This window comes from Cyprinodon tularosa, unplaced genomic scaffold, assembly GCF_016077235.1.
Source record: "Cyprinodon tularosa strain WSP-4 unplaced genomic scaffold, ASM1607723v1 ctg1305, whole genome shotgun sequence".
Taxonomy (NCBI): domain Eukaryota; kingdom Metazoa; phylum Chordata; class Actinopteri; order Cyprinodontiformes; family Cyprinodontidae; genus Cyprinodon; species Cyprinodon tularosa.
The window spans coordinates 11593-82247 of record NW_024038121.1 but is presented as its reverse complement, the minus strand read 5'-3'; the positions used below and the strand labels follow the sequence as shown (position 1 = coordinate 82247).

At 39.7% G+C, this 70655-nt stretch overlaps 4 protein-coding genes and 1 long non-coding RNA gene across 5 annotated transcripts; all 5 read right to left on the bottom strand.

Moving 5' to 3' along the window:
- Positions 1–18546: 18546 nt before the first annotated feature.
- Positions 18547–30696, bottom strand: LOC119778236 (mucin-2-like). The gene is made up of 16 exons (XM_038277387.1): positions 30692–30696; positions 28730–30521; positions 28645–28673; positions 28351–28542; positions 28009–28152; positions 27235–27900; positions 26713–26889; positions 25678–26604; positions 25149–25297; positions 24489–25042; positions 24335–24399; positions 23981–24171; positions 21679–22019; positions 19784–19845; positions 19557–19705; positions 18547–19428 (listed from the first exon to the last, which is right to left on the bottom strand). The coding sequence occupies exons 1-16, from the start codon at positions 30694–30696 to the stop codon at positions 19343–19345; spliced, it is 5529 nt and encodes a 1842-aa protein (XP_038133315.1). The 3' UTR covers positions 18547–19342.
- Positions 30697–30839: 143 nt separating this feature from the next.
- On the bottom strand, positions 30840–34243 carry LOC119778235 (mucin-5AC-like). Its single transcript, XM_038277386.1, has 6 exons — positions 32804–34243; positions 32711–32721; positions 32419–32595; positions 31416–32253; positions 31268–31356; positions 30840–31185 (listed from the first exon to the last, which is right to left on the bottom strand). Exons 1-6 carry the CDS (start codon positions 34241–34243, stop codon positions 30840–30842), a joined length of 2901 nt encoding a protein of 966 aa, XP_038133314.1.
- A 13319-nt stretch (positions 34244–47562) lies between these two features.
- Positions 47563–51933, bottom strand: LOC119778233 (serine-rich adhesin for platelets-like). Its single transcript, XM_038277384.1, has 2 exons — positions 48834–51933; positions 47563–48723 (listed from the first exon to the last, which is right to left on the bottom strand). The coding sequence occupies exons 1-2, from the start codon at positions 51853–51855 to the stop codon at positions 48281–48283; spliced, it is 3465 nt and encodes a 1154-aa protein (XP_038133312.1). The 5' UTR covers positions 51856–51933; the 3' UTR covers positions 47563–48280.
- Positions 51934–52189: 256 nt separating this feature from the next.
- On the bottom strand, positions 52190–56884 carry LOC119778234 (mucin-3A-like). The gene is made up of 4 exons (XM_038277385.1): positions 56593–56884; positions 56441–56518; positions 53564–55370; positions 52190–52370 (listed from the first exon to the last, which is right to left on the bottom strand). Exons 2-4 carry the CDS (start codon positions 56472–56474, stop codon positions 52190–52192), a joined length of 2022 nt encoding a protein of 673 aa, XP_038133313.1. The 5' UTR covers positions 56475–56518; positions 56593–56884.
- A 3608-nt stretch (positions 56885–60492) lies between these two features.
- LOC119778232 lies at positions 60493–63324 on the bottom strand. The gene is made up of 3 exons (XR_005280033.1): positions 63181–63324; positions 61930–61998; positions 60493–61822 (listed from the first exon to the last, which is right to left on the bottom strand). It is a non-coding gene; the product is annotated as an uncharacterized LOC119778232 (long non-coding RNA).
- Positions 63325–70655: the final 7331 nt, after the last annotated feature.

Genomic DNA, 70655 nt, shown 5'->3' with positions numbered 1-70655 from the left:
GTAATGGCGTTACTAACGCTGTTACATTTCTTTAGTAACGAGTAATCTAACTAATTACTTTGACTGTAACTATAACGCAGTTACGATTACCGACACCCCGTTACTGCACGTTATTCAGGTCGCACAATTTACCTTTTTTTCATGATGATTTCAACTCGTACACGCCTTGTCATGAGAGAGGGGAGGATGAGATTGGCTGATGTATAGTGAGATTCTGTCTGTCAGTTGGGTAGGTGGGTGTTTCCGCTGGTGGGTGTTAACGTACAGCACACACAGAGAGATGGAGAGTGAGGAGGAATCCAGCAGCAAAACAGCGTTTTCTGGATGGAAATACCAGTGTTACGTTGTTGCTCCCATGTTAAGCAGGGCGAACGCTATCTGACAGGTTTTATAGGCCCGTCAGATACCGTTCCCCACTGATATCATTTACGTTGAGTTGCAATAAATGCAAAACTCTCTGCAGGTACGTGTCTTTGTCGTCCACTCTATTCATCTGGCTTTTGAAACACATGGTGAGATGGTGGGGGCCGGGTGGTGAGGGTTACGGGGGAGAGAAACGCAAAAGTAACGTGATAGTTACTTTTACTAGTAACTAGTTACTTTTAATGTGGAGTAACTCAGTTAGTAACTAAGTTACTTTTTGAGAGAAGTAACTAGTAACTATAACTAATTACTTTTTCAAAGTAACGTGCCTAACACTGGTCATTACCTAAGTTTTTTTAACACCCACGTCATTTGAAGTAATCCTCGCCTATTTTGGATACCGAAATAATAATAAATAATAATAAATAAATTGTAAGTCCAAATTACATATGTGATTCATCATTTGAGAGCAACACCTTCTAGTTTGTGAAAATATAAAGTAAAACACAGCCTAAGCTGCATCAGTTAAAACAGGACTCAATGTTGTTTTTTTATTCTCGATTCTAGCCATAATAAAGACATGCTTGAGAGGGGTGGGGTTGAAACGGGAGCAGGAAGAGGCTCTATGCTCATTCATTTTTAAGAAGGAGGTATTCGCCATTTTACCGACAGGCTATTTGTTTACACTCCCCCACAAGCTTTCTGTCGTGCTTACTACGTCACAGTTAGTTGCGCCATTGGTCGGGTTGTTCTCATCAACAATCTTCCAATCTCTGAATTCATCGGGGCCAGACTAAATTACACATTTAATCTCACATTTAGTCTGGTTTATCAGGCTACCAGATTGTGCCAAATTATGCAAAATGCTTTTACTCAACAATTTGACCCATAGAATAACACTGAAGCATTTTGATGGCCACAAAACATTTATGAAGCAAGTATTTTTCCACTTTTATTCAGAATCAGTTTTTCAATAAGAAACTGCTAATTCTATGGGCTAATTTGACAGCATTATGTTAAGTCATTTTGAGAATTAAAAATTCTGATCTTGTATGTTAGGGGATGTCAGAAATGGAAGAATAAAAATAGCCAGAAAATGTATAATAGGCCGATACAGCATGACGAGTATTCTGTAGCTTACACTTCCTTGAAGCTTAAGGAAATTTCTGGTATACTACATGCTATCAGACATAAAAAAAATCACCCTCCATAACATGGGAAAAAATTAATTTATGTACAAGTCTTTAAGTGTGTTTATTTCTCCAAATTTGATTATAATAAGTTTAATAAATGTAAAAACTTACTTCCAGTGGACTTCATATAAACCTACGAATTAACTCGTGTAACAGTCTTCTCATATGCCATCTTCCTCTCCTTTGCAGCTATAGCGCTGTTGCTCTGTCTTTGAAATACATTCTCTTTTTTTCATTTCTTCATTAAAATTGCTGGTTCCAGCGGTGTTAAATAGGCTGTCATGGTGACTAGTCCAATCAGGGCTCCACTGAAAATGGCTTTTCATACTTGTTACGAACCAAGCCTGGGCTGCCAATCGCCGGCAGGTCCCTGCCCCGCAGTACCGTGTGCGAGACAGGGTCTAGCTCTCAACGAAGGACCTTCCTCTAATGGTAGAGAATAAGAAGCTTGCACCCCGGTTTATTGGGCCTTTCCCCATCTCCATGGTGGTTAACCCTGTGGTGGTCCGTCTCCGTCTGCCCCCAGCCATGAAGATTCATCCCACTTTCCATGTGTTCCGTATCAAGCCTGTCAGTACCTTTAGTCTCGCTTCCGCCCCCTCTTCCCCACCACCCACCCGGCTTGTTGATGGCTTACTGCCTATACAGTCAAGAGGATCCTAAAGTCCCAGAAGTGGGGCAAGGGTACCCAGTACCTCATAGATTGGGAGGGTTATGGCCCGGAGGAATGCCATTGGGTTACCTCCCGCTACATCTTGGACAAGTCCCTTATTAGGGATTTCCACAAAGCCCACCTGGACTAGCCAAGGGGGTCTCGAATCCGCCCTTGAGTGGGGGGCTCTGTGATGATCCTGGCACTGGAGCTGATTCTGCCTCCAATTTACTCTCTGGTTCAGTCTCCACCCTCTCCACAATTATCTCTACTGTTTTCACCTGTCGCCACCTGTATATAAGCTCCTTCCTGATCAGTCTCCAGTGCCAGATCGTTTCGAGCCAGCCTGGTAAGAACCTTCAAGCCTTTAACATTATGAACCTGTCTGCCTGCCTACCGACCTGTCTTTGTCCCCTGATTCTGAGCCTGCCTGATCCCTCTCTGGATTTGTCTGCCTGTCTGAGTCCTGATACTGGATCCCGGGTTGACCTGTGCTTCTGAACCCTTTTTTGCCTATGAGTACCTGAGCCTGCCTGCCCCCTTTACTCTTTGTGTTTATCAGGAGATTGGACCTGGAACTGGAATCAGAAATATCTACTGGATTACACCTTCTTGTACCTCTGCTGCTTTATTGGACACCATTACAGTTTCTGGACTGTCTCTGGACTAAAGCCCCTGGAAAGCCCACACAGTTTTTTGACCGCAAACAAGTGGACGTCTCTATCCGTAAAGCCTCCTGCCTGTCTCTAGCTTACACTCAGTGCTCTGGCTCCTTTCATTATCAAGTTAGTCCTTCGTCAACTCCTCAGTTGTAACTTGCCACTGCAGCCTCTGACCTGTCCCTCTGCCTCTAGGACGTTCTGGCCGGTTATCGAGAGCTGCACACCTGGGAGCCAGCGCTTTTTAAACCCTGCTATTTTTTCAATAATAACTTTAAATGTCACTGACGTGTCGTGGTTGAATCTTGGGTCCAGATCAGTACATTACAGATGGCTGGGAATTGAATATAACAGTTATTCACAACAGCGATTTAATGCAGCACAAATGACCTGAAGGCAGGTGGGCCAATTGATGGAAGGCAGACAGGATCGGACTGATGAGGCTCTGATGGATCCTGGACCAACTACCAGCTGGGGATCGACGGGGAACAATTGATGAGGTAAGACGTCGGAAGCCTGCGCTCAGGAAGTGCTGCGGGATTGGAGGCTAGAGGCAACCAGAAAAGTAATAAATGAATAGAGTTGAGGATTATAACAGACAATAAATAAATAAGGTAATTATTACAAATGCAAATAAATAAAGAAGCTAATCTACCATTTAATCTGCATTTATTTGTTTATTATATTTTTGGGGGCAATTAATTGCAGTGTTGGGAAAGTTCTCTTTCTACGTGAACTAGTTCAAAGTTCAGTTCACACATTTTAAAATGAACTAGTTCACTTCATAGTTCATAATTCAAAATTTTTAACTAAGTTCACAGTTCCAAAAAATGAACTAGTTCATAGTTCTTTTTTTTTTTTCATATATTGCTCAATTACACCATAGCCTACTGTAGAACCACAGACGGCAATTATTTTATCAGTTGTAACACTGCTTGTGTGTCAGATTTCATCTTCATATCCAGTTTTGAATCCTTATCCAACCAGGGTTTACATTAGCATTGAGGGGACAGCATTTCCCCATTGTTGCTTTAACGCTTTGTTGCTGTAAATTCACTTCACACTAGTAGCAGCTGCAGCTTTCACCCCTACAGTATATTCTCAAAAACATCAGGAAAAATGTGCTGCTTGAATGGTCTTTTTTATGAGGAATTATTAAAAGAAAAACAGGAAAGTAGTCTTTAAGGTGCAAATGTTTTTTTTTTTTTTTTTTTTTACATATCTTTAAAAAGGAATACTGGAATCCTGGAAAATTATACCAGGCAGGTTTAACAAACAAGTTACATGAATAGTAAAACCCTCAAGAACATTTAACTAACACAAACTGAGGCACCAGGCTGAGGTAGGAATTTAAGGTTGAACTTGAAAGTGCAATATTCAAAGTGCAAAACATTTAAACATTATCAAGTCACTTTTCAATTTTTTGGCCACTGAATAAGTAAAATAATAAAAAAAAAATAACTTAAAAGACTCAGAGTCTGGTTCCAAGGCCATGGACTGTGCTTCTACTTTCTGCTCAGTGAGTGAAAATACCTTAACTGAATGAATATCTGTCACTGGTTACAGTCCACATAAATAACTAAAATAATACTAATAAATGAAAAGTATGCAGGGCCAAGAACAGTGTTATTTTCTGTCCAGCCCAAAAATCCCTTATCTGAATGAAGATCCTCAGTCACAGTGTTCTCTCCCTGGTAGATCTGCTGTTTTTTGCTTCCTGTAAACAAGATATGCCCTGTTATTTTCATGCAGTTCACCTCTGCACATCAATATAGTCATCTCCATTGGCAATTGTACTTCTACAGCCCAATAAACAGATCACAACAATATTTAATATACCTTCAAATCTTTTTGTTGGCATTCAAGATCAGCTGCTTCTCAAAGTTGGCATCTCCCAGCCAGTTTTTCCTCGGTCTGAATGAGATAACAAGAAATTTGAACATCATGATTATTATGGCAAAAATGGTAACACTTAATCTGTATTAAAGCAATTGTGAACTGACACAACCACTGACATTATTTGACCTAATTTGTATAGCCTATTAAAAACCTGAATTAGAATAATATCACCAAGAACTATGATTGAGGCTGGGTATTTACTGTGCTTGTTACCAAAGAATACTAATTATGTAATATAATCACACTTTATTCTTACCTGAATATTAGACCACCGATGCTAAAGAGCCTCTCTACTGGAGCACTTGAGGGCAGGGCAGTGTTGTGTTTTATGAACAGCCTTCTGAGCTTTGGAAACTGCATGAATTCAGCAGTAGTTGTGGTTGGAGCAGCTGTAGTTGTGGTTGGGACAGCTGTTGTTGATGTAGCAGCAGCCACAGTAGTGGTGGCTGCAGCTGTACTTGTGGTAGGGGCAGATGTAGGTGTGGCTGGGGCAGCTGTAGTTGTTGTCTGAGCACCTAAAGTGGTGATAGGTGCAGCTGTAGTTGTGGTAGGGGTAGATGTAGTTGTGGTAGGTGCAACTGTAGTTGTGGTAGGGGCAGATTTGGTTGTGGTAGGGGTAGGTGTAGTTGTGGTAGGTGCAGCTGTAGTTGTAGTAGGGGTAGATGTAGTTGTGGTAGTTGCAGCCTCAGTTGTGGTAGGGGCAGATGTAGTTGTGGTAGGTGCAGCTGTAGTTGTGGTTGGGACAGCTGTAATTGCGGCTGTCGCTGCTGTAGTTGTGGTTGGGGCATCTGTAGTTGCCGTATGAGCAGCCAAAGTAGTGGTGGCTGCAGTTGTAGTTGTGGTAGCGGCAGATTTAGTTGTGGTAGGGGCAGATGTACTTGTGCTAGGTAGAGCTGTAGTTGTTGTAAGGGCAGTTGTGGTTGGGGCAGCTCTAGTTGTTGTCTGAGCAGCTGAAGTGGTGATAGGTGCAGCTGTAGTTGTAGTAGGGGCAGATGTAGTTGCAGTAGGTGCAGCTGTAGTTGTGGTAAGGGCAGATTTAGTTTTGGTAGGGATAGGTGTAGTTGTGGTAGGTACAGCTGTAGTAGTGGTTGGGACAGCTGTAATTGTGGTTGTCACTGCTGTAGTTGTGGTTGGCGCATCTGTAGTTGTCGTATGAGCAGCCGAAGTAGTGGTGGCTGCAGCTGTAGTTGTGGTAGGGGCAGCTGTACTTGTGCTAGGTAGAGCTGTAGTTGTTGTAAGGGCAGTTGTGGTTGCGGTTGGGGCAGCTGTAGTTGTTGTCTGAGCAGCTGAAGTGGTGATAGGTGCAGCTGTAGTTGTAGTAGGGGCAGATGTAGTTGTGGTAGGTGCAGCTATAGTTGTGGTAGGGGCAGCTGAACTTTTGGTAGCTAAAGCTGTAGTTGTGATTAAGGCAGTTGTGGTTGTCGCAGCTGTAGTTGTTGTCTGAGCAGCTGAAGTGGTGATAGGTTCAGCTGTAGTTGTGGTAGGGGCGGCAGCAGTTGTGGTTGGAGCAGCTGAAGTGGTGGTAGGTGCAGCTGTAGTTGTGGTAGGGGCAGATGTAGTCGTGGTTGGAGCAACTGTAGTTGTCGTAGGAGCAGCTGTGGCTGCAGCTGTGTCTGTCGTCACAGCAGCTGTTTCTGTGGTAGTGGCAGCTGTAGTTGTAGGTGTAGCTGTATTTGTATTAGCTGTGGCTGTAGTTGGGGTAGGTTCAGCTGTAGTCGTGCTTATATCAGCTTTCGCAACTTGCATTATTGAATTGCCTATATTTTTGTACATTTTGAAAGAGGGTTATAAAAGGGTTGTAAAATTACAACTATGTTTTTCGAAGCTGCACTAATGTGTATTTTTTATATTTTTGATCTTACCTTTTAGTATGAGTAGTATCAGTAAGACTCCTCTAGCCCCCATTATGAACTGTCACCCTTCACTGTTCATACAATATTAATTATTGTCATCACAAAAAAAATAATTAATTTGGTTGATAGCAACAGTTATGTTGCTGTTTTACTACTAAGTAGTACATATCAAAAAGTAATGGACAGAACATGAAAAATACTGTTTAACAAAGTGTCAGGACTCTGCTGCATCTGCCTTCTCCACAGGTGTTCCAGGTTGACTGATTGGTGCTTGCGCACCTGCAGGTGGTTCTGCAGCACCGGGGCGCTCTATAAGAACTGCGCTCAGACAGCGGGAGGACATCTGAGTGTTACCGTAGTGGTATGCAAACCTACCACTGTCTCTAGCCTTCGAAAGCTCTTTGTGTAACAAATCTTACCTTTGTGTCTCCCAGGTACCCCCTCGTGTTCTGATCCTTCCTCTCAAGTCCAAGTTATACCTCTCGTGGTGGATTCCTCTGAGTATTTCCCCCGGTTCCTTCCGAGTCGGTTCCCCCCACTGATCCCATCACCCTCACGGACCTCCATCAGGTTCCTCCCGCTGTTCTAGATCCCTGGATTTTCCCGGTGCTGCTCGGACCCTCTCTGGCTTCAGCTCTCTGGTTACCTGGACGATCGCCTTCTCACCTTCAGGCAAGCATAGAGTCCAACCCGCCTTCTCCCCGGTTCGGCTTTCCCCGCTCTGAAGTAAGCGTTCGTCCAGCTGTACATTCCTTTGCCCCATCCCTGGTTAACCGCCCTTCTCATTCCCTTAGACGTTCCCTGGTTCCGGCTCCCTGTGCTGAGCTTCGGTCTGCTGTTGCAGAATCCCCTTTCGTTAAGTTTTTTCAATAAAACCCTTAAAGATCTGGCTGTTTCCGAATGTATTCTGCATGTGGGCCAAACATGTCAAGCCAAACATGACACAAAGAATACATAAAAAAAACACAAAATTACAATGAGAAAGCAAATAGAACACCTAACCTTAACCAACAGCATTAAAAAATAAGTTTCCCCAACTTTTGGAACCAAAGATTAAGCATACAGTTTTAAACCCTGTTGCTAGTTAAAAAATGTTAAATTATTTCAGGTATTGTGACCTAAGACAGATCAAAGCGGTATTAAGAAATAACATTTTATAATAACCTGGTTTAACTTTCATATCAAATATTACATCTTCAAAATGCTCACCACTTTTAACACAAAAGAAGCATAAAGCCTATCAAAGTAAATCTAAACAATCACCGTCAGATGAAATTTTACATAACAAGCAATCAGTGCTGTATTATACATTTCTAAAAGAAATTACCAATACCTGGTAGGCATGTGTTTTTTATAGGGTTAGGAATGTACTCACCAAAAGTATTGGAAGATTTTAAAAGATGCTCTAAACTTCACCTGATTTGCCTCTAATGCTTGGTTAACCAGCCTGCCTCTGAGCATTATATATTTCTGCCATAAAGCATGACACAGGTAAAAAAAAAATAATCTGAAGGTGCGAGAGCCACTTACTGAGAATCTTTAACTTCTGACATTTTCATATTTCTTTTGAATCACCATGCCATTCATTTATTTAAACTGTAAGTGTTTTTACAAAAACAGCATTCATATGAGTAAGAATGTGAAGGTGTGGCTGCAGCCTAACATTTCATCCATGTGGAATATTCTATTGAATTGACATTTCATATTGAGGTCTCATGGTAAGGTCTCCAAAGGAAACTACATATATGATTCCTTGCCAGAGTTGGCAATTTACTAAAAAAGTACCTGTTATAGGTACCAGTTACTCTCCCAAAATGTTACTGAGTTAGTATATCAGTCACACTTTTACAAAAACAAAAAAAAACAAGAAGGCATTTACTCTCATTATTTCGATGAAAAGAATAATTGGATATCATGTAAGCGAATCAAGCATAGCAATAAGATAGTAAAGAGTGATATGTGTTGATAAACTTAGACAGGGAGCTGCCAGTCAGTTTGTCGTTGACATCGAGACAATGTGAGGAATTTCACTGGATCAAAGCTGCTTCTAGCTGACAAGGATAAGGTATTTGAATACAGGGAGTGCTGCAAGTTTAGCAACGCTGTCACTGAATCTGCAAAGACTCAATGAAAGCACCTTTCACCATTGCCTACCCTCGGTTTGTTTTAGCAGCGATGAAAGCATGCTGGTGACTGCCCACATTTCACTCTATTCATATGTGCATCCTGCATGCACTTATGAAAATTTGCTTTGATTGGCCAAAACCTAGGTTTGGATGCAAGTAACTTAACGGCTTTAACAAAATGTGTAAAGTTATTAGTTAGATTACTTTTAAATTAAAAAATAAGGCAGCTACTAAAATCATTATAATGTTAAGTAAGTACTCCTAAAACTGTTTCTAGCACCAACTTATTGCAATATAATAACTTTAATGTTCAACAAGAATAAATATCCAAGTCAATATTAGATATCCCTGAAGGCATTTCAGAGTGTGTATGGATGTGTTGTCACAAACTTTATTCTAATAATAAAATGAGAGGTGTGTGCTGTAGATGCACATAAGAATGGAAATATGGAGATTTTTAAGCTTGACCACGACCTGGGTGACTGAGAATCTTCACAGATATCTTCATTGTTGTGCCTGAACGCGTTCATTGAACGAAAGTTCATGAACTCGTTCATATTTTGGGCGAACGTGAACTGAACGTACTGTATTAGTTTCTGATGAACGTTACTGTGAACTCATTCATTCTGGTGTCTGTGAACGACACACTCTCTCAGTTCAACTCCGTTCAATAGGTTGCCAGATTTCTATAGAGCCCTCCAGGCGAAACCCCGGCGAAATCACACCATAAACAGGCCTTAATATGTAGCGGGAAAAACACCCAATCTGGCAACACCAGCTACCAGTGTCGTAGCCTACAGCCGCGTGCGTCATCAAAACAAAATGCAGCGTGGAAGCCACAGCAGCATGGAGGCGACCGTGGAGGCGACAAAGCAGCAGTATGATCACTTAAAACAGTTTTATGACCAGGTGGTCGGTGAGGATGATGGCAACAATCTTACATTTCTCTGCAAACGTTGCCTGCCGGCTTTCAGTAAAAAAATCCGCACTTCAGTAACCTTAAATTCCTACCTCAGCCTGGTCCCTCAGTTTGTGTTAGTAAAATGTTCTTGAGGATTTTACTATTCATGTAAACCTGCCTGGTAGCCTATAATTTTCCAGGATTCCAGTATTCCTTTTTAGTATGTACTGAAATGGAATTTCAAATTGAAAAAAATATTAAAATTAAAAAAACATTTGCACCTTAAAGACTACTTTCCTGTTTTTCTTTTAATAATTCCTCATAAAAAAGACAATTCAAGCAGCACATTTTTCCTGACGTTTTTGAGAATATACTGTAGGGGTGAAAGCTGCAGCTGCTACTAGTGTGAAGTGAATTTACAGTAACAAAGCGTTAAAGCAACAATGGGGAAATGCTGTCCCCTCGATGCTAATGTAAACCCTGGTTGGATAAGGATTCAAAACTGGATATGAAGATGAGATCTGACGCACACTTTCAGTGTTACAACTGATAAAATAATTGCTGTCTGTGGTTCTACAGTAGGCTATGGTGTAATTGAGCAATATATGAAAAAAAAAAGAACTATGAACTAGTTCATTTTTTGGAACTGTGAACTTAGTTCAAAATTTTGAATTATGAACTATGTAGTGAACTAGTTCATTTTAAAATGTGTGAACTGAACTTTGAACTAGTTCACGTAGAAAGAGAACTTGTTGGGAGCTGGAGAAGTTCCACCTTCCTCCAGCAGAGTCCGCCGTGGATCCTTCTGAGTGAGCCTCCTGCACAGCTGCAGCCCATCAGATCATCAGAGGATCCACTATATAAGCTGTCTTCAGACCTTGCCTCAACGCCGCAGTGTTGATCCAGTTGGTCAGCGCCTAAGCCTAGACTCTCAGTGAATTATCAGTGTGCTTGTGTTCAAATAAACTTGTTCAACTTTTATTCCTGTGTCCGTCAGTGGTGTTCTGCATAATTGAGTCACTCTTAGAGTACCCATCATGACAGAACTTTCCCAACACTGGATATCTTATCAGAGAGCTGTGGTATTGTGCATTCATAGTGAACACCAGAAAAGTGTTATTTTGATGGGGTCAGTCATGCCTCCTCATTTTACAAACATCTTCTTTACCTGGTATTCTGGGCTGACTTTCACAAGAAGAAAGTCCAGTAGTAAGTACTGGTATCTGTGGCACTAGCCCTTTCTCATGTCTGAGTGAGATTACAGTTTCTGTCAAAATCTGTTATATCTCCTATTTATTTAGTCATACACATTATAAAGTGTTATTTAAAGTGTTTGCTCCAAGTGATCTCTTCTCAGGAAATGATCAGGGAGAGAAACACATTTCCTTTTCTTTAGATTTTTTTATTTCTTTTTAAATGATCATTGGAGCAAAATATCACAGACATTTACGTAAATACCTATCTTTCATTTTCCCTAAGGCAATGACTCAGATATACAGGAAAAAAACATGTATCTCTTTTTTTTTATTGCTATACTAAATGAAAAATGCCATAACAGCAGCTGGATTTTACAAGTAAAATGTATAAAATTCCATGGTAACTTGTTTGCTAATATTCTGTGATTGATATGCACTGTTTGCACAAGCACATTTATCTCCTGTATTTTGAAGAACCCATACATTCAGTTTGTGGGATGTGGAAAACAATACACTCTATCTGTCTTTCACTATCAATCTTAGACCTTTTAAGATTATTTAACCTTTAAAATAATAAATCTATTAAAATCTAAACTTAAATGTACACATCTTAACATCATCACTCTATGAAGATAATAAACTGTTGTACATTGTGCATATATTGAGCTTTATATGATTTATTTGAAGATTGCTTTAATCTGAAACATGATAAGTGAATTGACTGACAGGTACAGTAAGGGCCAGAAATATTTGGACAGTGACACAAGTTTTGTTATTTTAGCTGTTTACAAAAACATGTTCAGAAATACAATTATATTTATAATATGGGCTGAAAGTGCACACTCCCAGCTGCAATATGAGAGTTTCCACATCCAAATCGGAGAAAGGGTTTAGGAATCATAGCTCTGTAATGCATAGCCTCCTCTTTTTCAAGGGACCAAAAGTAATTGGACAATGGACTCTAAGGGCTGCAATTAGCTCAGAAGGCGTCTCCCTCGTTAACCTGTAATCAATTAAGTAGTTAAAAGGTCTGGGGTTGATTCCAGGTGTGTGGTTTTGCATTTGGAAGCTGTTGCTGTGACCAGACAACATGCGGTCAAAGGAACTCTCAATTGAGGTGAGCAGAACATCCTGAGGCTGAAAAAAAAAAAAAATCAATCAGAGAGATAGCAGACATGCTTGGAGTAGCAAAATCAACAGTCGGGTACATTCTGAGAAAAAGGATTTCGCTGGTGAGCTTGGGAACTCAAAAAGGCCTGGGCGTCCATGGAAGACAACGGTGGTGGATGATCGCCGCATACTTTCTTTGGTGAAGAACTTGTTCACAACATCAACTGAAGTCCAGAACACTCTCAGGGAAGTAGGTGTATCTGTCTCTAAGTCAACAGTAAAGAGAAGATTCCATAGAAGTAAATACAAAGGGTTCACATCTAGATGCAAACCATTTATCAATTCCAAAAATAGACAGGCCAGAGTTAAATTTGCCGAAAAACACCCCAAGAAGCCAGCCCAGTTCTGGAAAAGTATTCTATGGACAGATGAGACAAAGATAAGCCTGTACCAGAATGATGAGAAGAAAAAAGTTTGGAGAAGAAAGGGAACGGCACATGATCCAAGGCACACCACATTCTCTGTAAAACATGGTGGAGACAACGTGATGGCATGGGCATGCATGGCTTTCAATGGCACTGGGTCACTTGTGTTTATTGACGAATGCACAATTAGAGGTTTAGTGCTCAGTATTAGTGTTTGGGGTTGGGCATAACTGTCCAGCCCAACTAGTAGCAGGCCAGGATACTCACTGGATTCTACATGTTTCTCTTCTCTACAATAAGAGGACATGAATACAAAGTGCTGGTAATTTTCAAGTGGTGAGGATCTTTACCAGACGGCATGAAGGCAGCATAATTCCAATCCTCCTTTATTTCTAAGCAGATTTTATTCCCCCATTTGCTATCTACATACTTAAATAAGTCATTTGGTTACTATAAAGAGAGTAGAGTCAGGGAAGAGATAAAAATAAATCTATGAAATGGATGTGATTTTAAAGTTCAATGCGAAAGATATTTTCACTATCTAAAATGCTGCTTTCCACATTATTTTAATGCTTATTGCCATAATAGAAAGATCAGGGTCATTGAGGAGATAGAAGCCAACAGCATGGAGAATGATGAAGGGTCCTTACAGGTAAGGAGAGATTATAACTTCCTGATAATATTTATTGCATGGGGAAAAAAAATCAAGCAGGTATGACAGAAAACATTAAATTGAATCCAAGAGATAATAGCCCGAAAAATGTGTCCCCCATCTATGAGATGATGGTTATGCCCCTAGAAATAAGGTTTGGATTTTGTTGATTACGTCATTGTCATCTTATTGTTGTTATTTATCTGAACATCATTCTACAAAAATATTACATTTGTCTTGAAAATGAAAATAAACTTAAAATATGTACAATGTAAAAAATATATATATATTATTGAAATGTAAAAAAACAAAAACAAAAAAAAACAGTAAAACCTGGATGCAAACAATGATAAATTAATTAGATTTGCAACTCTGTGTTCACTGAATAAATGACACTCAGACTAAATGACAATGAGACTGGCTGTTTTGTATTTCTGTCACATCAAGTCAGATACAGTTGTCATTATGTAGCTCAAGTCAAAAATGGGATTAAGTTAGTAAATAACCCAAAAGTACTTAAATATGTATCATATAAAAGTTCAAGTCCTATTAAAAAGCATTTACTCATTTGTTTACTTTTATTTTAGGCCTTTTATTTTATTTTAAGGTTACTTTTTTAGACGAGTTAGTGTGTGTGTGTTTCTCTGTCTGTCTGTGTACAGGATATCTTGAGAATTTGTGAACAGTGCAACAAATCAACTGGTAGTGGAACCAACTACCAGTTTTACTCCGTGAAGCAGACACCCTGCTTTAAACTTTGATAAATGTTTTGCAACTTTAATATATTTAATGCCCACCTCTGAATGGGTGTTAAATATCTTATTTAATCAGTTATTGTTTGGACTGCCATATACTGCTTATGAACACACTCCCTACTGGCAGTGTGTTAGAATAACAAATGAAAACGTGAATAGAGCTCAAATCATGGTCAAACTGATAATTCTGTACATACATGGAATAAATTCACCACAGCTTCTGTTCAAAATAGTTTATTAAGAGTTTATTAACAAAAGTCCTTCTCCAAGTCAAATATATGTCAGTTAAAAACTCTTGACTAAAACTAGTGAAACTCAACTACTGTCTACAAAGAGGAAGGGAAAACATGGTTCAAAACCATATCATAGTTTGGCATGGATTTTGTGTTTAAGAACCAAAGTTTATTTTGAAGAATTTGGGATGCTATCAAATGAGCTTTTTTGACTAAATTAGAGCGATTGGAATGTTTTCAAACCAATTCACATACAAGTCCATGAATTAAATAAAACATTATTTTAGCTAGTTTAGTTGGGGGAGTGTTGGTCTGGAGGTTACAGCAATGCACTTGTGCTCTGAGAAGGTTGCAAGTACCCTTCTTGATCCCCACAACCAGCACTCTAGGTCCCTGAGCAAGACCCCTTAACCCCACACTACTTCCCAGGCGTTGCACAATGCCTGCCCCCTGCTACCCAAGGGGATGAGTTAAATGCAGAGTTAATTTCTCCATTGTGACATCAATAAAGTTCAATTTCTATTTTCTAATAATGTTTTGTTAAATGATTTCTTTAATCAGGAACCAATAACCTTAAATTGAATTATTCTTCACCCTCTTTGAAATAGCTAGCGGCGAATAAACATGATTCCATTAAATAACTTTTGGTCATAATACAATAATCAAAATGTAATGAGCATGTGAGTAAACACATGATAACACGTTTTGTTAAACACATTTTTAAACCGTAGTGAAATAAAGCTTATTTTAGTTTATAAAGAAAACAGCTCAAAATTAGAAAACACATGAAATGAACAAAATCATCAAAAGCATAGTAGAATCTGTCCCTAACTGTGCCAAAACTTAGACCTCTGCCCATGTCCATTTTTGAAAGTCAGAGTTCCCTCCAGCAGTTGGCAGCTTCGGCTCACAGCTAGCGGGGTTCCTTTGTCCCACGTGGCTCATACCAAGGTAAAGGTCTTTTTAGGAGGATTTCACTTCCAGTAACTTTTCTTACTTCTGAAACTCAATGTTACAAACGGTCTGTTTTACAGCAAGTTGGCTCTAAAATGTCAGCCATCATGATTTAAGGGCTGGTTATACTCACGCAGAAGTGTGTCGCAGTGAGCTTGTCGCAGGTATGACAAAGACATTTTTGATTTATGCTCAATTTTGAAGCGTGGTCCGCACCACAACGCAAGAGGGACAATCACAAACTAGATGTGGGTCTAGATACCGCCGAGGCGGTGAGGATGTGAGGGTGAGTTTGTCCTACAATGGAGGTAGATGAGGGCGAAAGAGAGCGGGGATCCAGGTGGAAAAAGGTTCTCAGCGTTCTCACGCTCCTTGCTCTTGTTGCTGCTCTAATTTCACGAGTTGTTTTCTGCTAAGGTAATAAACAGGAAATACGGCTGAGTAGAGCGGATGTAGATTTGACCAATCAGAGGCCTCCTGTCTGCAGCACTGGCTGTGTTCGAATTTATCAGCTCTGGCTTGCAAGGACCCGGTCTATCTGGGCTTGATCCTTCGTCCTTGAAAAAGGAGACCGGAAGAGTTTTGGGTGTGAATTCAAACAGGTCTACCCTTCGGTGGCTTTTTATGCCATACGCTCTGTCGCTTAGCAACTGTAAAAGTTGACACACAAAGCAGGAAAAGATGAATACAAAACTTTTCAAAGTTTTAAAGACACTCATGAGAATACAGACTGAAATAAAGTCAACCACCAGGAGCATGAACAAGAAAAGGAAATGTAATGCTATAAACCTTAGTCAGTAAAATAATGCTGCTATTTTCAAATATCCATTACTGTAAAAAATGTCCATGGTTATTTTTTCTCCAGGTGCACAGTTTTATGTTTTTAAACACTTTTAGTATGGTATTTTATGGTTTATATTTTAACTCTTCCCTATTATGTTATTCTTATACATTTTTCTAAGGTCCATATTTTGTGAGAGATTTTCTATTCTATTCCATAATAGGGGTAGAAAGATATTAATATAATTATAAATAAATCTAAACGTATGTATAAAAAATATAGCTGCAAAGTATATTATGTTCAACAAAAAAAAATACTTAGTTAAGCAAAATATGCAAAAGAGCAATAAAAAAATAAAAATCACATCAGATAATAGTCCCCACACAGCAGCTATATTAGAATCTGTCCTTAAATTAAAGCCAAACCAATTTGCATAGCATCAGATAAAAAGCTGTAGTTAAATCAAACATCAAAGTCCACATATTTGACTAGGTAACCATTTAAAACAACTATTTTCATTAATTTCAGACGGAACTATTCACATAATTGGATTATATTAAACTTAACTTCCAATATTCACCACAGTTCGCCGCCAAGTACCATTTCCTCTGAGCACTGAGCAGCCGGCTAGCTTGGACTCGCAATGAATTCTGGGATATCCAAGGAGAGCTAGGATACATCGGACCCGTCCTTCAAATTGGGAAAAAAGTAGGTGACATTTGTAGGCTGTATAATGAGGTGTCTTGGAATCCCTACACACCTCATCGGTGATCTTTAGCTACCTCTATGGTAGTGATTCCCAATCCGGGGGTACTTGTACCACTAGTGGTCCGCGAGTGCATTGCAAGGGGTACATAAATATATTTTATTTCTTATTTCTATCTGAAAAACTCACACAAAGAGAAAAAACAATTAGGAGAAATTTATTGATAAAATTACCTTGTCTTTGGTGCTCAGACCTCGGCAGGAAACATAGCGCTTAATTTTGATAGATATGCATGAACAGGAGCAAAGAATAGGGCTGTTTACCCCCCCAGACATGAAACTGGTGGATAGATGAAGTAGATGAACTGATAGATGAAGTTGGTTAGTCTGTAGACTGCTGGTTAGTGAGATGGTATGCTGAGCTTTATGGGGAGATCCAGTGGATTGCGTGAGCTGATACTAGAGTTTCACCCAGGGACCTGGAAGATGGAAGTCAAGTTGGATAACACAGGTTGAGAGAACCTGTCCATGAACCTCCCAGTAAGAAGAAACCTCTGGCAGAACCAGGCTCAACATGGCGGTCTTCTGCCGGACTGGTTAAGATGAGACAGGGAACGCAGTAAGAGTCTGAGAGGAATGACAAAAAAATAAAAAAGCTTTTATGAACGCTTTTATGAACCAAATAGGAAGTTTTTTCTTATATGTTTGAGTTTAGCTACAGCTGTGAAAAGCATCTAAGCCAAGCAGAGGAACAGACTGGATGTAGAGAACAGCTGGGATCAGCTGTTTTTCACATTGATCTATCAGAGATCATCAAAGCAAGCTCAGGGTTCCTTAATGAAAACAAAGTAAGTCAGTCTATCATTTTTTGTTCTTTACTTTGTACCCAATTTATTAAGTTTAAATGTGACCATAAGAGAGTTACTCAGAGTAGCTCTAGTTTTATGAATACAAGTTCATAATATGATTTTATTTTTCATTTATTTCAATTCCTTGCTAGCTTTCAGGCAACATATTAATATTTTCATTATTTGAGCATAAAATGCCTAAGAATAAATGCTAAAATTAAGAGATTACTTAGGGTAGGTGTTCGCAGAGCGGGTTAGAGCTTGTGCAAGTACCCGGTTGATCCTTCTACTCTGGGTTCCTGAGCAAAACTCCTAATCCCACCATGCTCCTCGGGCGGGCACAACAGAATGGCAGCCCATTGCTCACCAAGGGGATGGGTCAAATGCAGAGAGTGAATTTCTACATTGTGGGACAATAAAGGGATTTACACAAGTAAAATAGTTTTTATTTTATAAGCATTTATTGTACGTTCCACTTTTGGAGAATCATCAATAATTTTCACTGAAAGGGGTACTAATGGTAAGATCAAATTCACAAAGTCAATAAAGGTTGGGAAACACTGCTCTATAGTTATGATGGTATAGGCTTAGACTGCTGGAGGACCCAGGCCCCCCTTTTCATGATTTTTCCTCATTCTATCTCTATTCTCCCATTCTGTAGTTTGATCAGCCAATATCCAAGTCTCCCTCAAGTTCTGTTTGGTCAATTTGTAAATTTGTAAATTATACTACCAGAGTTGAAGATTGTTAATTTGACCTCTCTTTTTTTCCCCAGTTTATCATTTTTATTTTATTTTTTTAAATCCTGTTTTGTAAAAACATAAAAAAACAAAATTATTCACTAAATTCTTTTTGTTATTCTCTGACCAATTTGTACAATCCCTGACAGAACTCTTGGCACTCCAGAAAATGCTAATGTGATTTTGTTTAAGTCTATTTATAAAATAATCGATTTGAGAATATGCTAATGTGATAAAATTAATATATTTTAATCATTTTTTTAGACAGCTTTAAGAGGATTGTCAATACATTTTGAGGACAAAAAATTGTAATACTGTCTTGGTAAAAAGAAAAATCTAGTTCATAATGGCTTTATATTCAAACAGTGGTTGTAAGAATGTGTTTTACACTTTAAGAATGTATAAGTTTTAGTTTAACAGTTAATGGGGATTTTTTTTATGCAGAAACAACATTTGACTCCAGATAGCACTTTCATTGTTGACAATAAAATAGAAACATCATTTTTGCTGATCAGTTTCTTTATTAGAAGCAAGAAAGTGTTTTTATACACTTTTAAACATCTTACACCCTAAAGCTGTTATTTCAGTGATCTCGTATTAATGTAATCTTAATGATTAGTTTTTATGTCTTTGTCATCTTAACTTTAATTTATGATGAGAAAAATACAATTGAGTAACACTTAACAGAATACTGTATACAGAAGTCTCCAATGTCATAGATATATTTTAATCAAAAAAACAACAAAATAATAAGGTTTGATATTGTTTAGACATCTTATAATACATTTATACAAAATAATCAATTCATATATTTCTCTTGAGGATTTGCATGAACAGTGTCATAATCTAATTTGTCATTAAAATCATTCCTTTATTACTATTTTAAATACTTATATTGCTGAATGAAGATGATAATTAGAGTCTGCATTTGCATAAAGTGCATTGAAAAAAAACTTTAAATCCTACATCACATCCTATTGTATAGACATAACCCTCATGTTAATAAGTAAGTGTACAAGATGTTCTTCATGGATCGGATCCAGGGTTTCACATTCAGAGAAATAAATAAAATTGCAGTAACCTCCTAACAAAACAGCATAGATAATCAGTGAATGTGCTTTTACAAATATTTAAGTTCTTGACTGGATGCTTAAATTTAGAGATGCTTAAATAAACTCAGAAACAATTTTTGGACAACTATTTCTCTTTTAAAAACACCCTTTCATGAGATCCTTTTTAGTTTTCAATTAGGATAACTTTTTGGGGGAAGATTATCCACCACTAGTCAATAGAGAGATTAGTGCTGGCTGGACAACACCCATGACAGCAGGACCATGCAGAGAGCCGTGATGAGACTGATCTTCTGGCTTACTCCACTTGACACTTATTGGAATGAGAGAGGAAAAGCGGGGCATTAGCAAACCTTTCTATGGGAAAATTTCTTAACAATATATATTTGATCATTTCTATTCAAAGAAGTAATGTTTTAAATCTAAACATTTTTATCTTACCTTCTCCATCCACTAAAATGTTAGAGGTATCAATGGTGAAGGCAGAGATATTTGAAGCTGCATTGATCAAAACATTTGCAATTTGGGAGCCATTAGGAGCAGATGCAGATGCAAATGCAAGATCCATGTTGTTGATGATTGACCCATTGCTATAGAAAAAATAATATAGGATGTAAGAATGTCTGACCAAAGTCAGTCTTTAAATTACAATTATTATTAATTATTACCTGAATGAAATCACTGTTAAACTGCGGAATGAGGAAAACGATTGTTGGTAGAAGGGTTCAAGCTGAAGAAAAACAAAGAAAACATAAGTCAACTTTTAATCATCATATGTTAAAGCACTATAAGTCAGAACATTGTGGCAGTTATTGATATGATACAGATACAGAACCAGAAACCTAAGTGTTTAGGATCTCAATATTTATTTGTAAATTTATCCTGGAGAGACTTGGACAGAGAAAAGCTGCAATTAGAAAATATTCGATTTCTTTATACAGATAACACAATCATAGTCTTTAAAATATTTCTATCAAGGAAAACCAGGTGATTGCGAGGACTCATTGACTCTCTGCAATCCCTCGCACTGAGCATGCATGTAGCGATAGTTTTAACAGAATCAAACCTCCAGCAGAATCAGGCTTAGTTTGAGCTGCCATCAACCGAAGTCGACTTGGGTTCAAAGAGACAGAAGTGGATAATAGAATGAATGAAATGGCGCTCGGGCCCCGGCAGAACACTTCAGCATTTGCTTGGATGAGAAACCTAGAAAAGGATTACGGTTGTCTTCCCCCAGGAACCGGACACTGATGGTGGAATAAGCCAGAGGGTGAGTGGGGCTGAGAATAGTCTGAGAATGAGGGAGGTGATGGGGTGGAGGTGGGTGAAAGTTTGTTTGTGTGCGGGAGAGAGAAAATGGGCCAGAAGCTAAATGAAGGGGATCTTGAAAGATGATTGGCTTTGGAGAAGGTGTGGGCCCCGTTTTGATTGGTGGAGCTAAATAAGGGACATTGTAGGTGGTTCAGGTGAAGCTGATAAGAGTCTTCCAGATTGAACTTTCACTTAAGCTTCATTAATCAAAGTAGCAGAATGTCTTAAGAAATCAAACTTTTCCAAAATTATTCAGGGTTTTTTTGTACTTTAAGTCATCTTGGGCACGGCATTTTCACCTTCTCACTGGATATTTGCCATATTACTTCTTATTTTATCAAAGCCTCATACAAAACAACATAGAGGCTGTAAGTACCAATTCTAGAATGACTGACTAACCCTAGGCCACTAGGTGTCCAGAATAAATTGTCAGCCTATTTTAAAAGTTGCTTTCTCATTTATTATATAACTTAATTTTTTTCCTTAAAAAAATCAGTATTATTTTTTATGTGGGGAAAAGGTTATCTGCATTGCAAAACTGAATATTTACTGTACCTTGCCTGCAGAGATGGGAAGTAACGAAGTACAAATACTTCTTTACTGTACTCAAGTAGATTTTTCTGATATTTTTACTTTACTTTACTACTTATTTTTATGGCAACTTTTTACTTCTACTCCTTACATTTTTACACAAATATCTGTACTTTCTACTCCTTACATTTTTAAAAATTGGCTCGTTACTTTAGTTTTTAATCATTTCAATGGACTTACCATTATTATTTTTCATGTCATCAATACCAAATTCAATCTAATTGGATGGGAATCTACGTTGCATTTGACGCACCACTACAAGATGAATCAACATATTTGACGGTATTCATTCGCGGCAAATCATTGCAGCTTGGTGGCGGTGGCGTTAGCATAGTAGTATGGACGACGAGATGATTGAAAATGAACACAACGGAGATCTAGTCCTATCGGCAGACATCCATTTAAAATGTAGGCAACGGCATGAAAAAAGTGGTTTCTACTTTTACTTTTATACTTTAAGTAAATTTACAAGCCTGTACTTTGTTACTTTTACTTGAGTAAAGAAGTTTAATCAGTACTTCCACTTTTAGCAGAGTATTTTTTAACACAAGTATCTGTACTTTTACTCAAGTACGGAAAGTGAGTACTTTTGCCATCTCTGCTTGCCTGTGAAATCAATTGAGCATTTGGCTATAAAAAATTTTCAAAGAGGAGGACTTACAATTGACTTTAAAAGTGCAGCTCTATTTATAAATGCTGACGAGGATTGGTCCAACAAATCAGTTGTGAAGGTTTCCCCAGGTGACCTAAAAGTCAGCCTCCTATTTACTGTCTGCTCCACAGTTGTGGTTGTTGTTGTTGTGCTGATGGAAGTTGAATTGCTAGCAGCTGATGTTTCTGGGTTCTTTGTTGTTGTATTTCCTAATGTGCTGATTGTGGTAGATGTATTGCCAGCTGTTGTGGTTGTTATGTTTTCCGTGGAGTTCTGAGAAATTGTTGTATTTGGAGCTGGGGTTACTGTACTGTTGGCCGTAGTTGGGGCTACAGTTGTTACAGGTTGACCTGCAAAAAAAAGAAAAAAAAAAAATTTTTTTTAATTATAAAGCAATGCAAAAGCCAGCAATTCACAAAGAAACAATTCATTTATTTAAAGTAAATATCTTATTTAACCTTTGCATTTAATGCATAAACCAATCTTTTTTTTTTCTAATGCAGGTAAACAGCTTATTTTTATCACATTAAAAAGTAAACAAGTGTATGAGAGTATGAACCTCAAATCATTGTGCGTATTTTGGTCATTAGATTGCCTTTTTATTAACTTATACTGGAAAATAAATGTATTATTTAATTTACTGGGTTGAGATTGACAATCTTTTTTCATGGAAGAAATAAAAATCTAAATGTGATGAAGAAATTCCTAAAACAATAAATTAATCCAAGATCTTTAGACAGGATTGACTGGATGTTTTTTCTGACTTTTCATCTTCTGACTTGTCTTATACATATCAGTTTTATGTTTCCCTAATCAGCTGCCTTTGCTAACTCTGTATGTTTCCTTTAATTATGTTATTTCTTAATACAGAAATTTGAACAGAAAGCAAAAGCACATAGGATACAGTTTTAATACTATCAATCTCATGAATTTGATCCTTAAAGAGTATGATATTTGATCATGAATGACTAATCAAACACACATTAACATTATGTTCAAATTAATATTTTCTTTGCATTTAAATTATATGTACGATTTTATCCAATTTAAAGCTCATCCTGGGGGATTCCACACTGCTCCTAGAAAAAAAGGGGTATATATTTCCTCCAGGGTGGTCTCCATTATCAGGAGGTCTAGATATAGGGATCCTCATCCCTTTCTCCATCTCTTATGATTGCCAAAATAATATTGAGTTAAAATGTGGAACACACATAGACAGGTCTTTTGATAAATACTTTTCTTTCCTTTTGGTGTTAGGTTTACCCCTTTTCACTAAACTAAACGCTTGTCATGATCTGCTGTGGTAGCTCTAGGATGCCTGGAAGCCTGGATCGCATCTCATCTGTCTGTTCCTGCCTGCCCTGTATCCCTGGCCTGGATTGGCTTTCTGCAAATCCTCCGGAGCTGCAGCACCGGGGACACTCTGGGTGATGTGTGGCATGTCAGCAGTAAGCCCATCGACTAGATTGCACCCCCTTCATGGGTGATGGACTGAACTGTTAAACCAGGCAAGTGACTCACTGAGATCATGATCTTTCATCAGGTGATCCTGGTCCCTTACCTTTGTTTCTCCCACCAGTGTGTCTGTAATTAGGCTGAACCCCGCCTCCCCCCCACCCCACCCCCACCCCCCGCAGCATATCCCTCAGCTGCTGATCCTAGCAGCTCCACTTTACTTTCAGTTTGTTTTAATTTAAATAAACATTTTGCACTTTCCTATTGACTGTCTCACCTTGAGAACTGGGTCCATCTGTCCCGCTTTTGACAGCGCTACAGTTTTGATTGACTCTAAGTTAATGTTTCAGAGACATCTGGATTAATAAATAACATTGAAAAATATCCTGCCTTTTTTATTTTAACCGTAATTACATAGTTTGATTCAATAAAATGTATTTCCAATATGAATCTACATGGTTGAATTTTCTCTCTAAAGTACCTTGAGATGATGTGTTTTGAATTGGTGCTATATAAACTAAATTGAAGTAAATAACAACAAAAAAAAACTTAAAGAATTTTTATTTCAAAATCCACACCCAGTGGTGTAGTCTGATAAGTTTTAGCAAAACTAATTATTAGCAGTATCAAATTTCTGTTAGAATATTCTTTGTAAAGTATTTGGTGACTTAAAACAAAATATTACAAAGTAAACATAATCTGTTTCAGCCGCATCCCTACTTATTGGAAAACTATGTTTAGTGATATGCTGAATTGAAGATGATTATAAATGTCAAAATCCCAATGATGTATGATTTGCTGCGTTATTTAAAAAGGGATATTTTCTGCTTGACTGTTTCAGAGACTTATTACTTACGAATTGCTGTAATTGACTCTGGATCAAAGCTGATATTCAAGGACATGGTGAAGTTGGGGTTCTGTACACCCTCTACTAGTACTTGTTGAACATCCTCAGGCTTTGGAACTGCCTCAGCTGGTGTTGTTTTATTAAACTCTACCCCCATCTCTGCTTGAGTACCATTCATTCGAAACCTGACTTGGGCTGGTCTGAAAGCAAACAAGTCACAAACTATAAGTGCATATTGTGAAAACATTTTATTACTTGAAGGCTACTATATCTTTAAGATACTTAACTTCTAGTTAAACAAACAATCTTTTATTTGTATACATTATAAATTACTTAAAAAATTTAAATGAGAAATTACCATACCTAAATGCAATGACAAAACTTCGAATAAAGAGGATTCCATATCTTGCTCTGTAGATTATATTATACTAGAAAGAGAAAAAATATGGTAAAATGTGTGCCCAAATAATATTTGTGTGAAATGTTTTCAAATTAAAAGGCAAGATGTATTACTAACCACTGTCACGACTTTTACTTCCAGCGCCTTAAACTCTGGGCTGTCTTTCACTTCAAGTGCTGGAACAAATGGTTCAACCACCGTTGCTGCAACTACAAAAACTGGAGCAGGTGCTTCAGTTGTAGTTGTTGTAGTAGTCATAAGAGTAGTTGGAGTTGTCTGATCAGCTGTTGTAATTGGTGCTTTTGTTGTGCTTGGAGCAGCTGTTGTAGTAGTTGTAGTGGTTGGAGCAACTGTTGTTGTAGTTGTAGTGGTTGGAGTAGCTGTTGTTGTAGTTGTAGTGGTTGGAGTAGCTGTTGTAGTAGTTGTAGTGGTTGGAGCAACTGTTGTAGTAGTTGTAGTGGTTGGAGCAACTGTTGTAGTAGTTGTAGTGGTTGGAGCAACTGTTGTAGTAGTTGTAGTGGTTGGAGCAACTGTTGTAGTAGTTGTAGTGGTTGCAGTAGCTGTTGTAGTAGTTGTAGTGGTTGGAGCAACTGTTGTAGTAGTTGTAGTGGTTGCAGTAGCTGTTGTAGTAGTTGTAGTGGTTGTAGCAACTGTTGTAGTGGATGGAGCAACTGTAGTTGTGATAGGAGCAGCAGATGTAGTTCGTGGAGCTGGTATATATGTGATAATTTCTATTCATATAAGCGATATTTTAGATCTAAAACCATTTTATCTTACCTTCTCCGTCCACTAAAATGTTAGAGGTATCAATGGTGAAGGCAGAGATGTTTGAAGCTGCATTGACCAAAACATTTGCAATTTGGGAGCCATTAGGAGCAGATTTAGATGCAAATGTAAGATCCATGTTGTTGATGATTGACCCATTACTATAGAAAAAATAATATAGGATGTCAGAATGCAGCTGTAGTTGTTGTTGGAGCAGATGTAGTTGTGGTTGGAGCTGCTGTAGTTGTGGTTGGAGCTGTTGTAGTTGTGGTTGGAGCTGCAGTTGTAGTGGTTGGTGCTGCAGTTGTAGTAGTTGGAGCTGCAGTTGTAGTGGTTGGAACATCTGTTGTAGAGGTTGGACCATCTGTTGTAGTGGTTAGAGCAGCTGTTGTGGTGGTTGGAGCAGCTGTTGTGGTGGTTGGAACAGCTGTAGTTGTGGTTGGAGCAGATTTAGTTGTGGTTGGAATAGCTGTAATTGGAGTAGTTGTTGTTGGAGCAGATGTAGTTTTGGTAGGCGCAGATGTAGTAGTTGGAGCAACACTTGTAGTGGTTGGAGCAGCTGTAGTTGTGGTTAGAGTAGTTGTGGTTGGAGTAGTTGTTGGAGCAGATGTAGTAGTGGTTGGAGCAGATGTAGTAGTGGTTGGAGCAGATGTAGTTGTGGTTGGAGTAGTTGTAATTGGAGTAGTTGTTGTTGGAGCAGATGTAGTTGTGGTAGGTGCAGATGTAGTTGTTGGAGCAACACTTGTAGTGGTTGGAGCAGCTGTAGTTGTGGTTAGAGTAGTTGTGGTTGGAGTAGTTGTTGGAGCAGATGTAGTAGTGGTTGGAGCAGATGTAGTTGGAGCTGCTGTAGTTATGGTTGGAGTAGGTGTGGTTGGAGTAGTTGTTGTTGGGGCAGATGTAGTTGTGGTTGGAGCTGCTGTAGTTGTGGTTGGAGCTGCAGTTGTAGTGGTTGGAGCTACAGTTGTAGTGCTTGGACCATCTGTTGTAGTGGTTTGAGCAGCTGTTGTGGTGGTTAGAGCAGCTGTTGTAGTGATTGGAGCAGCTGTAGTGGTGGTTGGAGTAGATGTAGTTGTGGTTGGAGTAGTTGTTGTAGCAGATGTAGTCGTGGTAGGCGCAGATGTAGTTGTTGTTGGTGTTGTTGTAGTTGATGTTGGCCCATCTGTAGTAGTTGTCGGACCATCTGTTGTTGTGGTTGGAGCTGTTGTACCGGTGGTTGGAACAGCAGTTGTAGTGGTTGGAGCAGCTGTAGGTGTGGTTGGAGCTGCACTTGTAGTGGTTGGAGCAGCTGTAGTTGTTGTTGGAGCTGCAGTTGTAGTGGTTGGGATGGCTGTAGTTGTGAATGGGGCAGCTGTAGTTGTGGTTGGAGCAGCAGTAGTTGTGGTTGGAGTTGCAGTTGTAGTGGTTAGAGCAGTTGTGGTTGGAGCAGCTGTAGTTGTAGTTGGAGCTGCAGTTGTAGTGGTTGGAGCAGCTGTAGTTGTAGTAGGAGCAGCTGTAGTTGTGGTTGGATCAGCTGTAGTTGTGGTTGGAGTAGCAGTTGTAGTGGTTGGAGCAGCTGTAGGTGTGGTTGGAGCTGCACTTGTAGTGGTTGGAGCAGCTGTAGTTGTTGTTGGAGCTGCAGTTGTAGTGGTTGGAGCCGCAGTTATAGTGGTTGGAACAGCAGTTGTAGTGGTTGGAGTAGTTGTTGTTGGAGCAGATGTAGTTGTGGTAGGTGCAGATGTAGTTGTTGGAGCAACACTTGTAGTGGTTGGAGCAGCTGTAGTTGTGGTTGGATCAGCTGTAGTTGTGGTTGGAGTAGCAGTTGTAGTGGTTGGAGCCGCAGTTATAGTGGTTGGAACAGCAGTTGTAGTGGTTGGAGCAGCTGTAGTTGTGGTTGGAGCTGTGGTTGTAGTGGTTGGAACATCTGTTGTAGAGGTTGGACCATCTGTTGTAGTGGTTAGAGCAGCTGTTGTGGTGGTTGGAGCAGCTGTTGTGGTGGTTGGAACAGCTGTAGTTGTGGTTGGAGCAGATTTAGTTGTGGTTGGAATAGCTGTAATTGGAGTAGTTGTTGTTGGATCAGATGTAGTTTTGGTAGGCGCAGATGTAGTAGTTGGAGCAACACTTGTAGTGGTTGGAGCAGCTGTAGTTGTGGTTAGAGTAGTTGTGGTTGGAGTAGTTGTTGGAGCAGATGTAGTAGTGGTTGGAGCAGATGTAGTAGTGGTTGGAGCAGATGTAGTTGTGGTTGGAGTAGTTGTTGTTGGAGCAGATGTAGTTGTGGTAGGTGCAGATGTAGTTGTTGGAGCAACACTTGTAGTGGTTGGAGCAGCTGTAGTTGTGGTTAGAGTAGTTGTGGTTGGAGTAGTTGTTGGAGCAGATGTAGTAGTGGTTGGAGCAGATGTAGTTGGAGCTGCTGTAGTTATGGTTGGAGTAGGTGTGGTTGGAGTAGTTGTTGTTGGGGCAGATGTAGTTGTGGTTGGAGCTGCTGTAGTTGTGGTTGGAGCTGCAGTTGTAGTGGTTGGAGCTACAGTTGTAGTGCTTGGACCATCTGTTGTAGTGGTTTGAGCAGCTGTTGTGGTGGTTAGAGCAGCTGTTGTAGTGATTGGAGCAGCTGTAGTGGTGGTTGGAGTAGATGTAGTTGTGGTTGGAGTAGTTGTTGTAGCAGATGTAGTCGTGGTAGGCGCAGATGTAGTTGTTGTTGGTGTTGTTGTAGTTGTGGTTGGAGCTGCAATTGTAGTGGTTGTACCATCTGTTGTAGAGGTCGGACCATCTGTTGTAGTGGTTAGAGCAGCTGTTGTGGTGGTTGGAGCAGCTGTTGTGGTGGTTGGAATAGCTGTAGTTGTTGTTGGAGCAGATGTAGTCGAGGCAGGCGCAGATGTAGTTGTTGTTGGAGCAACACTTGTAGTGGTTGGCGCAGCTGTAGTTGTTGTTGGAGCAGATGTAGTTGTGGTTGGAGCTGCTGTAGTTGTGGTTGGAGCTGTTGTAGTTGTGGTTGGAGCTGCAGTTGTAGTGGTTGGAGCTGCAGTTGTAGTGGTTGGACCATCTGTTGTAGAGGTTGGACCATCTGTTTTAGTGGTTAGAGCAGCTGTTGTGGTGGTTGGAGCAGCTGTTGTGGTGGTTGGAAAAGCTGTAGTTGTGGTTGGAGCAGATGTAGTTGTGGTTGGAATAGCTGTAATTGGAGTAGTTGTTGTTGGAGCAGATGTAGTTGTGGTAGGCGCAGATGTAGTAGTTGGAGCAACACTTGTAGTGGTTGAAGCAGCTGTAGTTGTGGTTAGAGTAGTTGTGGTTGGAGTAGTTGTTGGAGCAGATGTAGTAGTGGTTGGAGCAGATGTAGTTGTGGTTGGAGCTGCTGTAGTTGTGGTTGGAGCTGCAGTTGTAGTGGTTGGAGCATCTGTTGTGGTGGATGGAGCATCGGTTGTTGTGGTGGGAGCAGCTGTAGTTGTGGTCGGAGCAGCTGTAGTTGTGGTTGAAGCAGCTGTATTTGTGGTTGGAGCAGATGTAGTTGTGGTTGGAGCAGCTGTTGTAGTGGTTGGACCATCTGTTGTGGTGGTTGGAGCAGTTGTACTGGTAGTTGGAGCAGCTGTTGTAGTGGTCGGAGCAGCTGTTGTTGTGGTTGGAGCAGCTGTAGTTGTGGTCGGAGCAGCAGATGTAGTTGTGGTCAGAGCAGCAGATGTAGTTGTGATTGGAGCAGATGTAGTTGTGGTAGGAGCAGATGTAGTTGTAGGAGCTGCTGTAGTTGTGGTTGGAGATGCTGTAGTTGTGGTTGGAGCAGCAGTTGTAGTGGTTGGAGATGCTGTAGTTGTGGTTGGAGCAGCAGTTGTAGTGGTTGGAGCAGCTGTAGTTGTGGTTGGAGCTGCTGTAGTTGGGGTTGGAGCAGGTGTAGTTGTAGTTGCAGCATCTGTTGTAGTTGTTGGAGCATCTGTTGTAGTGGTTTGAGCAGCTGTAGTTGTGGTCGGAGCAGCTGTAGTTGTGGTTGGAGCAGCTGTATTTGTGGTTGGAGCAGATGTAGTTGTGGTTGGAGCAGCTGTAGTTGTGGTTGGATCATCTGTTGTAGTGGTTGGAGCAGTTGTACTGGTAGTTGGAGCAGCTGTTGTAGTGGTCGGAGCAGCTGTTGTTGTGGTCGGAGCAGCTGTAGTTGTGGTCGGAACAGATGTAGTTGTGGTTGGAATAGCTGTAATTGGAGTAGTTGTTGTTGGACCAGATGTAGTTGTGGTAGGCGCAGATGTAGTAGTTGGAGCAACACTTGTAGTGGTTGAAGCAGCTGTAGTTGTGGTTAGAGTAGTTGTGGTTGGAGTAGTTGTTGGAGCAGATGTAGTAGTGGTTGGAGCAGATGTAGTTGTGGTTGGAGCAGATGTAGTTGTGGTTGGAGCTGCAGTTGTAGTGGTTGGAGCATCTGTTGTGGTGGATGGAGCATCTGTTGTGGTGGTGGGAGCAGCTGTAGTTGTGGTTGGAGCAGCAGTTGTCGTTGTTGGAGCAGCTGTAGTTGTGGTTGGAGCAGCAGTTGTAGTGGTTGGAGCATCTGTTGTGGTGGTTGGAGCATCTGTTGTGGTGGTGGTCGGAGCAGCAGATGTAGTTGTGGTCAGAGCAGCAGATGTAGTTGTGATTGGAGCAGATGTAGTTGTGGTAGGAGCAGATGTAGTTGTAGGAGCTGCTGTAGTTGTGGTTGGAGATGCTGTAGTTGTGGTTGGAGCAGCAGTTGTAGTGGTTGGAGATGCTGTAGTTGGAGCAGCAGTTGTAGTGGTTGGAGCAGCTGTAGTTGTGGTTGGAGCTGCTGTAGTTGGGGTTGGAGCAGGTGTAGTTGTAGTTGCAGCATCTGTTGTAGTTGTTGGAGCATCTGTTGTAGTGGTTTGAGCAGCTGTAGTTGTGGTCGGAGCAGCTGTAGTTGTGGTTGGAGCAGCTGTATTTGTGGTTGGAGCAGATGTAGTTGTGGTTGGAGCAGCTGTAGTTGTGGTTGGATCATCTGTTGTAGTGGTTGGAGCAGTTGTACTGGTAGTTGGAGCAGCTGTTGTAGTGGTCGGAGCAGCTGTTGTTGTGGTCGGAGCAGCTGTAGTTGTGGTCGGAACAGATGTAGTTGTGGTTGGAATAGCTGTAATTGGAGTAGTTGTTGTTGGACCAGATGTAGTTGTGGTAGGCGCAGATGTAGTAGTTGGAGCAACACTTGTAGTGGTTGAAGCAGCTGTAGTTGTGGTTAGAGTAGTTGTGGTTGGAGTAGTTGTTGGAGCAGATGTAGTAGTGGTTGGAGCAGATGTAGTTGTGGTTGGAGCAGATGTAGTTGTGGTTGGAGCTGCAGTTGTAGTGGTTGGAGCATCTGTTGTGGTGGATGGAGCATCTGTTGTGGTGGTGGGAGCAGCTGTAGTTGTGGTTGGAGCAGCAGTTGTAGTGGTTGGAGCAGCTGTAGTTGTGGTTGGAGCAGCAGTTGTAGTGGTTGGAGCATCTGTTGTGGTGGTTGGAGCATCTGTTGTGGTGGTGGTTGGAGCAGCTGTAGTTGTGGTTGGGGCTGCTGTAGTTGGGGTTTGAGCAGCTGTAGTTGTTGTGGTTGGAGCAGCAGTAGTTGTGGTTGGAGCAGGTGTAGTTGTAGTTGCAGCATCTGTTGTAGTTGTTGGAGCATCTGTTGTAGTGGTTTGAGCAGCTGTAGTTGTGGTCGGAGCAGCTGTAGTTGTGGTTGGAGCAGCTGTAGTTGTGGTTGGAGCTGCTGTAGTTGGGGTTTGAGCAGCTGTAGTTGTGGTTGAGTCATCTGTTGTGGTGGTTGGAGCAGTTGTAGTGGTAGTTGGAGCAGCTGTTGTAGTGGTCGGAGCAGCTGTTGTTGTGGTCGGAGCAGCTGTAGTTGGGGTTGAAGCAGATGTAGTTGTGGTTTGAGCAGCTGTTGTAGTGGTTGGACCATCTGTTGTAGCGGTTGGAGCAGTTGTACTGGTAGTCGGAGCAGCTGTTGTTGTGGTTGGAGCAGCTGTAGTTGTGGTCGGAGCAGCAGATGTAGTTGTGGTCAGAGCAGCAGATGTAGTTGTGATTGGAGCAGATGTAGTTGTGGTAGGAGCAGATGTAGTTGTGGTAGGAGCTGCTGTAGTTGTGGTTAGAGATGCTGTAGTTGTGGTTGGAGCAGCAGTTGTAGTGGTTGGAGCAGCTGTAGTTGTGGTTGGAGCAGCAGTTGTAGTGGTTTGAGCATCTGTTGTGGTGGTTGGAGCATCTGTTGTGGTGGTGGTTGGAGCAGCTGTAGTTGTGGTTGGAGCTGCTGTAGTTGGGGTTTGAGCAGCTGTAGTTGTGGTTGGAGCAGCAGTAGTTGTGGTTGGAGCAGCTGTAGTTGTGGTCGGAGCAGCTGTTGTAGTGGTCGGAGCAGCTGTTGTTGTGGTCGGAGCAGCTGTAGTTGTGGTTGAAGCAGATGTAGTTGTGGTTTGAGCAGCTGTTGTAGTGGTTGGACCATCTGTTGTAGCGGTTGGAGCAGTTGTTGTAGTGCTCGGAGCAGCTTTTGTTGTGGTTGGAGCAGCTGTAGTTGTGGTCGGAGCAGCAGATGTAGTTGTGGTCAGAGCAGCAGATGTAGTTGTGATTGGAGCAGATGTAGTTGTGGTAGGAGCAGATGTAGTTGTGGTAGGAGCTGCTGTAGTTGTGGTTAGAGATGCTGTAGTTGTGGTTGGAGCAGCAGTTGTAGTGGTTGGAGCTGCTGTAGTTGTGGTCGGAGCAGCTGTTGTAGTGGTCGGAGCAGCTGTTGTTGTGGTCGGAGCAGCTGTAGTTGTGGTTGAAGCAGATGTAGTTGTGGTTTGAGCAGCTGTTGTAGTGGTTGGACCATCTGTTGTAGCGGTTGGAGCAGTTGTACTGGTAGTCGGAGCAGCTGTTGTTGTGGTTGGAGCAGCTGTAGTTGTGGTCGGAGCAGCAGATGTAGTTGTGGTCAGAGCAGCAGATGTAGTTGTGATTGGAGCAGATGTAGTTGTGGTAGGAGCAGATGTAGTTGTGGTAGGAGCTGCTGTAGTTGTGGTTAGAGATGCTGTAGTTGTGGTTGGAGCAGCAGTTGTAGTGGTTGGAGCAGCTGTAGTTGTGGTTGGAGCAGCAGTTGTAGTGGTTTGAGCATCTGTTGTGGTGGTTGGAGCATCTATTGTGGTGGTGGTTGGAGCAGCTGTAGTTGTGGTTGGAGCTGCTGTAGTTGGGGTTTGAGCAGCTGTAGTTGTGGTTGGAGCAGCAGTAGTTGTGGTTGGAGCAGCTGTAGTTGTGGTCGGAGCAGCTGTTGTAGTGGTCGGAGCAGCTGTTGTTGTGGTCGGAGCAGCTGTAGTTGTGGTTGAAGCAGATGTAGTTGTGGTTTGAGCAGCTGTTGTAGTGGTTGGACCATCTGTTGTAGCGGTTGGAGCAGTTGTTGTAGTGCTCGGAGCAGCTGTTGTTGTGGTTGGAGCAGCTATAGTTGTGGTCGGAGCAGCAGATGTAGTTGTGGTCAGAGCAGCAGATGTAGTTGTGATTGGAGCAGATGTAGTTGTGGTAGGAGCAGATGTAGTTGTGGTAGGAGCTGCTGTAGTTGTGGTTAGAGATGCTTTAGTTGTGGTTGGAGCAGCAGTTGTAGTGGTTGGAGCTGCTGTAGTTGTGGTCGGAGCAGCTGTTGTAGTGGTCGGAGCAGCTGTTGTTGCGGTCGGAGCAGCTGTAGTTGTGGTTGAAGCAGATGTAGTTGTGGTTTGAGCAGCTGTTGTAGTGGTTGGACCATCTGTTGTAGCGGTTGGAGCAGTTGTTGTAGTGCTCGGAGCAGCTGTTGTTGTGGTTGGAGCAGCTGTAGTTGTGGTCGGAGCAGCAGATGTAGTTGTGGTCAGAGCAGCAGATGTAGTTGTGATTGGAGCAGATGTAGTTGTGGTAGGAGCAGATTTAGTTGTGGTAGGAGCTGCTGTAGTTGTGGTTAGAGATGCTGTAGTTGTGGTTGGAGCAGCAGTTGTAGTGGTTGGAGCAGCTGTAGTTGTGGTTGGAGCAGCAGTTGTAGTGGTTGGAGCATCTATTGTGGTGGTTGGAGCATCTGTTGTGGTGGTGGTTGGAGCAGCTGTAGTTGTGGTTGGAGCTGCTGTAGTTGGGGTTTGAGCAGCTGTAGTTGTTGTGGTTGGAGCAGCAGTAGTTGTGGTTGGAGCAGGTGTAGTTGTAGTTGCAGCATCTGTTGTAGTTGTTGGAGCATCTGTTGTAGTGGTTTGAGCAGCTGTAGTTGTGGTCGGAGCAGCTGTAGTTGTGGTTGGAGCAGCTGTAGTTGTGGTTGGAGCAGCAGATGTAGTTGTGGTCAGAGCAGCAGATGTAGTTGTGATTGGAGCAGATGTAGTTGTGGTAGGAGCAGATTTAGTTGTGGTAGGAGCTGCTGTAGTTGTGGTTAGAGATGCTGTAGTTGTGGTTGGAGCAGCAGTTGTAGTGGTTGGAGCAGCTGTAGTTGTGGTTGGAGCAGCAGTTGTAGTGGTTGGAGCATCTATTGTGGTGGTTGGAGCATCTGTTGTGGTGGTGGTTGGAGCAGCTGTAGTTGTGGTTGGAGCTGCTGTAGTTGGGGTTTGAGCAGCTGTAGTTGTTGTGGTTGGAGCAGCAGTAGTTGTGGTTGGAGCAGGTGTAGTTGTAGTTGCAGCATCTGTTGTAGTTGTTGGAGCATCTGTTGTAGTGGTTTGAGCAGCTGTAGTTGTGGTCGGAGCAGCTGTAGTTGTGGTTGGAGCAGCTGTAGTTGTGGTTGGAGCTGCTGTAGTTGGGGTTTGAGCAGCTGTAGTTGTTGTGGTTGGAGCAGCAGTAGTTGTGGTTGGAGCAGGTGTAGTTGTAGTTGCAGCATCTGTTGTAGTTGTTGGAGCATCTGTTGTAGTGGTTTGAGCAGCTGTAGTTGTGGTCGGAGCAGCTGTAGTTGTGGTTGGAGCAGCTGTATTTGTGGTTGGAGCAGATGTAGTTGTGGTTGGATCATCTGTTGTAGTGGTTGGAGCAGTTGTACTGGTAGTTGGAGCAGCTGTTGTAGTGGTCGAAGCAGCTGTTGTTGTGGTCGGAGCAGCTGTGGTTGTGGTCAGAACAGATGTAGTTGTGGTGAGAGCAGCAGATGTAGTTGTGGTTGGAGCTGCTGTAGTTGTGGTTAGAGCAGATGTAGTTATGGTAGGAGCAGATATAGTTGTTGTTGGAGCAGGTGTTGTAGTGGTTGGAGAAGCTGTTGTAGTGGTTGGAGGCATTGTGGATGTTTCTAATATGTCTTTAACACATATGAATAAGTTTAGATCATAGCAGTAAAGGGCTCAAATGTTATCAGTGACAAAATTTCTAAGTGTTACCTGTTAGCAGTAGTAGCAGTAGAAATATCTTTTCAATCCCCATGCTTTTTTATCCTTTTTCTGCAATATAAACAAAAAATGTCTCATTGAAATTTCAATGACATGTAGCTATAACATTATATTCAAACTGAAAGTTTCTTTTCCCTTTTAGACTCCCATAAAGATATTTTAATTCAATGTGGAAAATAATGTTTAGAGTTATTTTCATTGTATTATCAGACAAAAACCGAAGCACAAAGTGTAAAGTTGTTGATTGTGATATAATAAAGAAACATCCCCACGCTCCAGTTATTTTTCTTTGTTAGTTTCACTTTAGATAGGATTAAGGATTGTGGGAAGACAACTATCATAACTGGTTTTGCATGAAATTATCTTAAAAAAGTACTTGTGAAACTTTTAATCAATCAAAAGCATATTGTCTGGAAGTCATGTTGAACCAGAAGGGTTTGATCAATATCTCATTGCAGTGGTATGTTCTCCAGCTGTCTCCAATTTCATTTTAAACAAGTTTCTCTTCTTTATTGTCTCTTCCTTTAGTTTTCCTTACAGCTATGGGGTTGCATTATTTTGGGATGCAAATATATACATGTCCTCAATAACGTTGAATTGAAATGTACAGGTAAAGTGCTTCTCATTATGTGGGAAAATTAAGTGACATGAAAGGGAGAAACCTGTCTTCCATCAATTACTTTGTCTGAAGATCAGAATATAAATGTGAAAGGAAAATGTTCATTGAGTTTCTTTTTTTCTCCATGTTCTAGAAAATCCTGCATTTTAACAAATCAAATCGGATTGAACAGGATATATTTGTCTTACATGGACACTTAATTTAATATAATTTCAGCATTTTTTGCTATGTGACACTATTTTGATTGAAATTGAGAGAGACAAAAAGTTATTTATTCTAGAATTAATTTGAGTGCAATGACTAGGCAAGACCAGTTTTGTTGTACTTTGTATCACCTGTAAAAAAAACAAAACAAACAAAAAAAACAATCCAAAGTGCTCTATATAAGCAGAGTATTACAAAAAAAAAGAAAACAGATAAAAACACGTTACTGAAACAGCAGGCGGGTTAAAAAAAAAGTTGGACTGTTTTTGTTAACAGCTTCATTTGAAAATTCAAAGGCAAATCTAAATAAATTGGATTTTATTTTGATGTAAAGCAACATAGAGTTTCTGTACTTTCTCTTTTGGGAGTTTATTTCAGAGAAGTGAAGCATAAGAACTAAAAGTTGCTGTCTGTGTTTGGTTCTATGGTATGCAGAGTATAATTGAGCCTGAATACTTGAGTGGTCTGATACCCTGTCTGTAATTTTTTTTTTTTTTTTTTGCACAGCCACCAAGTAAAAGACTAACAGAAGTATTTTGAACTCCATTATTTGATATGCAGGTAACTTCTGTTGTGTATTGTCAGGGATCATGTACCTACTAAATGGGAGGGGATGTGTGTATGCAATCTGTATTATAATGACAGCTATGTTTAAGAAGCTGGTGTCCTATTTAGTTTGGGCTTTATGCTAATTGTTTTTTTGCACAGTTGTCTCAGGTTAAAAGGTTAAGATTTTAATATCAATTTGTGGTGTTTGTCTGCGGAATGTAAGTTCTCTATCAGAAATAGTGCTTTTTCTTTTCCCACCATTCAAAAACCTGAAGTGCAATTTATTTGGTTAATCTTAACCAAGCTTAGTTGCAAGTGATAAATTTTTTTAACACTCTCTAGCACCCTCCAACTTTTAAAATTGGGTTTAATTTTGAGCACATACTCAAGAGTAATTAAACTTTTTCCTTATTTTTTTTGTCTTATCAGTCTAAATAAAAATGTAGCTGGATAAATAAATGTTAATACAATAAGCATCTTTAGAGTTTGATACCACAGAAAAAGTTTACACTTAAGGTTGAAAATAGATGTTTAAAAAAGCTAAATGACAAAAATGATGTGGAAAATATAAAAAAATATTTCACCATGCACAAACAGAGACAACAGGCAATGATACATAAGAATTAAGCAATCAAAGTATCATCACTTTCATGTTGACAGCTGTCCACTTACCCAAAGCAGTACTTAAGTTCATGTGTTTCTTCAAAACTGTCCTGCACCTCCTTTTACTCATGAGATACCACACTGCTGTTTGTCATTTTATATTGCCTGCATGTTAAGAGCATGACGCTGAATTTTTTTTTACCACCTGGTGGTAGAGTTTGTGGCATGACAAATCCAGACAAACTACAAACCCTGACAAATGAAAAAAATCTCTTTGAGCAGTCACAATTTTACAGTGGAATGTAATGTTTCTTCATTCCAATGAAGTGACAAGACCACATGCTATCTTATCTCTTATCTGTATTTTTGTAGTTTAGAATTCAAGTATTTACTGCTGAAATGGTGATTAAATGGTAAAGTGCCCATGCTAAAGTTACTTAATTCTACGTCAACTTTGTGGTCCACAAAGTTCTGTAGATGCTGCAGTTTTGTTGGTTTCAGTTATGTATCTAAAGAAACATATTTGCAAAATACAAAAGACTGACTGCTGAATTATTTTTGTTTAGTTTTGTTTTTTGTTTTTGCAACAGACCTGACAAGCTTTTAAACCAGTAGTTCAAGCACATGGGGTAGGGTTTACTGTAACTTTATATCCTGCAGGAGATTTTGTTTCTCTTGAAACTGTTTTTTTTGGCAAACAAATGCAAAAGGCAGGGCTGCAAAGCCCCATCTTACTATTCTTAACCCCCAAAAAACAAAGAAACAATAAAAACACACACACACACACACACACACACACACACACACACACACACTTGGGGCAGTTTTTATAATAAGCTGACCTATTTAATTATCTCACCATGCTTCTCACTGAGTGTGGTGGCAAGATGAACTGGGGTCATCATCTATTATTGGTTGTTCTGTTCTTAGTTATTTTGAGTTTTTGAATCATTCCTAAGGCTGTAGATGTGGGCAAAACCCTCACTTTAGCTACTGTAATGCTATAAGCCATGATATTAATTGGCGACATAGAAGATCCATGTCCAGGCTGGTTAACTTCAAGCATTAGTGGAAAAACATGCATTTTTGCTTCACTGTACTCTCCTCTCCAAACTACTGCGTGTCCCCCTCTCACAAAATCTCTAAGTCACTCTAAGAAGGACATGCGTTCCCTCCCATGACTGTGCTCGGGTACAAAGGCATCTCTTCACAGAGCATATGGCTGAGGGGGCCCAAAACATATGTTCTACTGTATATTTCAAAAATTATAATAAAATCCAGTTGTAAAATAAATTATATTTGTGTTCTCACAGATTTCTCAGGAGTAAAAGGCAAAACTACTTACTGCTTAACCAACCAACCCAAAGAAATTGCAACAAATGAGGTCTGGTCCTCAGGTTCATCTTTGGCAGATCAGGTCCCAATTTATCAGCAGGAGTTTGCTTGTTCCGGGGCTTTAGTGCCACATGAAAGGAACTTGACATAGTGACAATGATTAAAACAAATGAATAAGAAAATGTATAAATAAGCAGCATTGTGGAAAACTGTCCATGGGGGAAGAATGCAGCACCTCTTAAAATAAGTCACCTATCTGCTTTCAAGTATTACTTAGTTAATTCTCCTTCAGGTCAGAGGGGAATCACATAATTGATGATGCCAGCTGGCCAGGTACTGCTCTGCCAATTTTTTTTTAAAGAAATTAAAACAGCAGGTGCCCCTGTTCTGGCAGAAGACGTAAAAGAAGTGTTGCAAGTGTTCCCCCACTGTATGTTTTATACCAGGGCTGCTGCTGTCATTTTAGCTATCAACCTCCGGCTCATATTCTGGAGGCTGGTAGGCTGGAGGTCTGATCTTGATGATACTGACCTTTATGATGTGGTACTTCCATATTCCTCAGCATCATTTCCTGAACTTAGCTGGCTGATGGTTCAACCACACAAACCAGTTCCAGACTAGATGTGCCTGAATAATCGTCAGTTTTTCCATCAATCTCCATTATAGAATGTTGAGGTAGCTTCAAAAGTGTTCTCCTGCTGATGTCACCTCACAGAGAGGGGTTTTTACTGGCTATGAATTGATGCTGCTGTGAAGCAACAAAATATAGGATATTTCTGTTAAAAATGTTATTCATAATAACTGAGAATGTCTTGGTATGTCCCTTCGATGGACTGGCGACCTGTCCAGGGTGTACCCCGCCTCTCGCCCGTAGACAGCTGGAGATAGGCACCAGCACCCCTTGCGACCCCACTTGGGACAAGCTTGTCAGATAATGGATGGATGGATGGACTTGGTATGTCCTGCTGCATGATTTTTATTCAAAATAACAGGAAATCAGTTTCACTTTAGACGAAATTTACTTTAATGCTAATATAATTTTCATGTTTCAGTTTCTTGATATACTCATTACATTTCATTCCCAAAATATGTCCAAAAGAGTCCTTTTAAATGTCTCTGTTAGCTGCTAGATCAATTGTTTTCGTAATCAAACTTAGCTAAAGAAACTAAAAGGCTTCCAAACCCTGATTATTCTATTGGGAACAAGACATAAGCCAATTATATGAAAGGTTATTTATTTCTGATTTGGACAATTCATGTAATAAAATTTTACTTTGGCAAACTGTGCCTTGTTTAGCTCTTGGATTTGCATTGTGAATAGTTTGGAACACATTTGATTGCTCTAAATTACTCTACTCCCTGGTACTGATCCCTCTGGTAAGAATGGAGCACCACAGATGGTTTGTTTGATAAACTTTATTGATCTCACCGTGGAGAAATTTACTTGTTACATCAGCTAAATAGTTAAAAAGAAGAAGAAGGTGCCAAGCATAGCATAGGAAAAGGTGCATGGGAGTAGATACAGCATATACAGTGCGTCCTCACACATATATATATATATATATATATATATATATATATATATATATATATATATATATATATATATATATATATATATATATATATATATATATATATATATATATATATATATATAAAAACAGCTGAAGTCTCTTATTTTGCCTATTTATTTTGCCTATCTAGCAGATTATTATACAGGGTTATTGCACAGGGTATTAAATAGGTATTTATATAGATGGGTATTTATGCATATATAGCTACTGCACTAGGTACCAAAAATATAAAAACACGTTATCATAGAGTATTAAATAGTAATTAGATACTGCAGAACTTATTGTTGTAATAGCGTCGCATTATAGAGTCTGATGGCACCAGGGATGAATGACCTGCAGTAGCGCTCCTTTTTACAAACAGGGTGTGGGTGCAGTCTGGTGCAGAGGGTGAGAGGTGTTGTCCATGATGGATTTAAGCTTGGACAGCAACCTGCTCTCAGCCACTTCCTCCACCGAGTCCAGAGTGCAGCCTTGGACAGAAGTGGCCTTTCTCACCAGTTTGTTCAGTCTCTTCCTTTCACGCTTTGCGCTGCCAGGGGCCCAGCAGACGACGGTGTAGTGGAAGCCTGATGCTACCACAGAGTCATAGAAGGATTTTGGCAGGGGCCTGCTCTGTCCAAAGGACCTGTCTCCTCAGCAGGTACAAGGCAGCTCTGGCCCTTCTTATACAGGTCGTCGCTGTTATGAGTCCACTCCAGTTTATTATTGACATGAACACCCAGGTATTTGAAACTCTCCACAGTTTCTATGTCCTGCCTCTGGATGTATGTGCAGTACCATCTTGGTTCTTTCTTCGTTCTTTCTTCTTGGTTCACAGGGATCAGTACTATCACCAATTTTCTGTAGTATGTTGAAGATTTAAATATTTTTATTTTGTTTTCTGTTTTAAATAACTCTGACATCTGTTTATTTCTATATCTGTTCATTCTTCTATTTGGGTTAGCCAAAATGGACATTCTTATGCTGACACATGGTGACCAGAGTGACTCCAGCCTCACCTTATAGGGTATTGCTGTAGGCTGTAAGGCCAAGAATATTGACTGGGGCTGTGGGGACACTTGCTGACTGACTTTTAGATAAAAAGGGAAAGATGGCAGAAACTCCCTGCTCTTGCCAGTGGGTTCTTTCCCTGCAAATGGCCGGAATGTAAGGGCCAGATAGATGGTACGATGTTCCTCTGCAGCTTGTCCTTGTATCAGTGATCCTGTTAAACATGACTGGAATAAATACCGTTAATACTTAACCATGTCTTTCCTTTTTTGTATGCTGAGATCTGAAAAAACAATATCTCCATTGGATTTAAACCAGGTAAAAAGGGTTCACAAAAACAAAATGGTGCCTTGACCGTGGTTTTGATGGAGGTAGGAGGAAACGCATAAGGAAAATGAGATGCACACATCGGGTTCAGCATTCATGGGACTATAGTGCGCATTTTTAAAAGGTAAGCAGAAACCTTTTTCCAAAAATTTCTGTACAAGATACGTTTATAATTAGTGTAGAATCCGGACAAGGTTGATCCGAATGTATGTGAAGTTCTGCGGTTTATCTACAGCTCAAAATGCAAAAGAACGTCTTCTTTTAACATTATTTTGAAGAAAGAAAACAGGAAAGACAGAAATGTAATTATGAAATAAAGAGAAGTGATGAAAAATAGAGAAATGCAGAGAGGTGGGACAAATGTAATGTACAAGACATGTTCAGATGATTTGAAAGAGCTTTATAAGTTTTTAAGTCCGGGAGACTTACGGCCAAGGTCATACAAAAAACACTCCGTTACGATCCCTGGGGTCATTTTGACCCATTAACCGAATTCGGGTATGTTCTCTCTGATGTGTAGACCTGTTAAAAGGCATTTTGCTGGAAATAGATTATTTCATCCATGTTTTAGGAAGAATTCTAACGTTGCTACTAGTTGTATTTGCATAGAACACAATAATTGAATAATTTAATCAGCCTCTCTCAAACATATCAATTAAATTGACTTACACTTGTTGCTTTAAAATTTTGGAGAAGGCTTTCTGCTTTATATTTTCATATTTTGTTTCTGTTGCTCATGACTGTTAAAAACAGCTTGAGAGGGTGCATCCTTGTTTTTGTTTTTATTTTTGTTTGATGTTGTGTTATGGAGTGAATATATGATGAACGTATGTGAAAGACTTAAATTTTTGCTGAGATTTAAAAACCTGGATGACTCTTAAAGATATAGAGGACAAACTTTTATTTCCAGGTGGATCATCTAAATAAGTGGGCCTCCTAACTGTCAATCATTCTGGTGATATATTTACATAAGGCCGTCCTACGTGCTTGCCTCGTTAACTATCTTTTTCTGCACATGCAACTTTCAGGCGTACATCTGTGGTGAGCTACCGTACAGACATTGAAGATCACCTTTCTCACCACGGTTCTTTGATAATGGGCGAAGGTCATAAGAGAAAAAGTATCTAGGAAGTGTATGAGAAGAAAAAAAAGCCTCAGAAGAGGCAGACATATCCCTGAATGTTTTGCACAGAGAGCTGTCCTCGCAAAGCATTAGTGGATTTGCTGTCACAAGGGCCCGCTGTTGCTACCGAAGAGGGGTGACTAATAGCAAAGATGGTGCAGGCACCTTGCAGTGCACCAACGGGGTGGTGATCATCTGTCTGAATGGTAAGTTGACTGAGTTCACTATAAAGTCCCCACTCTATGTAGTGATTGAGGGATTTAGGGGTTATGGCGGACGTTCGGACACAGTAAGCTTGTATGAGCTATGATAACACCACCTTTAAAATAGAGCATGCACGAAGAGAAATGGGCTTGAGTACCTTTAACTTTCTTTTTCTGAATGCAGACAAAACAGAAGTTGTTGTCTTTGGATTAGAGTCTTTGAAAACGAAGCTGATTAGTCAGTAACTTCATTTGGATGGTATTAAATTGATTTCAATAATAAAGTAAAAGATCCTGGTGTTACTTTTGATCAGGATTGGGAGCCCTCTTCATAATTCTGCTTCATTTTGTCTCTAATCTTCCCTCTACCGAATTTGTTAGTTCAATCTCTCAGGGAGTTTTACAGTTTATATGGACACTGCAATGTAAGTAGAGCAGAAAAACAGAAGAAGAAAAAGGAAAAAAAAAAGGAAAAAAAGGAGAAAAGATGAAAGAAAGAGGAGATAGAAAGGACAATGACAAAACATTTTCAGTCTGCTTCATCACCTGTAACGAGATGAAAAAAGAACAGCACAACCAAAAGACATGGTACGAGATATACAATAAAGCAACACCTTGAAACTATCGCTAAAGTAATATTATTAAGTCTGACATCTACTCTGTGTTACCTGAAGATATGAATGTGGGGTTTCTGTTTGGAAGTGAATCTCCAAGTACCTGAAGCCTAGCACCTGTAGTTGTTTGTGAGGGTGAACTTGTGCATGTAAAGTTTTAACCATAGAAAAAAAATGTTCAATAGTGGTTGTGGAGAGCCGGAGAGGCACCCCCCCCAGAGCACTGAGTCCAGCGCTGGGAGACCCAAAGCCCCAGGCACCCAAAGGGACCCCAAGAGCGAAGGCACCAAGGAGGGGCCAGCCCCGGAAATCAGACCCCCACCAAACGGAGGAGGAGAGACAGCCCCGAAGAAGCCCCCCAGCCACCGCCGTGCCGGCGCCTCGGGGAGCCGCGGGGACGAATCCGCGGGCTCCGCCGGCAGCCGGCCACCCTGAAGTGTCTCTATTCTTCCCTCTACCGAATTTGTTAGTTCAATCTCTAAATTAATGCTTTGTCTGCTTTTTCTCATAGAAGCTTCATCTGATCTCTTCCTATTTGGCTGTGACACCATCTTAGAGAAAAATATCAACTGTGCTGCTTTCATCAACACCTTTTCTTTATAGATTTTGGAGTGACTACCTGTATGTGCTCTCTTTTTGTCCTTGGATATGGGAGCTATCTTGAAGGTTATCTGCCTGGCTGTGTGTTTCCTGGACGGGCCGTGTGTAGCTGGATTTCCTTTTGTATCTCTGCTTTTTTCTTTATGTCTGCTTCTGTTTTCTTGAACCCTATATTACTGTATGAAACAGCCACACCTTCTCTTTCCTGTCTCTCTAAAAATTAAGCAGAGAAACAAACTGTGGAAGATTGTGCTCCAAGCCCAGATTGTAGGAGCTTCTGAGGCTACAGACCAGCAGCACTGTGACTGTTGGACAATGTCATCTACTGCATGCAGGGAGCTGTTTCAGAGCTGCAGAGCTCCCTCAGTGAAAGACAGCTATACCTGAGGTGCACACATTAAAATACCTCAGATCCCTCCTCCCTACAGCTGTTAGACATATTCATACTATTAACAGGATTATTTTCTAGTTTTCAGTGTACCTACATGCTCTCGTTTACCAAATTACTTTGCCACTGGCACACCTGCATTTCCCCACTCTGGGACTCTTAAGGGTATGTCAAGTATATCCCATAGCCTTTAGAAAACAGCTTTTTAGCATCCTGTTTCCCAGAATTTCATTTACTAGTTGTACACACATCTGTTTGCAAATTGTATGTGGCTTAAAGGAATTTTACTACGGGAGCTGCTGAATTTTCAGTTTCTCAACACACGTATAGCACAGCACACACAGTTATAAACAGTTGTACAGAAACTTGATCTTTCCAGATCGAAACATCGTAGTACACGATGCTAATTGCTAAGTAATCAGTGTAAGAACTCCTAGCCAACATCAATGAGTCCTTCATTGTACAATAACCTCTTCTTCACAAGCCAAGCTCAGTATAAGCAACAATCTCTATTGAGAGGATGAGGCATGAAAAGTGTAGTTTCTATAATAAATAAAACACAAGGTAAAAGGTAGATTTCACTCTGTCAAAGGTAATTACACTGAAGGGAGACTGCTGAACCCAAAAGCACTGGGTTAGAGGTACTTACTTTTAAAAGACACCTACAGTACATAAATATTGGACTTCAATATAGGTATTGTAACCTTATTCACAAAATAGAACCCATCTTAATAAGTCTTTACTATTTTGTGCTTTAGAAACTGATAAAGTAGTCACTGGCACATATTCCAGGTTGTTGTTTTTTTCAAATTACTGATTCATTTTCATGCTAATCACCACTGATCTTTTCTCTTTCCAACAGTTTCCTTTACAAGTTCAGAACCTAATGTGGTTTTGGCCTTAAGGTTTACACCACAACATATTATACATTTGCTAACCACCTTATATACCATGAAAATACCTTTCTCCAGTATAGTTTGAGTGGCAGTAGATTCTATCATAGAAAACAAAGCTACATTAAGCTACATTTAAAATGTACACGGTGTAATTCACTTAACAGTAAAAAACACTGGTCTTAACAGTTCAGTTGAGTTATTTTAGGTGGTTGTTTTCACAACGGAATCTAATTTAAATGTAATAAAAATCACATCAATTTATAAGTGATAACATTTATTATAAATGTATATTCTTATCAGTGCCTGCAACCTTAAGTTTGCAGAAAAGCTTAAATCACCTTTTGCAGATACTCACACAAAGATATAAACAGCAGTAAAACTGGTGTTACCAGACGAAGAATGCATCTTCATTCATCAGCTTATCAGTTCACTGCATATACTCAAACAGGAATTGCACTGAAGATAAAATCCACTGTGAGAAACTTCATGACTAAGAAAGCAACATGATCAGTGAATCTGCTTCATTTGGTCCGAAGAATGCAAAGATGGAGGTTTGTTTTACTTTTGTAATTTTTTTTTTTTTTTTTTTTTTTTGGCCCTCATTCAGAGGTATTAAGAAAAAGTGTCTCACTGCTTATGCTACTTCCCGAATATAGATGTAAGGTGTGAAGGTTCATACTGATGTCCCACACTGACAACAGATGAAGGATGCAAGTATTTAATAATGGGAGTGGAAAACAAATCTTAATAATCAAAACTAAAGAAAGCTAAAAAAAAAAAGATGAAATCTACTGTGAGTCATTTTGCTAATTGGAATTTCATATTTGATTTTTCAAAGGGAATTTCATGTTTTTATTTCTGACTTAGAAGCCACAAAAGTTACTTTAAAATGTTTTTACAAATCAAAATGAAAGCGATCCCTTGCAAAGGTAAACCAGAGATGGCAGAGTGCCCACATACAAACCTCACTGAGGGAGAATACAAATTAAAACTGAAGACTTTCTGGCTGTGAAGTGACATTTCCAACTGTTATTAAAAACTCACACACATAAAGTAAGCAATCTTGGTTGTAGGTAAAAATGAAGAGCATAACGAAACTAATTGAAATTTTCAGAAAACAAAAAACAAAAGAAGCTAGCTCTCAAGTTTTACTACATTAAAAACAGAGATCCCAGCAAGAGAGACAATCCGCCTTCATGATCTGACATATGATCTTGTCATGGACCTCAGCTTGTTTCCCGTTTTTGGAGAGGGTTCTGCTCCATGTTGGGAAATTCATTCAATCCATCCTTTGGCTTTTAACCATGGTCTGATAGTTAGAGAGGGTTAACCAGGAGGTTGTGACTAAACTTTGCACCTTGAATCCTTATAATTCATCGAAGTAGTCACACAATCTACCTTGGATGGAACATACTCTAAAAACTCTCCCCTTTCAGCACCACTGGCTTCTTACCATTTCTTTATCTATGGTTTTGTGCAAAAAATTTTCACAATCAAGTAGAGTGGGTCCATGGTTCCATCTCTCCATGCTGCAGTCATGGGTTGTCTACAAGTCTGGAAAAGCTACGAGTCATTATCAGGATGCCAGGAATACAGTCAAGACCTGCCAAGCGCCGCACACTGCTGCCTCTACAGTAAGTAGGTAAGTCTTTTAATTTAAAAGAAATGTCAATCTAGCCACGAGGTGCTGCTGTGAAGTGTAGATAAGGGCTGGCTATACACACCGTAGCAGTGTATCGCAATAAACTTGTTATTTTCGATTTATGCCCAATATTGAAGCGGGGTCTGCACTATGTTATTCCACGCAACAACACAAGAAGGGCAATCAGGAACTAGCTGTGGGTCTAGATAAGGCTGAGGTGGTGAGGAAGTGAGGGCAAGTTTGTGCTACAATGGAGGGACATGAGGGCGAAAAAGAGCAGGGATCCAGGTGGAAAAAGGGTCCCAGCGTTCTCGCGCATCTCGCTCTTCTAGCTGGTCCAACTTCAGAAGTTGTTTTCCACATTTGCATTCACTGCAACACACACGCAGACGCCCTGGTTTCTGAGTATAAATCAGCCTTTAGAGTGCATGACCCATTGTTGCAGTCCCATCCTGGCTGAATGTGTCTCCCCTCTCTTGTAGCCCACTCCCCTTTCTGCGTACTTTCAAAGATAACAAAATAAATGCCACTATAGCCTAAAAAATAATCTTTAAAAAATCAGCCCAGCCTTGAACCCATCCCCCTGCTGAGCATTTTTTCTGCAGCAAAATTCCTTTAATCGTTCCCTGTTGTGTCTGGCTGAATTTTGAGTCTTGCGACAGGCATTTACATATGCCGGTGTTTGCAAGTTAACCAGTAGACTACGAATATATTAAATAACTAGAACTGGAAGTTATAGTTAATCAATAGTTCATTCCAAATCAAAGGTAAAACTAGTTAATAATTATCAGTTGAGTGATTAAAACCGTAATTTGCTTACTAACCAGGGTTTTTAGTCTCTTACATAAAAGGTTCGACTCCTAAGAATGCAAAGAAACTCTAATGCATGAGAAATTGACTACAAGGAATAATAAAGTATCTATCATATAGCATATTTGCATTTTAATAACCTGTTTCCATCATTTTAATTAAAGTTCAAACAGAAAGGAGTACATCTAGGGAAGTTTTATTGTGTGTCATGGTAGATTATCCTTTCTTTTCTCTATGCGGCTGGTCTAAACTGCTCTAAAAATGCTCCAAGTAATAAAAATCTAGAGAATTTTACAGCATGCTAGGCACCTCTAGCAAGCAGTCACGTGACAAAACACAACTGTGACATCAGTGTAGTCAAATGTCCTGGGGCGGGTGTATAGAACCACTACTCCACTCATTGTTAAGCACTCTGAAAGGATTGTTAAAACGTCATTAGAATGGTCTTTTGTGCTGCTGCCAGTTGTAGGAATGGCTTTGGAATGGGAAAAGGAATGTTTATCTGAAGGACCCAGTTTTGCTTCAAATTTCGATCCGGAAAGTTCACAAAAATCAACTGGACAATCTGTGGTGTCCAAGCTGATATAGCAAACTATGTTCGAATCACATCATGGCAGATTCTTTTAATTCTAATTTTAATAAAGTGCCTGATGGCTATAAAGATGATTCAAAGTATCATTTATTCTTTTATGAAATATTTTATTTTGTAAAAAAAAAAAAAAAAACCCTGCTAATTGCACAGTTCTGAATAGCCACAGCTCCAGACGGATTTCCATATCCATTATGGTTCGGGCTTCCTGACTAAATTGATGTCATGGTATCCTAACTAGGAAACTATAAGTATGTATTATATATTATTCCTTTAACTGTCATCTGCTTTATTATCTTTATTCAGTACAGAAAATTGCCATAGGCTGAATGTGTTATTGGTTTGAAAAATGTCCATCCACGAAAAATGAAAACATCAGCAAATATCATATCCCAAATTACACCTTAAAATGTTTTATTTTCATTTTATATTGTATTGGTAAAAACTGGTAAAAAGTATCAGTATCAGTATAAACTCTAACACACCGGAGGATCCTTTTTTGTCAGATAAACAACAATGGTAAATGTTGGATTCTGCAATAAAAAAAAAATGCATTTATGTACAAAATAAACAATCCATGAATGTTTGATTATGAATATTCTACAGACTGGATGCAGCCCAAATGCTGCATCTAATAATTTAAATCTTTAATTTTCTCTGCAGATTTAAGATGATCAAACATCTTTTCTAATAAATTTTATACACAGTTGATAAAATCTTAACAGATCAAAAGAGAAACATATAAAAAGTTTGAACATAAAAGCCGTTAAAAATATACATATAAAAAAGATATCTAATTAGTAATTAGATCTGCAGTTTCCATCATCTTGGACGATAAACGCCTCCATACTTAGTTTATTTTATGCATCATCATTCTCTGTATTATTTGTGAAAAACGTAGCACGCTCCACCACTGGATAGTCAAAGATTAAACGCCTTGGAACAACAACCCTCTGACTATATTTGAAAAACACTGTCCTGTTCTGAGAAACAGGCAAAGTAGTTGCATTATATTTCACTTGCGTTGATTGTAGTTGGTTAGCTGATGATGTATGTAAACTTGAGTTTGTTGTCTCTGTGCTTTCATGCTCAACATCTGTAGATTTTGTTGTAACCTTATCCATTTCTGTGGTCTCAGAGGCCCAAGGGGATGTGCTTTTTGAATGGTTTTCTTCTATTTTGATTGAAAAAAAAGTGGTCCTGGTTGTGCCGACTGGGTCCAATGAAGCTCTGAGAGATTGTTGTGAACTTGTGTTGGAAGACTGCAAACTTTGTAAAGAGGTTACGTTTTGATCTTCTTTGCCTGTGAAAGGAAAATTGAGAAAAGACAAATGTTAGTTTATGGCAGATGGTTTTGTATGATTGTAGTAGCATTTTGATCTTTAGGGGAAATATTTCTTCATCCAGACATACCTGTTATGGCTTTTGGTTCCTCCCCAAGAGCCATTGTGTAAGCGGTTCTTGGTGGTGTTTCTTGAGGAGATGTAACCATAGACATTGTGGTGTCGGCAGAGTAAATTTTTTTATCAACTGCTGTTGATCCAATACTTTCTTTATCAGCAGTGAATGATTTTACTGGTACAAGTGCCTCGGTTGTTTCTGCAGCTACAGTTTGTGTCTCTTGACTTACATTCAAAGTGTTATGTAATTGTGTTACTACAGTGTCTATTGTGGTTGGTTTTACATATGGAGATATACCTATTGAACTGATAGATGTTTGTTCTGTTGCAGAAATCACAGATGACGGTGGTCTCATGGTTGATGTTGTTGCAAAGGACTCCACCATGTTAGTAGATGTATGATGTGTGGTAGCTATTAGACCTTTCACAGTAGTTTGACCCACTTGTAAGGTTGTGGAGTTTTGCATGGATGCCCCATACCAAGCAGTTTGTGTTGTGCTCGCTTTTGACAAAGAGACTTGTCCACTGTTTATTACTTGAGATGTTGTCAGTCCCACTATTTGTTTTGCAGTTGGTTCTTGTGCAGCAGCTGGAGCTGATATTTTTCTTTCTGAACTGGTCCTCACAGATGAGGAATTCTCGAGTGGCTCAGTTGATTGAATTGTTGAGCTTGTAATCTTTGTTAATTTTTCTTGTTGAATAGCTACACTAGTTATCGTTTGTGTTAGAGCAACATCTGGTCTAGCAGTTTGATCTGTTGCGTTGAAGGATTTTGTATTTGTGAACCTTTCGGTTAGTTCGGTTTTCAATCCTGTCATTTCCGATGGTGTTAAAGATGTGGCCTTTATAGTTGTTTTTGTTAGAGTCATAGATGAAGATGGCATTGCAGGGTTAATTGCTGTCTCGGAATTCCCCATTGGTATTGTTGTATGATCTGTGATAGATGTTAGAGTTTTATAAGGAGTTTTAGTTGCTGTACTAGATTGTGAGTGGTTTGCAGTTTTATCCCTTTCACTAGTCTTTGTTATTATCATTGTTTGACTGGTTGTCAATGAAGCTGACCTACTTATTGTGTTAACTTGAGTTGTTGTTGGTCCACCAGATGGATTTATAGTTGTGGGTTGCTTTGAAGCAAATGTCCCTGTGTTTTTGACAGCAAAAGATGATGTTTGAACTGGATTCCCTGATTTAGTAGTTAAACTTGTAATCTGAGTTGATTTTTCTTGCTGCATAGAAATACTGGTTGTTGCAGTATGTGACACTGATGTTGAAGTTGATGTAGATGGACTAAATTCTGTTTTTCCATCAGTTTGAACAACTGTTAAAGACCCTGTAGTTTGCGGTGTTTGTTTTGTTGACATAGATTCTAACTTGTATGTAGTTATTTTAATTGTTGCTCCTATATGTGGTGTTGATGTTGTTGGAAGCTTTGAAGCTTTTGATTTTGTTGTTGAACTTGTAGTGTGTTGTAAATTTGGTAGTGATGAAACCAACGTAGCTGTTTGTGTTTGAGAACTATGTGTTGATCCCAAGGTTTCCTCTGAAACAGTGGATGATTCCAATATATTGTCACTTTCTCCTTGAATGGTTGTTGATCCAGAGGTTGGTTTTCCACTTGTGTGTTGTTTTGTTGTAAATGTTGTTGATTCTGTTGTTTTCGTTGACCCTATATTTTCAGAAAGAGTAGCAATATCCTGAGACTGTGGTTTTGTTGATTCAGTCATGTATTGTGTTGCCTTTTGTGGTGATGGAGAAACCAGCGTAACCCCTGATCCATAATCCCCTGATTCTATAGTTGTTTTTGCAGCCGAAGTATGGGTCTTTGCTGTCACATCTGAAGTCAGTTGTTTTGAGGAGTTTTCTAATTGTGTTGTTGCTGTGCCTTGTTTATTTGTTGCCAATTTTCCAGCATCTGTTTTTGATGTGGTAACAAATGGAGATGAAGATGTGTCTTTTCTAGAAGTTCCTTTTGTAGAACTCAAAGAAGGAGATGATATTACAGTAGATGCTGTCACCATGGTCTTAAGCATTGGTGTGGAAGTATATTCCACTGTAGATGCTTCAGTAATGCTTGTTGGATGACTGGATTGCGTCTGTGTTGCTGTTTGCAGGGTTGTTACAGACTCTAGAGTTTGACTCACAGGTTTTGTTGATGTAGACACTGAACCACTTTCCGTTGTTTCTGTAGTTGATGTTAATCCAGTCAATTGGTTTGCAATTGTAGAGGGTTGTATTAACAACGCTGCAGATGATGTAACATTCCCTGATATGGTTGTTTCATATTCAGCTTCATTCTGACTTTGAAATGTTGCTGATTCTGGTGAGTTTGTTGTTTTTGTAGTTGCAATATTTGAGGCTGATGTAACTTTACCCGATGTATTTCCTAATGGTGTCATGTCTTGATTGCTTGTTTTTGGTTTGCTTTCTGTTGTTCTGGTAGATCTTGTTGTCATAGACCAAGAGGATAGTGTTGGCTGTACAGTTGTTTCTGTTGCAGCAGTCACGGATGAAGGTGACATTGAAGTAGATGGTTTGGTCTCCATTATTTCTTTAGAAGTGTGCCCTGTGCTAAATGACTGGGTTTTGATTGTAAATGGACTAGATTCTGTTTTTCCATCAGTTTGAACAACTGTTAAAGACCCTGTAGTTTGCGGTGTTTGTTTTGTTGACATAGATTCTAACTTGTATGTAGTTATTTTAATTGTTGCTCCTATATGTGGTGTTGATGTTGTTGGAAGCTTTGAAGCTTTTGATTTTGTTGTTGAACTTGTAGTGTGTTGTAAATTTGGTAGTGATGAAACCAACGTAGCTGTTTGTGTTTGAGAACTATGTGTTGATCCCAAGGTTTCCTCTGAAACAGTGGATGATTCCAATATATTGTCACTTTCTCCTTGAATGGTTGTTGATCCAGAGGTTGGTTTTCCACTTGTGTGTTGTTTTGTTGTAAATGTTGTTGATTCTGTTGTTTTCGTTGACCCTATATTTTCAGAAAGAGTAGCAATATCCTGAGACTGTGGTTTTGTTGATTCAGTCATGTATTGTGTTGCCTTTTGTGGTGATGGAGAAACCAGCGTAACCCCTGATCCATAATCCCCTGATTCTATAGTTGTTTTTGCAGCCAAAGTATGGGTCTTTGCTGTCACATCTGAAGTCAGTTGTTTTGAGGAGTTTTCTAATTGTGTTGTTGCTGTGCCTTGTTTATTTGTTGCCAATTTTCCAGCATCTGTTTTTGATGTGGTAACAAATGGAGATGAAGATGTGTCTTTTCTAGAAGTTCCTTTTGTAGAACTCAAAGAAGATGATATTACAGTAGATGCTGTCACCATGGTCTTAAGCATTGGTGTGGAAGTATATTCCACTGTAGATGCTTCAGTAATGCTTGTTGGATGACTGGATTGCGTCTGTGTTGCTGTTTGCAGGGTTGTTACAGACTCTAGAGTTTGACTCACAGGTTTTGTTGATGTAGACACTGAACCACTTTCCGTTGTTTCTGTAGTTGATGTTAATCCAGTCAATTGGTTTGCAATTGTAGAGGGTTGTATTAACAACGCTGCAGATGATGTAACATTCCCTGATATGGTTGTTTCATATTCAGCTTCATTCTGACTTTGAAATGTTGCTGATTCTGGCGAGTTTGTTGTTTTTGTAGTTGCAATATTTGAGGCTGATGTAACTTTACCCGATGTATTTCCTAATGGTGTCATGTCTTGATTGCTTGTTTTTGGTTTGCTTTCTGTTGTTCTGGTAGATCTTGTTGGCATAGACCAAGAGGATAGTGTTGGCTGTACAATTGTTTCTGTTGCAGCAGTCACGGATGAAGGTGACATTGAAGTAGATGGTTTGGTCTCCATTATTTCTTTAGAAGTGTGCCCTGTGCTAAATGATTGGGTTTTGATTGTAAATGGACTAGATTCTGTTTTTCCATCAGTTTGAACAACTGTTAAAGACCCTGTAGTTTGCGGTGTTTGTTTTGTTGACATAGATTCTAACTTGTATGTAGTTATTTTAATTGTTGCTCCTATATGTGGTGTTGATGTTGTTGGAAGCTTTGAAGCTTTTGATTTTGTTGTTGAACTTGTAGTGTGTTGTAATTTTGGTAGTGATGAAACCAACGGAGCTGTTTGTGTTTGAGAACTATGTGTTGATCCCAAGGTTTCCTCTGAAACAGTGGATGATTCCAATATATTGTCACTTTCTCCTTGAATGGTTGTTGATCCAGAGGTTGGTTTTCCACTTGTGTGTTGTTTTGTTGTAAATGTTGTTGATTCTGTTGTTTTCGTTGACCCTATATTTTCAGAAAGAGTAGCAATATCCTGAGACTGTGGTTTTGTTGATTCAGTCATGTATTGTGTTGCCTTTTGTGGTGATGGAGAAACCAGCGTAACCCCTGATCCATAATCCCCTGATTCTATAGTTGTTTTTGCAGCCAAAGTATGGGTCTTTGCTGTCACATCTGAAGTCAGTTGTTTTGAGGAGTTTTCTAATTGTGTTGTTGCTGTGCCTTGTTTATTTGTTGCCAATTTTCCAGCATCTGTTTTTGATGTGGTAACAAATGGAGATGAAGATGTGTCTTTTCTAGAAGTTCCTTTTGTAGAACTCAAAGAAGGAGATGATATTACAGTAGATGCTGTCACCATGGTCTTAAGCATTGGTGTGGAAGTATATTCCACTGTAGATGCTTCAGTAATGCTTGTTGGATGACTGGATTGCGTCTGTGTTGCTGTTTGCAGGGTTGAAACAGACTCTAGAGTTTGACTCACAGGTTTTGTTGATGTAGACACTGAACCACTTTCCGTTGTTTCTGTAGTTGATGTTAATCCAGTCAATTGGTTTGCAATTGTAGAGGGTTGTATTAACAACGCTGCAGATGATGTAACATTCCCTGATATGGTTGTTTCATATTCAGCTTCATTCTGACTTTGAAATGTTGCTGATTCTGGCGAGTTTGTTGTTTTTGTAGTTGCAATATTTGAGGCTGATGTAACTTTACCCGATGTATTTCCTAATGGTGTCATGTCTTGATTGCTTGTTTTTGGTTTGCTTTCTGTTGTTCTGGTAGATCTTGTTGGCATAGACCAAGAGGATAGTGTTGGCTGTACAGTTGTTTCTGTTGCAGCAGTCACGGATGAAGGTGACATTGAAGTAGATGGTTTGGTCTCCATTATTTCTTTAGAAGTGTGCCCTGTGCTAAATGATTGGGTTTTGATTGTAAATGGACTAGATTCTGTTTTTCCATCAGTTTGAACAACTGTTAAAGACCCTGTAGTTTGCGGTGTTTGTTTTGTTGACATAGATTCTAACTTGTATGTAGTTATTTTAATTGTTGCTCCTATATGTGGTGTTGATGTTGTTGGAAGCTTTGAAGCTTTTGATTTTGTTGTTGAACTTGTAGTGTGTTGTAAATTTGGTAGTGATGAAACCAACGTAGCTGTTTGTGTTTGAGAACTATGTGTTGATCCCAAGGTTTCCTCTGAAACAGTGGATGATTCCAGTATATGGTCACTTTCTCCATGAATGGTTGTTGATCCAGAGGTTGGTTTTCCACTTGTGGGTTGTTTTGTTGTAAATGTTGTTGATTGTGTTGTTTTCGTTGACCCTATATTTTCAGAAAGAGTAGCAATATACTGAGACTGTGGTTTTGTTGATTCAGTCATGTATTGTGTTGCCTTTTGTGGTGATGGAGAAACCAGAGTAACCCCTGATCCATAATCCCCTGATTCTATAGTTGTTTTTGCAGCCGAAGTATGGGTCTTTGCTGTCACATCTGAAGTCAGTTGTTTTGAGGAGTTTTCTAATTGTGTTGTTGCTGTGCCTTGTTTATTTGTTGCCAATTTTCCAGCATCTGTTTTTGATGTGGTAACAAATGGAGATGAAGATGTGGTTTTTCTAGAAGTTCCTTTTGTAGAATTCAAAGAAGGAGGTGATATAACAGTAGATGCTGTCACCATGGTCTTAAGCATTGATGTGGAAGTATATTCCACTGTTGATGCTTCAGTAATGCTTGTTGGATGACTGGATTGCATCTGTGTTGCTGTTTTTGTTGTAGATGTAGGTAAAGAGGATTGTTCTGGAGATTCCATTTGTTGGGGTGTTGTTGAATTAACGAGTTTTGTGGTGCCAACAGAGCTTTGCATTGTGGCTGAGACATTGTTCTGCTTTCTTGTTGAAGTTTGTTCTGCCGTGCCTGATTTAGATGACAGCTTTATGTGTGTTGTGTCTGTTAATGCTGAAACTGTGGCCTGTGATTCAGAAATCTGTCCTTGAGTGACTTCCTTTGTGGGTGTGTCAGCCGACACAAAGTTGCTGATGGGTGTGCTGGCACTTTTGAAATATAAAGACTGCACAACATCAGTTGACATTCCTTCTTCATTTGTTGGTAGTAAATTATCTTCTGAAAAACCTGATTGCTTTACAGTGGATATACTGGATGGTTGTGCACTTCCTTTAACAGACATTTGCATTATTGTACTTGTTATTATCTTAGCTGTTGGTGATTCATTTAATTCTGTAGGTTTTATTGTTGAACCTGTTATGTCAGTCATAAAGAAAGCTGTGTGAGAGGGAAAGAATAAATATAGGTAAGACTACTGAGCTAAAATCAATATTCATCTTAGTTTATATGATTACTTGAAACAATATCAGATAGAACACGCACTGTATTGTTAATTCTATATTTAATTAAATAAATAATAAAAGTTCGAAAATCACTGATACAAACTCTTATAATAATATTTATTGTTAAATTGATTTCTTGTCTTCTGTCCCTTTACAAAATGGATGACAGTGGCGTTGGATGTAGGAGTTTGCTCTGAAATCGAAGGATTGACGGTTCAAGCCCCGACTCCGATTTTCAGTGTCATTGTGTCCTTGGGCAAGACACTTCACCTGCATTGTCTACTGATGGTGGTCAGAGGGCCCAGTGGCGCCAGTGTACGGCAGCCCTGCTTCTGTCAGTGAGCCCCAGGGCAGCTGTGGCTACAATGTAGCTTGCCACCATCAGTGTGTGTGTGAATGAATGTAGTGTAAAGCGCTTTGGTCAAGTCTCCTGACTTGAATAAAGGTGCTATATAAGTACATGCCATATGTATCATTTTCTAACTGCTATTGCGTTTGGTTATGCAGCAAGTTTTTTAAAGTTCATAAAGAGCTTGAGGTTTTAACTTCTTTCAGGAGATGATTTCCTCCAAATTGAACTAAAAGCTCTTTGGTAATTCTTTTGTTGGTGTTTAAATACTGTTATTTTTTTCAATTGCATTTTCTTAAGGGGGATTTCATGAAACTAAAAAAAATCTATCACATAATACCATTGAAACCAGTTACTGGCAATATGTCAACCAAAAACCAGATTCAAAATTGAAACTCAAAATGTTACTTTATATGTTGATAAAGCAGTCCCCACTCCTTTGCATGACCTTCAGAAAATCTGCAGAACTGTTGACTGAAACTACTTTGAATGACAACTACTAATCTGTAACTAAACAAAGGGAATAAAACCTCTAAAGACTTTTGCGCATTGCTAGATATTATTTGTTGTTTCTCCATTATTATTGTTTTGTAAACCTTTCTTTGTTGTAAAAGAAAAACTTCCCCTACATGTTCATTACTTATTAGATTACTCACCTGCCACCAGTTTCAGAAGGAATCCACCGTTCATTGTGGAAGCTGATGGGGCAGCTGATGAATATCTTTTTTTTTTGTCTGCAAAAGACAAAGAGCAAAGAGGGTTTGAATTCAAATCTTTTTTTTATAGCAAATATACAAACACTCCCTACCTTAAAATGTCTTGGATACCAATGTTACATGCTTTTGTCTGGTTTGTAAGAAGAAAAATTCAAAACATTTTAAAGTAATTTGTTACTGAATGTCCATTGCAAGCTTTTTGTTCAATTTATCAAGCCTTAATTTTAGTCTTGTCACTTATATGCTAAATTCATTCTTTTTGCATGGTTCTCAATGTTTTTCCAACTTACACTAAAATGAAAGATATAAAAAAAACTAATGACTAATAAAAGGAACATATGATATGCACTTTAAATTAAAGACGATATGAATATATCAATAAAAAATATCGTCGTCGTCTCCCGCTTTATCCGGAACCGGGTCGCGGGGGCAGCAGGCTAAGCAGAGACTCCCAGACTTCCCTCTCCGCAGACACCTCCTCCAGCTCTGTTGGGGGAAGCCCTAGGCGCTCCCAGGCCAGCCGAGAGACATAGTCTCTCCAGCATGTCCTGGGTCGTCCCCTGGGCCTCCTCCCGGTGGGACATGCCTGGAACACCTCCCGAGGGAGGCGTCCAGGGGGCATCCGAAGAAGATGTCCGAGCCACCTCAACTGACTCCTCTCGATGTGGAGGAGAACCGGCTCTACACTGAGCCTCTCCCGAATGACCGAGCTCCTCACCCTATCTCTAAGGGAGAGCCCAGCCACCCTGCGGAGAAAGCTCATTTCAGCCGCTTGTATCCGGGATCTCGTTCTTTCGGTCATGATCCAAATTTCATGACCATAGGTGAGGGTAGGAACGTAGACCGACCGGTAAATTGAGAGCTTTGCCTTTTCGCTCAGCTCTCTCTTCACCAGGACAGACCGGTGCAGCGTCCGCATTATTGCAGCAGCCGCACCGATCCGTCTATCGATCTCCCGCTCCATTCTTCCCTCACTCGTGAACAGGACTCCAAGATACTTGAACTCCTCCACTTGAGGCAAGGACTCCCCTCCAACCCGAAGGGGACAAGCCACCTTTTTCCGGTCGAGAACCATGGCCTCGGATTTGGAGGAGCTGATTCTCATCCCGGCCGCTTCACACTCGGCTGCGAACCGCCCCAGCGCACGCTGTAGGTCTTGGCAGGAGGGAGCCAGCAGAACTACGTCATCCGCAAAAAGCAGGGACGAGATCCGCTGTTCCCCAAACCAGACCCCCTCCGGTCCTTGGCTGCACCTAGAAATCCTGTCCATAAAAGTTATGAACAGGACCGGTGACAGAGGGCAGCCCTGTCGGAGTCCAACATGCACCGGGAACAGGTCCGACTTAATGCCGGCAATGCGAACCAGACTCCTGCTCCGCTTGTACAGAGAACGGATGGCCCCTAATAAAGGGCCCCTGACTCCATACTCCTGGAGCACCCCCCACAGGGCAGCACGAGGGACACGGTCGAATGCCTTCTCCAAGTCCACAAAACACATGTGGACTGGTTGGGCAAACTCCCATGAACCCTCAAGCACCCTACAGAGGGTGTAGAGCTGGTCCACCGTTCCACGGCCAGGACGAAAACCACACTGCTCCTCCTGCAGCCGAGGTTCGACAATCAGCCGGACTCTCCTCTCCAGCACCCTGGCATAGGCCTTTCCGGGGAGGCTGAGAAGTGTGATTCCCCGATAGTTGGAACACACCCTCCGGTCCCCCTTCTTGTGGAGGGGAACCACCACCCCAGTCTGCCAATCCAGGGGAACTGTCCCCGACCTCCACGCGATGTTGAAGAGACGTGTCAACCATGACAGCCCGACAACATCCAGAGCTCTGAGATACTCAGGTCGGATCTCGTCCACCCCCGAAGCCTTGCCACCGTGGAGTTTTTTGACTACCTCGGTGACTTCAGCCTGGGTGATGGACGAACCCAGCCCCAAGCACCTCGTCTCTTCTTCCCCCACGGAAGGCATGTCTGTCGGGTTGAGGAGATCCTCAAAGTATTCCTTCCACCGCCCGACAATATCCTCCTTCAAGGTCAGCAGCTCCCCACACCCACTAAAAACAGTGTTAGTGAAGCACTGCTTTCCCCTCCGGAGGCGCCGGACGGTTTGCCAGAATCGCTTTGAGGCCAACCGATAGTCTTTTTCCATGGCCTCTCCAAACTCCTCCCAGGCCCGAGATTTTGCCTCTGCAACCGCCCGGGCCGCGACACGCTTGGCCTCACGGTACCTGCTTGCTGCTTCAGAAGTCCCACAAGCCAGCCAGGCTTGATAGGACTCCTTCTTCAGCTTGACGGCATCCCTTACTATCGGTGTCCACCACCGGGTTCGGGGATTGCCACCACGACAGGCACCGCAAACCTTACGGCCACAGCTACGGGCAGCCGCATCGACAATAGAGGCAGAGAACACAGCCCATTCGGACTCCATGTCTCCAACCTCCCTCGGAACCTGAGAGAAGCTCTCCCGGAGGTGGGAGTTGAACACGTCTCTGACCGAGGGCTCCACCAGACGTTCCCAGCAGACCCTCACTACACGTTTGGGCCTGCCGAGTCTTTCAGGCTTCCTCCTCTTCCAGCGTATCCAACTCACCACCAGGTGGTGGTCGGTGGACAGCTCCGCCCCTCTCTTCACCCGAGTGTCCAAGACATGCGGCCGAAGATCAGAAGATACGACTACAAAGTCGATCATCGACCTTCGGCCTAGGGTGTCCTGGTGCCAAGTGCACCGATGGACATCCTTATGCCTGAACATGGTGTTCATTATGGACAATCCGTGACTTGCACAGAAGTCCAATAATGAGACACCACTCGGGTTCAGAGCTGGGGGCCCGTTCCTCCCGATCACGCCCCTCCAGGTGTCACTGTCGTTTCCCACGTGGGCGTTGAAGTCTCCCAGCAGAATGATGGAATCCCCGGGAGGGGCGCTTTCTAACACCCTCCCCAGGGATGCTAAGAAGGCCTGGTACTCCGTACTGCCGTTCGGCCCATAGGCCGAAACAACTGTCAGAGTCCTCCCTCCAACCCGAAGGCGAAGGGAGGCGACCCTCTCGTCTACCGGGGTGAACTCCAACACGAGACGGCTGAGCTGGGGGGAGACAAGCAGCCCCACCCCCGCCCTCCGCCTCTCCTCGCGGGTAACTCCAGAGTAGAAGAGAGTCCAGCCTCTCTCAAGGAGCTGGGTTCCAGAGCCCTGGCTGTGCGTAGAGGAGAGCCCAACTATTTCTAGCTGGTATCGCTCCACCTCCCGCACAAGCCCGGGCTCCTTCCCCCCCAGTGAGGTGACATTCCACGTCCCCAGAGCTAGTTCAAGCGCCCGCGGATCAGGTCGCCGAGGTCTCCGCCTCTGGCTGCCGCCCAATCCTCTTTGCACCGGTCCCTCATGGTTCCCCCTGCAGGTGGTGGGCCCACTGGGGGATGGCCTCGCGTCGCTCCTTCGGGCTGGGCCCGGCCGGGTCCCGCGAGGAAGAACCCGACCACCAGGCGCTCGCCGACGAACCCCAACCCCAGGCCTGGCTCCAGGGTGGGGTCCCGGCTCCGCCGTACCGGGCGACGTCACGTGCCTCGTTTGAGTCCTCGTCATAAGGGTTTTTGAACCGCTCTTCGTCTGACCTGTCACCCAGAGCCTGTTTGCCTTGGGAGACCCTTCCAGGGGCATTTAGCCCCCGACAACATAGCCTCTGGGATCACCCAGGCACTGAAACCCCTCCACCACGTTAAGGTGGCGGTTATAAAAAATATCAACCTCATAAAATCCCAATGCCTCTCTCGTCAGCTGCATTTGCTGAAGAGACAATTTGTACTGTTCTTTAGTGTCATTCAGTCTTAGTAAAACTTTTCAAAGGTGGATCACCTCTTATCTGTCAGTGAGCCCCAGGGCAGCTGTGGCTACAATGTAGCTTGCCACTATCAGTGTGTGAGTGTGTGTGTGAATGGGTGAATGAATGTAGTGTAAAGGGCTTTGGTCAAGTCTCCTAACTTGAATAAAGGCGCTATATAAGTACATGCCATTTACCATTTATCTAAAGCATCTATTGTTTGCCTGGTCAGCCAGGCTGAAAATGCCTTTTGAGAGGCATAGGCCAGTATCAGGTATTACATATAGGTATTACACAGGTATTTCCGTACAAACCAGGACCTCAACGACTCCTCAACATTAAGGGGCAGACCTGTTCTTTTGGTTCAATTTGCATGTTTTCTGAGATATAATAAGGCTTTTGTTGGGCTACTCTGTAAATATTGGAACTCAACGCTTATCCAGACATTTTGAATTGAAAAAGCTTCCTGGATGGGAAGCGGAACATCTTCAAACATGCAAAACAAAGTCCAGTGGTTTGCTTTTCAACTTTTTTAACTTTTTTTGGAACAACTATTACTTGGATGACTAAGAATCTTTACCAGCATCCAAAATCTATTTTTGTCAATGTACAACATAAAAATAACTAAATTGTGCGCCTTACTGGTAACGGTGCTTTCAGGAAGTGATTCTAGTTATTGGTAGGATAAAAAGTTTTCTGGTGCCACTGTTGACAGTAAATTACCGTAATTAAAATAATGAATGTATTGTTTGTAAATGCAATCATAATTGAACTCTAAAAACAACCAGACATAATTATTCAAACCTGCTTTACACTGTCTGTGGAGTAATGACTACTACCTGATAGAATGTATCGTGTGAATAGATGCTACTGGTATTCAAACTGTCTCTGAAGGGTTTGGCTCTATTGTAATTGTGACCTTTACAATAGACAGTCTCAAAGGTCATGTTTGCTGAAACCAACTGCGATTAAAAAGATAATAAACTGACTTAACATTCACACTTGTACTGTCATCAGATTTCTAAAGGGATCACCTACTTATTGTACACATAGTTTGTCCATTCAAAGGCACTAACACAAAGCAGAGTTCAAACTTAGAGGCACTGATGTTATTAGAGTGCGGGAGGGAACCAGAGTTTCTTATAAAAACAAAAAAAGACAAACAAATATTGGGCAACAGGATAATATGGACTGTAAGCCTGTACAGCTAAATGGCTCAAACCCCAATCCCCTGTGCAGCTTGGCAGTAACACATTTTATGAAGCACTCCCTTCATCAACCTCTAGCACTGTGCTTGGATTTTGGTGGCATTAGATTAATAGATAACTTGTTTCCTGGAGTTATATAACATAATTTAAATATCCAGCCTTTTTTATTCAGTTCTGCGTGTCAAAGTTCCTTCTCCTGATAACACAATAGTGTTCATCAAGAGTTGATATAGCCAGTTTGCTCTTCAGACTGGAGATTTAATTTCTTTTCCTCACAGCTTCGCACATTTACAGCCCTGGAAAAAAAAGGAAATTTAATAGACAATTCAAACTTATTTCTTGATTGTGTCTGTTTGAATTTCAGGTCATATTCATTTGGTTACATTGAACTGAATAGGCTTACATTCTAAAGGAGATTTGAATAGGAGCAAGTGTGGACATTTTGTTGCTCTGGATGAGAAAAACTGCCTTCCTGGAATTGCATTTCAAAATATATTACTTGCAATTGTGCATGCTTTCATTTACAAATTAAATGTGTCTTATACATACAGATTATATTCTTGTTAATGTTTAAAACCTCTGAATAAACCAGTCTGAGTCAGATTTAATCCTGTTTCATCTCTTGATCATCATTCTTAACCCTGCCAGACTAACTTTTTAAGGATGGGTCATACCAGTTGTTCCTGTACAGTAAAGGAAGGCCTAAGGCATTCAGCTTCCCAGTACTCAGATTAGATTGTTTACATGCATGCCTAAAAATGAATAAGCCCAGAGCATTGTTTGCAAATGTAAACATTACATTAATGACATTTTCTCATGTTTCAAAGGCGTTTGACATATGTGGATTTCATATTTATATATGTATTATATGTATTTCTTTGTCTGAACAAACCACAAATAAGGAAAAAGTTGCATAGCATTTTTTGTGTATTGTATATACATATATTATCAGAAGAACAAAAATGTATTCTGGAAATCTGTTGGTTTAACAAATCTAATGAAAAAATATATTTGCTTTAGAAAAATGTGTACGTAATTGCAAATAATAAATACACAGTAAAGCACATAGTTTCTGGAAAATTACAGAGTGTACAGTATATTTGTGATATTATTGGGATGATCTTTGGGTTTTAATTTTTTTGTTGTTGTTTTCCTAATTGGATCTGCTGTCTTTGTGTTCCTGCTTCAATAAATCCTCTGAACAATCCTACGAACTCTCTTGTACAAGTTCGCACCTCATCCTGCAGGGGTTTCCTGGTCACTGCAACCAGGTTGCCACCTTTTAGGAAACTCCTAAACAATGTATGAGTCCTTAATGACAAGCTCTATTTAAACAATCAGTAGGGCAGAGGATTGTTGGTTTTTAGCAGCCTATGATTCAAATTATTAGAAATATTTAAAGTCTTTATCAAAGCACATGGTCTTTTTTTTTCTCCATTATCTCCACCCATTTACCACACATGAAGGTTTTTACTCGCTCCTTCAGGATTGGGGAATTTACCACATCTAAGCCATTAAAAAAACATTTGCTACATGTTTCAACACATACGCTTAGGTAAGTAGACTCAATCCGGCTAAATGTATAATCATGTTGCACAGGCCTAAAGTCAATAAACAACATTCAAATGTATAAATGACTCTGGGTTAAACTCACCGCTTTATTGGTCAGATACGATATCTTGAGAAATTTTTCTGTTCTCTAATAAGTTTTAAAAAAAACTAAAAAGCAAAGAACAGAGTTAAGCTTATTTTGCAGAAACCTGTTCTTCCTGCTCTCACAACGGCAGTTGCTGTGCCTCGCTGCACAAAGTCAAATATGTAAATTGCAGAAGTTGGACTCCTCTATGTAACAAGATTTAAATGAGGCCATGCATAAAAAAAAAAAAAAAAAACTACATTACAACATGCTCTGTGCTCAAAACGTATGTTCTGTACATTCACTTTCATCTGGAGGAGAAAGATGCAACCTAACAAAAAAAAAAAAAACAGAAGGTTTTTCATGCTACTAAAGGTAGCAAGTAAATATAATATTCTATGAAATGATAAATACCCCAGGCGACCTGTCCAGGGTCTAACCTGTGTGTCACTGTGATGCTTTGCATTCAGTTGTGCATTTCCTTTAGTCACTTCCCAGCCACCAGTTAGCAGTGGGCAGCTGCAGGCTCCATCTGACGTTTTTACCAGCTCCCCATGTTCTAGCCGGGGCTAATCCTCTCTCCCAGCTGAAGTCTAGCCTGGTGATTTCGGCTGTCTATGTCGAAGTCAGTTCCGTTCATCTCCAGTGCCTTCCTGCCCCTTGTCTGCAGTATCTTCACCCTTATCAATAAACTTTTAAATGTCATAATTTGCTGGCTTGAATGACTGAGTTCTACTTGAAGAAAAAACCTAACACTCGCCCATTGATTGCCATGAGGGGGAAGAGGGATGGACGATAAATACCCGCTAAAACTAGGTTTTCTTTGTATTATAATAGTAATTGGATTCTTAACAGGTTTTGAAAAATATTTAACCTGTGGTGTGCAAAAAACACTCAGTACAGAAATCAATGTACTATAATGATGATAGAGGTTTTAGCATATCCCCAGTAATGTCTGTCAGTATAAAGCATTTTTCTATTGGTCCCCCTAAAAATTTTCTTTCACAATCATAGTAATGTCAATGTTGTTAAAATGAATTTTGCCTTGTTGATTTGTTGATTGATCCGAAGTTGAGCAAGGGGATGTTCAGAAATAAAAAGCAGTTTATTAATGAAGCAGTTAAATGAAGAAATAATTAAATTTGTGTATAACTGTAGGCTATTGCCTGGATAAGCTTTATTTTTCCAGGTACAAAGCAATAATTATATGGGAATCTTTAATATAAGTCATCTGCAAAAACATGTTTTCCTAAGTGAACCCTTATTTATTTCTTATCACATCCAAAATGGCAAAAGCACCCTTCCTGTTCATCCACAATCCAAAACTGTACTTGCCAATTGTTGTCCATGGCAACCGTGAGAACACAGCATAACATTTACTTTAGCCCTGATATTACCCACGCATCAAAGGCATCACTACCACAATACAACGGTTGACAGACAAATACGTGGCATACCAGCATGTCTTTTTTTAGGTTATTGTTTTCATAAGGATAAAAGACGAGTTTTCATAGACATTTTTTTGTTGTTTTTGATCTTTGTTTTTATCCCAAGTTTATAAGGTGAACTCCTCAGAAAATAGCTGCTCACCTGCTTTCAGATGTCAACCAGCTTATAGTAAAGCTTTAGTGACAGCCTTTACTGAGAAGCTGTGGCAGACAAATGTTAATGAAAAATTTTCCCATACACAAATTCCAAGAGCTATAAAAGCTGCATGACATTTTAAGTAAAATTCATGCAAATTAACAGATTAGATGAAGTTTTGGAAAAATATATTCATCCCTTGTTTACTGCGTATCAGCAATAATATATTACTCGGAAAAAATGATGCATGACAGGTTCAAAAGAGAAACTCAAACATCTATCTCCCTCTACTGTACATTCAGGGGAAATTCCCAAACAGAAGAACATTTTCAACCTTTTTATGTGTTTGCCTAACTTCTTTGTTCCTGCTTGATCAGAGTTTGATGAGAAATGCTGTGTTGGAGATTATGGATTGGAGGTCTTTGGTTGGTGATCAGATTTTAATTTAAGGTTCTTTGACAAACAGGTTATTTCCTTTCTCAGCCATTTGACTCTCATCTCTACTTTCTTTTTGCATGCTCTCTCTTGATAAAAAGATAAATGGGTGATAAAGAAGCAGTGTTTTAATTTTTACTGAGTTTGTCATATCTGCGTCATTGTGGTTGGGACTGATTAGGGATGTTATTCTAACTTGGAATGCTGCTGAGTCTGTCTTTACTTTGATTTTTCATGGAATTTGACTCCTATGACAAAGAGAGAAGCTATTTCTATTAAATAAGTTTCTTAAATTTAACATTTAATATCAACTTTTGGGATATTTCAGATGTTTTTTGGTCCCCAACAGAAAGAACTTTCACACAGTTTGGTTAAAAAAGGGGTGTACATGTATCATCAATGATCATTCAATGTGCCTTTGTAAAACCAGAGGTTATTGGACTTGACCTTTATCTTTAGCCATTAAAAGAAAACCGATTTGATCTAATATTCAGGTTTAAAACTAATTAGGCGGTTTAATCACATTATATACCTTAAAATAGTCTCCGTATTTCAACCTACAGAGCAACAAGTTTACCGTCCTTTGCAAAACCTTCAAGACTGAAACGCGAGTAATTGGCATCAATGTATTGATAAAACATACCCATTAATACACACAAGTGTGCAAATTCATGTTTATCTTGACAAGCAAAAAAATATATATTAATATATCAATGTAATTGATCGATGCCCTGTTTAAAATCTGCATCACCAGTCACTTTCATATGTGCACAAGGCAATTATACACTAATGTATAAATGCAGACCACGTATTAAGTAGTTATCCAAGTCAGACTTGAAAGAAGAATTTATTTAAACTGTATTTTAAAAATACAAATCAATAAATGGCAGGAAAAAATATCTTCAAAGAAATGTAATGACTGAAATTATCAGCCAAGCTTGTATACTAATGTGATACAATACACTTTACAGTATATAACCACAGTTTAGTTCATTCTGTATTTAAAGAATGGCTATATTGGCTAGAAGAAAATAAAATATCATCTACACTAGCTAAACATGTTTACCTATAAATTTTCCAACATATTACATAAATTTAGCTTATGCCATCTACAACTGCAACTAGAATAGAATAGAATAGAATAGAATAGAATAGAATAGAATAGAATAGAATAGAATAGAAAACCCCTTTAGTGTCCCACAATAGGGAAACTCAGTTGTTTACAGCAGCAAAAAGATTATAGAAAAATTGTCAGACAAATATGGACCTTAAAAATGTATAAGAATAACATAATAGTGAAGAATTAAAAAAATAAACAAATAAAATACTGTAATGTAAAGTGTTTTGACAATACAAAAACTGTGCACATGGAGATTAAATATGCATTTATATAATCTAATAATTTAACTATATAATCAATCCATTATTTATGTCCTTGTAACAAAGCCTAAGCTATCTAATCGAAACAAAATGAAACATGCTTAAATATGTCATACACCATGGCTAATTGTTTGCTAATATAGTTCAATAATAAAGCAACAACATGACTAATATGCAACAAGTGACTAATGTGGTTCTTTCATTATCATTACTCAAACTAATATGACTGTAGATTACATAATGAGGTTAACAAGGAGGTAAGTTGAATAAGCTAGTTAATACATATAGATATTTAGGATATTAACTGGGTGGAATGTCTCTTTCTTTTTATCCTCCACATATACAAATTCATTTGGAAGTGATTGATTTCCAGATCTCAATGGTGTTTTAATTAACTTTAATTAAAAAAGTTATTATCAGATTGACCTCTAGGTTTAGACAATAATTAGTCCATCTTTTGTCTTTAAATTACTTCAAATAATTTCCCTCTGAATATACTGTCTGCACAACATTTTGCTCACAATATCAAGCTGTACATTTCCTCATACTTTGCAGTCTCATATTTTTACTTTCTGTTTCTATATTTCTACATTTGTGCATTTCTCAATGCTCGGTCGCAGGATTTTCTTGTCAGACTGTTCCTCATAAATTTCGATTTACCTATACAGGATACTTCTATTCTAATTTTAAAGAGAATATAACAGTGTTTTACTTTTCTGCCTTTATGATAGTTTAAAACAAATAACTAAATGATTAACAAACATTTAAAATATCAACAAAAGATGAACTAAAAGTAAATATACTGTACTGGAGTGTCTGCTTTTAATGAGTTTGTCACTTCTGCTTAAGCGCAGTAAGGACTGAAGGGGGAATGTGTGAACAGAATCTTTTTGGGTAGATCTATTCTTCAAATTCTGAATGGATTTAAGGTCTTTAAAGCCAAAGAAACCAGGAATTCTTATTACGACTATGTGGAAACTTTCGAAGAAGAGCGATAAGACCTGCATAACATCCCAATTATAAGCCGTAAATCTTTCAGTTTTGCTTGGATCATTTCAAGAAATATATTGCAGGAACTACTTATCCTTCTAGTTTACAGAGAGACAAATTAGCATTCCTCTGCAAAACCTAAAAAGCACATAACACCAAAGAAATGTGTACCAATTCAAGATCACATACCCCTTCACAAAAGAATGCATGTTTTGTTTTTTTTTCAAGTTCAAGTGATATCCTTTTTTGGACTATGCCACATTTTTGTGAAACCAAACAATAGCAGGCTAAAATCAGATGATGATCACCTGATGATTGTGCAACTATAATAAGAGAATTATATGCAATTGCACTTAAATGGTCCAACACAAACGATGATTAAAATGATTGTAGTGTTTACGACAATTCTTTCATAAACTTTACAAAATCAATATTGTCAACACTGGAACAGTGATGCATTAAATAAGTAGCCTTTGTTGGGTTACTGTATAACACCTCGAACTCAACGCTATTCCTGACATTTTGAATCGAAAAAGCTTCCTGGATGGGAAGCCAATTCTCCAAATCTTCAAATTCAAAAACCAAGTCAAGTGGATTGCTTTTGATTTTTTTGTTTGTTTGTTTTGGAATAACTAGGACCTGGATGACTGAGAACCTTCACCAGCATTAAATAAGATGCTAATGTGAGTTATGAAAGACTCATATACAAAATAGCAAAAGCTCTCATTTAATTAGAAAATAAGCCCTTTGGAAGGTTTGTCTCTAAACTTGGGTGAATCACAAGGAACATGCCGGACTTTTAAAAAGACTATAATTAGATGTCCTTTATGCTCTGACAGTAGCTTCTTGCACCAGGTTTTGTCCTACAACAAAAGGAAAGGTAATTATTACTGGGTGTGCCAAAACCTGCAGAACAAGAACGGCATGGTGTTTTGCTTTTGTTCCCCAAGAAGCTTGTCAGGCATGTTAAAAAAATTATGAAAAGAAATGTTTATGAAGTTCAGCCCTGATAACAGACACATCAGAAACGCAGCAGGCTTTCCATTTTTTTCCCACATATCAATGTGCGTCACAGCAGCCCAAAGACAAACTTCCTTGTAACTCACACCCCATCTGTGACAGCCAAAAATAATGTTTTTTCTGTTATTATGTCATCTATTTAAATGAGTCACATAATTATATGAGTCTGAGCTGCTTGTTTATCAACTGGAAATTCAGCTAACAAAATGTCTATAGGATTGTAAAAATTGGTCAAGCTTTTGCTTCGATGCATTTCAAGATTTGCGTATAAATCTGCAATTGGTTAGTAGAGGCAAAAGTGCAGGTTTTAGTTTTCTGTTCCTTTTGCATCCATGCAAGAGATTAAGTCCATGTGTCAAACAACTGGGTCAGCTTTAGTTAAAAAAGAATTAAGAATAAAGGCAAAACTTTATAGATTAGCAACAACACACATTAGCCAGAGAAATGTTAGAGATTCTTTGTAGTATTCACCAATGTGTTATTTTATTATTTGCCCAGTTGTTTCTTTAACTTATAAACAGACATCATAAATGACAAATTAGATGTAGTAATGGCCATCAATGGTGCGCTTCATTGCATGAAGATGACTCAAGTTTACCTGAAAGGTTTTTTGTTCTGTAATTACCAGGACAATCCGGACACTGTCAGAGAATGTGACTGACCTGACCTTGCTTTATAATCATTTAGACAGCTTGAATGCGCTTTGTATTCAAAGATTACCTTTCAATATACTACATGGCCTGAACACGTGTAATGCGTTACCCTTCATTGTGACCTGTCATTTAACTTTTTTTTTTTTTTTACATCAGAGTCCTTTTAACTTGGCCTCAATTCAAGTGATTATAAATTTATATAATGGTATAAATGCTTAGCCAAAAGTTATGTGGACATATAATCACTACTCTACAGGATCACAACCTCCCTGAAGCTAATAAATGATAGATAAATATGGTATTGTTTTGTACTAGATTCACTTTAACAAACATTTAAAGTTTAATCTTTTGTTTATTTTCTTACATATTTATTCGGGATTATAAATAGCAGCATTCGATGTAAGCTTTTTGCTTGCCCTTTTTAAAAACTGACAGCTTACATAATAAAAACCTGACCTGAAAAAGACATTGCAGTCATTGCGGCCTGACAACTGATAGTTATATATATATATATATATATATATATATATATATATATATATATATATATATATATTTTTTTTTTTTTTTTTTTTATAGAACTATCAGTTGTCAAGTCCCTGCTGCTGTTAACTCAATTCTTCTGATTGCATGGTGCCATGGGTTTGGGTTTTTTTTGTGTGTAACATCTTCCTCTCCTCTTCAATACCCAGTCAGTCATATCAAATAGCTAAATTATATTGTGCTTTGTTGTTCTTGTTAAAGATATACTTCCTGTCTACTATCATCACATGCTTGCTCTTACTAAGTTAGAAACTAGATGCAATCAGCTCTTCCTCCTCAGATAAGCTGATAGCTTTCACGAAACTATATTGTTTTATGCCACTGTAAACTGAATTTGACTGAACCATATTATTTTTAAATAGATTATATCGCATTGATTTGATCATATAGGCCTGGAAATAAATTGTACATTAAGTATATTTTTTCCCATTAAGTCTGTCTGTATTTTGACATTCCTCCATTTCATATATGAATATGAGTTGTTATTAGCTGTTGGGCAACAAAATATTTAATTAAATCTGAAGCACTTTGACCTAGATATATATGCACATATTCACAAATGTATCCAAATGTTTCTCATATATTTTAATATACTCATCTCTTTCTATCATTTCTGCTACCTTTATATGTGCTTGACAGCTGCAATTACCTTTTGACCGTAAGGTGACAGTTCAAATTGTCCTGCTTTGTCTAAAGGTCCATCACACCTCTGAGAAATGCCTGAAATATTGTACAGCCTTGGTATGAGAACCCTAAAGGCACCACACTTCAGAAACACCTCTGTCATGCGGTTGGTGCGTGGATAAATTTACGGGAATGACAAGAGAGTTTCTGAAGTTTATAAAATATCTTATTGCACCTCAAGAAAAAAAAAAAAATTGTTAAGAG

Coding starts and splice junctions, on each gene's coding strand:
- LOC119778235 (XM_038277386.1), bottom strand. CDS start 34,243: ATGCCTCCAACCACTACAACAGCTTCTCCAACCACTACAACACCTGCT. Junction 32,254..32,418: donor TCCAACCGCTACAACAGATG/GTCCAACCACTA, acceptor CCACAACTACAG/CTGCTCAAACCCCAACTACA. Junction 31,186..31,267: donor CTCCAACCACCACAACAGAT/GCTCAAACCACT, acceptor CCACAACTACAG/CATCTCTAACCACAACTACA.
- LOC119778236 (XM_038277387.1), bottom strand. Junction 28,153..28,350: donor AGCTGCTTCAACCACTACAA/GTGTTGCTCCAA, acceptor CCTCTACAACAG/ATGGTCCAACCACTACAACT. Junction 25,043..25,148: donor CATTTTAGTGGACGGAGAAG/GTAAGATAAAAT, acceptor TCACAACTACAG/TTGCTCCATCCACTACAACA.
- LOC119778234 (XM_038277385.1), bottom strand. CDS start 56,474: ATGAACGGTGGATTCCTTCTGAAACTGGTGGCAG. Junction 55,371..56,440: donor CCTTCTGAAACTGGTGGCAG/GTGAGTAATCTA, acceptor CCTCTCACACAG/CTTTCTTTATGACTGACATA. Junction 52,371..53,563: donor CCTGTGAGTCAAACTCTAGA/GTCTGTTTCAAC, acceptor CATCATCTGCAG/CGTTGTTAATACAACCCTCT.
- LOC119778233 (XM_038277384.1), bottom strand. CDS start 51,855: ATGACTGAATCAACAAAACCACAGTCTCAGGATATTGCTACTCTTTCT. Junction 48,724..48,833: donor GGAACCAAAAGCCATAACAG/GTATGTCTGGAT, acceptor TTCCTTTCACAG/GCAAAGAAGATCAAAACGTA.